Source organism: Chiloscyllium plagiosum, unplaced genomic scaffold (assembly GCF_004010195.1).
Source record: "Chiloscyllium plagiosum isolate BGI_BamShark_2017 unplaced genomic scaffold, ASM401019v2 scaf_52, whole genome shotgun sequence".
NCBI lineage: Eukaryota > Metazoa > Chordata > Chondrichthyes > Orectolobiformes > Hemiscylliidae > Chiloscyllium > Chiloscyllium plagiosum.
Window position 1 is genome coordinate 104,029 of NW_025215381.1, and position 72,089 is coordinate 176,117.

The 72,089-nt window shown below is 44.5% G+C and overlaps 1 protein-coding gene across 1 annotated transcript; it reads right to left on the bottom strand.

The window, feature by feature from the left end:
• Positions 1–24,842: 24,842 nt before the first annotated feature.
• On the bottom strand, positions 24,843–50,546 carry LOC122548350 (solute carrier family 43 member 3-like). The gene is made up of 12 exons (XM_043686887.1): positions 50,369–50,546; positions 45,287–45,419; positions 44,270–44,316; positions 42,792–42,868; positions 40,512–40,604; positions 39,076–39,215; positions 36,369–36,601; positions 34,614–34,772; positions 29,985–30,079; positions 28,931–29,130; positions 27,230–27,353; positions 24,843–24,980 (listed from the first exon to the last, which is right to left on the bottom strand). The coding sequence occupies exons 1-12, from the start codon at positions 50,544–50,546 to the stop codon at positions 24,843–24,845; spliced, it is 1,617 nt and encodes a 538-aa protein (XP_043542822.1).
• Positions 50,547–72,089: the final 21,543 nt, after the last annotated feature.

Consider the following 72,089-nt stretch of genomic DNA (forward strand, 5'->3'; position numbering starts at 1 on the left):
AGGATTTGCATGTATTTGGAAAGGCAAGGACTGATTAGGGATAGTCAACATGGCTTTGTGTGTGGGAAATCATGTCTCACAAACTTGATTGAGTTTTTTGAAGAAGTAATAAAGAGGATTGATGAGGTCAGTGCAGTAGACTTGATCTATATGGACTTCAGCAAGGTGTTCGACAAGGCTTCCCATGCGATACAGGTTAGCAAGGTTAGATCTCAAGGAATACAGGGAGAACTAGCCATTCGGATACAAAACTGACTCAAAGATAGATCACAGAGGGTGGTGGTGGAGGGTTGTTTTTCAGACTGGAAGCCTGTGACCAGTGGTGTGCCACAAGGATCGTGCTGGGTCCATTACTTTTCATCACTTATATAAATGATTTGAATGTGAGGTATAAGAGGTAGTTAGTAAGTTTGCAGATGACACCAAAATTAGAGGTGTAGTGGACAGCAAAGGAGGTAGCCTCAGATTAAAATGGGATATCGCTCAGATGGGCCAATGGGCTGAGGTGTGGCAGATGGAGTTTAATTCAAATAAATGCGAGGTGCTGCATTTTGGGAAAGCAAATCTTAGCTGGACTTATACACTTAATGGTAAGGTCCCAGGGAGTGTTGCAGAACAAAGAGACCTTGAAGTGCAGGTTCATAGCTCCTTGAAAGTAAAGTCGCATGTAGGTATGATAGTGAACAAGGTGTTTGGTAGCTTTCCTTTATTGGTCAGAGTATTGAGTACAGGAGTAGAGAGGTCATGTTGCAGCTGAACAGGACATTGGTTAGGCCACTTTTGGATTATTGCATACAATTCTGGTCTCCTTCCTATCGGAAGAATGTTGTGAAACTTGACAGCTTTCAGAAAAGATTTACCAGGATGTTGCCAGGGTTGGAGAATTTGAATTATGGGGAGAGGGTGAATAGGCTGGGGCTGTTTTCTCTGGAGCTTCGGAAGCTGAGGGGTGACCTTATAGAGGTTTCTAAAATTATGAGCAGCATGGATAGAATAAATAGACTCCCTGGGGTGGAGGAGTCCAGAACTAGAGGGTATAGATTTAGGGTGAGAGAGGAAAGATATAAATGAGACCTAAGAGGCAACATTTTCACGCAGAGGTTGGTGCCTGTGTTGAATGGGCTGCCAGAGAAAGTGGTAGAGGCTAGTACAATTACAACATTTAAAAGGCATCTGGATGGGTATATGAATAGGAAGGGTTTGGAGGGATGTGGGCCGGGTGCTGTCAGGTAACGAGATTGGGTTGGGATATCTGGTCAGCATGGACGAGTTGGACTGAAGGGTCTGTTTCCATGCTGTGTATCTCTATGCCTCTATGAGCATATGAATCAAGATATTGTGCTTCTCATCAAGAATAAAAAAGAATCATATGTTAATTATAAGCAAGTGGATTCAATGAATCTCTTGAACAGTAGAAGAAGTGTAGTGGCATTCTTAAGAGGTAGATCAAGAAGGCAAAGAGAAAATATAAGATAGCCTTGGCAAATAAGGCTATGGATAATCCTAAGAGATTCCTCAAGTTCACGAGGAGTAAGAATGCAATTACAGAGAGAGTAGGACCCCTTAACGATCAACTAGGTTGCCCTTGTGTTGAATCTGAGGAGATGGGAGAGGTATTAAAAAATATTCTGCGTCAGGTTTTGCGATGGATGAAGAGGTGGAGGCTCTGAGAACTCAGCAAAAAATAAATGTTGTTTGAAATCAGTTCACATTACAGAAAATGTCCTGGAGATCATAGAAAATATAAAGATGGATAAATCTCTGAGACTTGATCTGGTGTTGCCCAGAACTTCGTGGGAATTTTGGAAGGAAATTGTGGGGCCCTTTGCACAAATATTTGTAATACCTATAAATACAGTAAGGTGCCATATGACTGAAGGGTGGCTAATATTGTGTCTTTGTTTCAGAAATGATGCAGAGAGATGCCTGTGTATTGTATACCTGTGAGTCTGACTTTGGCAGTGGATTATTTGAACTGAGTTGGAAAGATAGAATTTGTATACATTTGGAGAGGCAGGAATGATTAGGGATAGTCAACATGGTTTTGTGTGAGGGAAATTGCATCTCACAAACTTGACTGAATTTTTTTGAGAAAGTAGGAGAGAAGATAGATGAGGGCATAGTGGTAGACATTGCTGACTTGGACTTTAGTGAAGCCTATGACAAAGTTCTGCATGGCAGACTAGTTACTAACATAGTCTACTAACTAGACCTCATGGGTGAGCTTGCCAATTGGATACAAAATTAGCTTAATGGCGATAGAGTGATAGTGGAGGGGTTTTATTTTGGACTTTGACCAGCAGTGTTCCACTGGGATTGGTAATGGTGACACTTTTGTTTGTCATCTCAGGCGACTGACTGTGTGGAGTTTGCACATTCTCCCCGTGTCTGCATGGGTTTCCTCCAGTGCTCCGATTTCCTCCCACAGTCCAAACAAAACGTGCAGGTTAGGTGAGTTGGCCATTCTAAATTGCCCGTAGTGTTAGGTGAAGGGCTAAATGTAGGGGAATGGGTCTGGGTGGGTTGCACTTCGGTGGGTCGGTGTGGATTTGTTGGGCCGAAGGGCCTGTTTCCACACTGTAAGTAAGTAATCTAATCTAAGTAAGTAATCTAATATTATGTAGATGAGAATATAGAAAACATGGTTAACAAGTTTACTGATGACATCAAGATTGCTGGTATTGTGGACAGTGAAGAAGGTTATCTAAGATTACATAGCAATCTTGATCAATTGGGCCAATGGTCTAAAGAGTGACAAATGGCATTTAATTTGGATAAATGTGAGGTATGGCATTTTGGCAAGACTTACACAATTAAATGTAGGACCTTGTGTAATGTTTTAGAACAGAGAGACCTAGGGCTTCAGGTATATAATTCTTTGAAGTTTGCATCACATATTGACAGGGTTGTTAAGAAGGCATTTAGCATGCTTGCCTTCATTGCTGAGTCTTTTTGATGTTCAGATTTGGGATGTCATGTTGAGGTTGTACAGGACGTTGATGAGGCCTTTTCTGGAGTACTGTGTCTCCTTCTGGGCACCCTGTTATACGAAGGATATTATTAAGATGGAGAGGGTTCAGAAAAGATTTATCAGGATGTTGCTGACAATGAAGAGTTTGAGTTATAAGGGAAGGCTGGATAAGCTTGGACCTTTCTCACTGGAGTGTAGGAGTTGACCTTACTGAGGCTGATTTAAATCATGGGGCATTTAGGTAAAGTGATTGGCAGATGTTTTTTTCCTTGGTTGGGTGTTTCAAGACTCGGGGCCATATTTTTAAAGTGAGAGAAGGAAGATTTAAAGAAAAGATATGAGGGGCAACATTTTTTCACAGAGAGTGGTTCTGTGTGGAACAAACTTCCAAAGAAAGTGATGGATGTCGGTACAGTTGCAATGTTTAAGAGACATTTAGATAAGAATATGAATAAAAAATGTTTAGAGGGTGTTGTGAGCAGCACAAAATGGCCGATTGCTATCCATGGCTAATGCTGCAGAACATGGCTGACAGTTAGAGCACTTGCGAAAGTATTTGCTTAATGTAGTCTTCACAAGTAGAACAATGGTCGTTCTGTATAATCAAGGTTACAGAATGTGTAGTTGCAGTTGCTTACATGGATAAGAATATTTCATACTAATTAATTGTTTCTCTTGAAATATTTAATCAATCTGTTACAATGTTAAGACTAGATTTTAGTTAACATTCTTCAGGTAATCAGAGACATGCGTTCTAAAGTAATTATAGATCTACATATATACATGACTCTATATACAAAAAAAACACCAAGAGCATTAGAAGAAAAGGTTCAAACCAGTTTCTGACAGTAAAAGCAGCTCCATATTATTACAGGGAGCAACGAATACAGCAATTAGCAGACATTGGAATGTGGATTGAATGACATTAAGATACAAATCCTTTTTAGCAAAAGGATTCTAATTTTAGGTGGAATCACATAACTTTGTTGGAACTGATCAAAAATCAATATGTTTTGAAAATCCTGTAGTGAGGAATTTAAAGGTTCCTAGAGTGATAGGCAAGTATCCAATTAATTGGCAGTTAACACAGAACCAATACAGGACCCATTGTGAAAAGGCTCAAGACAAAAGATAAGAAAGTCGGAGAAAGCATCATGAAGGACCTAGGGTGGACCACAAGGCTGTCCATCCCTTTATTGTTCAGTGACCTGATTAACTTCATTAAAAATACACTGAATTTTCTGTTTAAAAATGTGATGCTGGAAAAGCGCAGCAGGTCAGGCAGCATCAAAGGAGAAGGAGAATCGACATTTCGGGCATAAGCCCTTCTTCAGGAATTTGCTGTTACAAGCTTGAACTGTGTAAGGATGCTGTACCAGAGAACCAATTCCAAAGGGATAACTCAGCGCTGCTGACCTTTAGAAATCAAGGGAGGGGGTGATTGTGCTCTGAGTTTAAAGGGTATAAATTAAGACATTCTGAAACTTTTTGTGTGCCTTACTGTACTGAGAATGAAGCTGTACTGAAAATAAAGGTCACCTGAAACCTCCCCACGACTTGGACTGTCATAGGAGAATGTGAGATCCACAGAGGAATGTGTGCCAATTACAGGCAAGTGGGACTAATTTAGTTTGGGATTATGGTAAGCATGGACTGATTGGACTGAAAAGTTTGCTTCCATGCTTTATGACTCTATAAGAGGTAATGGAAGAGTTGTTGGGGCTGGAGCGGTTACAGACATAGGGAAGGGTGTAGGTTCTGGAAATGATTACATAGGGAGGTGTTGGAAGACATCAGAGTGAAAGGAAGGGTTGGAGACACTGGAGCATGGTACAGACATTGGGTGCATTCTAATTGCTGGAGGAAGTTACAGAGATAAGTTCAAGAGTAGCGGAAAGAAGGATGCAGAGATATGGAGAAGTGTATTGACAGGAGGTGGTTACAATGGTTGGGTGTGATCTAGAGTCTGGAGGGGTTTACAGAGATAAGGAAAAATTACAGAGATAAGGATGGGTTTCTTGGCTGTGGGAGGTTACAAGGTAGGGAGATGTGTCGGAGCTGGAGGAATTTACAGAAGTAGGGACGGGTATAGCAACTGGAGGATTTTACACAGGTAGGTGTGTTGGGGCTGGAGAGGTTTCAGAGATGGAGAAAGATGATTGATGCAAATTCTCAGGTCCCTCACTGAGCAGCTTCTTCCAACTCTTGGTGATTACTGGTGACTGGTTATGAGTGCCAAATACTGGGTATTGTCATCCGAAGGCACAAAGGATGGTTACAATCACATCACTGTACATCACCCATACACCACAATGTCTATGTCTCGAAGAGCTTTCTGCATTATGGAATATGAACATAGAGTCATGGAGATACACAGCACGGAAATAGACCCTTTGGACCATCTCGTCCATTTCCACCAGATATCCCAACCTAATCCAATCCCATTGCCAGCACTTGGCCCATATCCCTCTAAACCCTTCCTATCCAGATGCCTTTTAAATGTTGCAATTGTACCAGCCTCCACCACTTCCTTTGGCAGCTCTCTGAGTGAAAATGTTGCCCCTTAGGTCGCTTTTGTAACTTTCCCCTCTTACCCTAAACCTATGCCCTCTAGTTCTGGACTCCCTGACCCCAGGGAAAAGACTTCATTTATTTCTCCTATCCATGCCCCTCTATGAGGTCACCCCTCAGCCTTCGATGCTGCAGAGAAAACATCTCCAGCCTATTCAACCTCTCCCTATGGCTGAAACCTCCATCCTGGCAACATCCTTGTAAATCTTTTCTGAACCCTTTTAATTTTCACAACATCCCTCCACTAGGAAGGAGACCAGAAATGCACGCAATATTTCAAAAGTGGCCTAAGCAAGGTCCTGTACAACCACAACATGACCTCCCACCTCCTATAACTCAATGCTCTGACCAATAGAGGAAAGCATACTAAATGCATCCTTCACTATTCTATCTATCTATCTGCGACTCTACTTTCAAAGAGCTATGAACCTGCGCTCCAAGGTCTCTTTATTCAGCAACACTTCCCAGGATCTTACCATTAAGTGTACATGTTCTACTAAGATTTCCTGAGAAAAATGAAGGTTTCCGTAATTCCCTGTTTGATCACGGTGAGGTCCATTGTATTGGACAGGTCAAAGTGTGACCTCACAGAAACAGTGTGACCTCACCATGTACATTGCAGAGAGAGACCTGACATCACAATCGGTTTGTAAACTGGCTTCCTCTAAGGCACGAGGCTGCACGTGGAAACACAGGGAAGGCAAATTCACTGCACTGACTGTGTCTCAGGCTGATCTGTCTGGGAGTGAGTGTGATCAAAGAGAAGATCAAAACAGTTTCACTTCACAATGAGAGAACATGATGCTATGAAAAGACCATCAGCAAGGTGATTAGACAGAATATGGTGAAGTTTAAAAAGTTAGTCTAAAATTCTTCCTCTGCATTGATTGAGCATTTGGGTGGAATGGGGAATTGGGCGGCACGCTGGCACAGTGGTTAACACTGCTGCCTCACCGCCTCAGGCAACTGTCTATGTGGAGTTTGTACGTACTCCCTGTGTCTGTGTGGGTTTCCTCCCACAGTCCAAAAATGTGCTGGTTAGGTGAATTGGCCGTGCTAAATTGCCTGTAGTGTTAGGTGTAGGGGAATGGGCCTGGGTGGGTTGCTCTTTGGGGGCTTGGTGTGGACTTGTTGGGCTGTTTCCACTCTGTAAGTAATCTAATGTTCTGGAGATTGATTTTGAGGAAGTTGAGAACTTACTTAAACTGATAAGATATCTAAAACTGATTCTGAATGTGGAACAAAAACCTTAATCCCAAATGGCATTATTTTCCACTGACCTAGGCAATCCCTAGATCTCTACCATTGAAGAGCATAAAGGGTGGGAAACACTGGACAGTAGAGACATGACATGCCATCAATTTGAAGGGAGCCTCACAAAGCTCAGTGACAATGCGAGAGGGAGGAAGACGGGAGGAGAAATTAAGGTGGAGAGGGATTGATTGAGGTGGAGCTGGATGTGAGAGATTAGGATGGGAGAGGAATCTAATGGTGGGGATTATAGGGGAGGGCATTGTGGATAGTACAGAGATGATGCCCTACATCAAATCATAATTGTCCTCAATTCCACCAATATCACCAAGGGTGCCAATCTCAAGAGCTTGTGGAGAGGCTAACCATTCTCAGCATGGGGTTACGGTGCCCAATACTCGTCATCTTTAAAAAATGTTTTAAAATTTGTTATTTACTTGGATGGAGGTAACCGTCTGTACCGTCTCCTGCAACTCTTCCTGCAGAAGCAGGTTTACAGTCATGACTGGGTTCATTTGAAGGAGAATGATATATTTCCAGTTCAAGGAAAATGTCTCTTCCTTCGTTCAAGGTGGATTTATTTCCTGGGATGAATGAGAATGTGTTTCTGTGGAATGGATTCAGAAACTGTGTTTTTATTTTGACATGATGTTCATTCTGCTGGGGAACACCATCCCGCTGCCATTGGTCTTGGTTTCTGTCACATTCTGTGACATCCTGATCTTCCAATGGTGAACCTAAAGACTGGACTTACCCTCCAACCACTTCATTCACTTTAGTCAGTTAAATGCCTACACAGTGTATTCAATGTTTCCTGCCCTGCTTCTGTTGTAGTCAAATCCAAGATTCTTACTGAACATGGAATGTTTTCTCCTTCTCTCTGTTAAATAAAAAACATTGAAGCTCACGAGTCGTTCATTTTGCTCCGAACATAAGGTTATTTTTCTCTCTCATTATTCCAAAAGCAGGCTCAAATTCATTGATTTGTCTCAGGAGTCGATCATCTCGAGCTTTATTGATTCAGCGTTTATGCTTTGAGCCAAGATCATGACAGCAAGAATTGTTGGAAGTTCTGATTCCTATCCTCTTGCTTTCACTGTCCAGATTGAGACTCCAGTTCATATTTCATCTACGATCAGTCTCCGCAGTGCGATTTCTCCCTCTCGGAAACCCTCGAGCCTATCACCAATTCTTCTTTGTCTAGTCTTCTGGATAAGAGGGCAAATTCTCTCTACATATCTCTCTGTTTTTCTCTCTGTTTCTCCCGCTGCTTACTTCAGGATCTATGCCAAAAGGATTCAGACTTCACACTGGATAGTAACTTTCAGTCTCAATTTATCATAGCCTTGGAGGGGGAAAGGAGCAGTTATAGAGTCATACATTCATAGAGATGTACAGCATGGAAACAGACCTGTCAGTCCAACCATCCATGCTGAACAGATATCCCAACACAATCTAGTCCCACCTGCCAGCACCCAGCCCATATCCTTATAAACCCTTCCTATTCATATACCCATCCAAATGCCTTTTAAATGTTACAATTGTACCAGCCTCCACCACTTCCTCTGGTAGCTCATTCCATACACGAACCACCCTCTATGTGAAAAAAGTTGCCCCTTAGGTCCCTTTTATATCTTTCCCCTCTCACCCTAAACATACGCCCCTCTAGTTCTGGACTCCTCCACACAGGGAAAGGACCTTGTCTATTTATCCTATCTATGCATCTTATGATTTTGTAAAACTCTATAAGGTCCCTCCTCAGCCTCTGACGCTCCAGGGAAAACAGCCCCAGTCTATTCAGCCTCTCCCTATAGCTCAAATTCTCCAACCCTGGCAACATCCTTGTAAATCTTTTCTGAACCCTTTCAAGTTTCACAACATCTTTCCGATAGGAAGGAGACCAAGGGATCAAAGGGTTATGGGGGGCAAACCAGGAACAGGGGACTTTGATGGATAACCAGCACAGATCTTATTGAGTGGGGAAGCGGTCAGAGAGGTGAAAGAGCCTACTCCTGCTCATTTTAACGATATTTCTACACCCAAAGTGAGGGTTGTTAGCAGAATGAAAAGGAGTTCTGCTCCAAAGTAGGCACACAGGATAGATACAGTGCAGAAGCAGGCCATCAAGTCACATCCTTCCTGTTTCTTGAAAACACAGACAGTCTCAACCTCGTTTTGAGCATTTCAGCCCCAGCCCAGCCTCCATCACATCCAAGCTTCACATTCCAGACTAGAACCACCCTCTGAGCCAGAGAAAGGTGTCCTTGTCTCATTGAATTATGGCCTTTTTGTTCTCAATCGTTCTAGAATCCGGGAGAATTTCTGCACCTCCCTCTCCCCAGCCATGTGATTTTTGAATAACTCTCCTCAAAGGCTCCTGTCTGGCTTCCACTCCGACAAGCAATGAACCTCCCAAAACGCAGAAATCCTATGGCGCAAAGAAAGGCCATTCGGCCTATCCAGTCTGAGCCAACCCCTCTGAAAAAGATCCCACCCAGACCCAATTCCCATAATCCCACATGGGATTTTTTTTAAAAAACCATGGCTAAGCCACCCAACCTGCACCCGTCCAATCTATGCACTCCACTCAAGTTCCTCATGCCTGGGATCGCTCTTGTTAAAAAACACTAACAAACTGGTGGAAAATCTCAACATCTGCGCAGAGAAGGCAGAATTAACATTTCAGGTCCAGTGACCTTCCTTTGAGAACTGATGACAGCTGGGAAAATTTACCAACTGACATCTGGCATGGAGGAAAAGAAAGGAATAATTTCGAAAGAAAGTGATCGAAATGGAGGAATGTTACCAAGGGAAGATATTTAATTGGGGAAAAGGAAATTATGATGCTATCAGACAGGAGTTGGGAAATACAGACTGGGAGCAATTGTTCCACAGAAAGGGCACAGCAGACATGTGGAGATTATTTAAGGGGCAGTTGTTGCGAGTGATGCACGAATTTGTTCCTATGAGACAGATAAGCTGGGGTAAGGTTAAGGAACCTTGGATGATGAGAACAGGAGCTTCTCGTCAAAGAAACCACTTTATGTAAGGTGGAGGAAGCAAGGATCTAGCACAGCTTTAGAGGATTACAGGCTTGCTGGAAAGGAGCTCAGAAATGGACTGAGGAGAGCCAGGAGGGGGCACGGAAAAGGCTTGTCCAGAAGGATTAGGGAGAACTCAAAGGCATTTTATTCATATGTGAGGAATAAGAGAATAATGAGGGAGAAGGTAGGACTGATCAGGCATAGCAGAGGGAACTTGTGCGTGGAGTCTGAGCAGGTAGGGGAAGTCCTAAATTAATTTTTTCTTTCAGTTTTCACCAAGGAAAGGGACCTTGTTGTGAATGAAAACTTTGAGGAGCTGGGATAAAGTCTTGACCAGATCAAGATTAATGAAGTTGATGTGCTAGAAATTTTGGAAAACATTAAGATTGAATAGACCCCATGGCCAGACCAGATTTATCCTAGGCTGCTCTGGGAAGTGAGAAAGGAGGTTGCTAAGCCGCTGGCGAGGATATTTGTCTCCTCACTCTCCACGGGAGTTGTACTGTAGGATTGGAAGGAGGCGAATGTTGTTCCTCTTTTCAAGAAGGGTAATAGGGAAATCCCTGGCAATTACAGACAAGTCAGTCTTATGTCTGTGGTCAGCAAAGTTTTGGAAAGAATTCTGAGGGATAGGATTTATGACTATTTGGCAAAGCATATTGTGATTAAAGGCAGTCAGCATGGATTTGTGAGGGGCAGGTCATGCCTCACAAATCTTATTGAGTACTTTGAGGATGTGACGAGACAGGTCAAAGAAGGTCAAGCAGTGGATGTGGTGTATGTGGACTTCCGAAAGGCATTTGATAGGGTTCCCCATGGTAGACTCATTCATAAAGTCAGGAAGTATGGGATACACGGAGATTTGGCTATCTGAATTCAGAATTGGTTGGCTGGCAGAAGGCCCAGAGAGTGGTTGTAGATGTAAAGTATTCTGCCTGGAGATCAGTGTTGAGTGGGGTCCCACAGGGCTCTGTTCTTGGGCCCCTGCTCTTTGGAAAGTTTTATAAATGACTTCGATAAGGAGGTTGAGGAGTGGGTTAGTAAATTTACAGATGACACAAAGGTTGGAGGAGCTATCGATAGTATCGAGGGCTACTGCAGGCTGCAGCGTGACATAGACATGGCAGATGGAGTTCAACCTGGATAAATGTGAAGTCTTTTTGTTGGTATTGTTGTTGTTAAGTGTATTATTGCTAAAATATTAGTTTCTGTTGACAACATTGGGTTCCACCCAAAATATGTTTCTTCTCCACTTAGATGATGATGAGGAAGCATCATCGCCTGCCCCGTTTTCTCTTCGAAGGAAGAGAAAGTATTGCAGTCTTTCGCTGCTATCGAATTGGAGTAATTTGATCCATGCCTTTATGATGTGGTCATAGAATAACCAAAGTGGGGAATGAGGATCTAAAATTTAAATTTAGGCTGTTGTCAGAAGCAACAAGTATATATAAATTTTTATTAACCACAAAATGTCTTTTCAATTTAAAATAACACAACAATATGGCTGCAAGTAATGATTTGACTCTGTGAACTTGAACTGATGCTTTACTAAGTTGATTGTATTTAGAGATAGGAGAAAGTGAGGACTGCAGATGCTGGAGATCGGAGCTGAAAATGTGTTGCTGGATGCTGCAGCAGGTCAGGCAGCATCCAAGGAGCAGGAGAATCGACGCTTCGGGCATCAACCCTGCTTCAGGAAGGGCTATGCCCGAAACGTCGATTCTCCTGCTCCTTGGATGCTGCCTGACCTGCTGCACTTTTCCAGCAACACATTTTCAGCTCTGCATTTAGAGATAAGAAAAAGCAATGGCGTTTTCATAATATAAATCATAAGACAGTGATTTAGTATTCAAACTAACCTCGAACTGCTCCCAGGACATGACGATTTACGTAATTAAGATCCTCACAGTACCAGGGTCCCAGATTCAATTCTGGCCTCGGACAACTCTCTATGTATGGTTCTCCCCATGCCTGCATGGGTTTCCTCCCACAATCCAAAGATGTGCAGGTCAGAAGAATTGGCCATGTTAAATTGCCCATAGTGTTAGCTGTATTAGTCAGAGGGAAATGGGTCTGGGTGGGTTATTCTTCGGAGTGTTAGTGTGGACTTGTTGGGCCAAAGGGCCTGTTGCCAAACTGTAGGGAATCTATTCTAAAAGAAAATTACAGTTGATTTGACTTTTCTTGTTATTATGAGCCTTTTCTAAGGAAATATCATTGGATTATCCATGCCTTTATGATGTGGTCATATAATGACCAAATAGTGGAATCAGGATCTAAAATTTGAATTTAGGTTGTTGTCAGAAGCAACAAGCATATATGTAGATTTTTATTACCCACAAAATGTCTTTTCAACTTACAATTAACACAACAAAATGGCTTATTATGTCACCTTATTATATGTGATAATATATCTCTTAAAAAAACATATAAATAATGTGTAATTTTTGAATATAATTGTGCCATTTCTCCATGGAACACAGACGTTTTTAAGCTCTGTGTTGCTGGACAAATCTACGCCAGGCTGCCATAATTTATTAAACTGGTAAGCTTTCTATAAACAGACCATACTCCTAGTAATTCTTTTGACCGGTCCCGAGACCGAGAAGCCCTGCAAGGGGGTCTAGAGCAAATTCCCATGCAAGGACTGCACAAAACACTATATAGGACAAACAGGAAGACAGCTAATGATCTGAATCCACGAACATCAACTAGCCACGAAACGACACGACCAGCTATCCCGAGTAGCCACACACGTAGCCGACAAGCAACATGAATTTGACTGGGACAACACTACCATTATAGGGCAAGCGAAACAAAGAACAGCCAGGGAATTCCTCGAAGCATGGCACTCATCCACAAACTCCATCAACAAACACATCGACCTGGACCCAATATACCGGCCACTACAGCGGACATCTGAAACTGACAACCGGAAGCGGCAGGGACAGGCCACTATAAATGCCGGAGGAAACACCACAGAAGCGCTTCACAGGAGGCTCCCAAGCACTGAGGATGTCACCTAGACAGGGGATGAAACGTTTGCAACAAAACTTTCCAGCTCAGCGAACAGAACCACAGCATTAACTTCTGCTTTCTCTCCACAGATGCTGCCAGATCTGTTGAGTTTCTCCATCAATTTTGGATGGAGGGAACTATCTAACAGCATAGTGAACAAAGTTTAAATCCCAGAGAAAAGTCATCAAATGCTAGGCAGGGTATCAACTGACCTGAGCCTGGAGTGAAATCAAACAATTCAATGTAAAATTAAAGAATAAAGATGGTGATGTAAAGTGGAAAGATAATAAGTCAAAAGGGCAAGACTGTTGTCAAACACAGCAATCAAACTTAACTTTCACTAATTAGGGCTGTTGTTAGTTAGTAACAGGGTCCAGGACCTTGAACAACTGTTCTGAAGTAAACTTGGCACTTTGTACCAAAGATGCATGGCTGGATAGTGATAAAAGCATTATGGAACAGAATACAGTTGATCAAGACTTTTATATTAGCAATGGCTATACACAGAATCCCCATGCCTGCACTATGATAATGTGTATGGTTTGAGCTGCCAGAGGAAGTGGCAGAGACTGATACAATTATAACATTTAAAAGGCATCCAGATGGATATACGAACAGAACGAGTTCAGAGGGATAAGGGACAAATTCTGGCAAATGGGACTAGCTTGGTTGAGCATGGATAAGTCGGACCAAAGGGTCTGTTCTATGCTGTATGACTCTAAAAAGCCACCATTTCGACTGGGACAACACATCCATCCTGTGACGCGCTAAACAAAGGCATGCCAGAGAATTCCTAGAGGCCTGACACTCCAACTACAACGCCATAACAAACACATAGGTCTAGATGCCATCTATCAACCCCTCCGAAAACAAACAGGAAATGACATCACCACAAACCCCAGGAACCCCATCCAGGACAAACATATAAATAGAAAGCAGGAGACATCAGCTTCGCTTCACTTGGAGGTCGCCACTGATGATGTTACCTAGCCAGGTAATGAAACGTCTGGATATCAAACCTACAGCTCAGCGAGCAAACCTACACCCTAAGGCTGAGTCTGGTTGGACTCAGTCAATTAGATGCTAATACAACAGGCCATGGTGTTGCTCTGCACCACTCAGACTGTACCACTGTATGACTCTATGCCCATTCCTAATTGCCCAGAGGGTGGGTAAGAGTTAGCCAAAAATCTGAAAGAACTGCAGAGGCTGGGAAAAAAAACACAGCAGGTCTGTTGGTATCTGAGGAGAGAAATCAGAGTTAAGATTTCAGGTCCAGTTGGCAAAAGTGAGGACTGCAGATACTGGAAATCAGAGTCTAGGTTAGAGTGGTGCTGGAATTTTGTGCAACGTCCCCGTTCTTTTATTTTCTGTCAATAAAATTGTTTCAAAACCTTAGCATGCAACTAGCTTCTTATGTTCTGCGCTGGACAGCACACTCAACAAAGGATTTAAGGATTCATGGAGATTTATCTCAGTGTTTCTGTGGATGAAGGATTTTAAACAAAACGTTGGGTAAAATGTAGATAATTCCTTCTGCATCCAAGTATTAAGAGTTAGATACGATTATGTAGATGAAATGTTATCACCAAATTGAATGAATCTATAAATAATTCACTTAGATACAGTCGATGATCTCTTGAAGAATTGCGTTCTGATTTACATCCTGTAACGATAGTGAATATTACGTCATGGTAAAGCAATCTCTTTTCTTGTTGGTTTTTCTTGCACCTCGTGTTTAATGAGAAACTTTCTGCTTTGGCTGTGTAGAGTCACCTGCAAGAGATTTGGGTCGGAATCATCGTCCCATGAAGAGGAGACTGCGAGGTAGATCAAGCCTTTGCGTGGAGGAAATGAGGCAGACGTAGAAATGGACAAGCGACCTGAAAGCGAGCTGTGGGAGGCAGAAGAGAAAGAGGAAAAGATGGAGCCGACTGATCACTTTTATCACAAATCCTAAACCTCAAGAGGTGGGAATGCCTTTCTTCCTGTTCGGCCTCTCCAGCCCGTTCTGTCATTTGCTAGGATCCGAAATTCCTCACGTTCACTTTCCTAACCTTTCCCTGTAAACTTTGATTCCCCGACGGATCAAGAATCTATCTGTCTCAGCCTGAAAAATGTACAAGGCCTCTGTCCCACAGCTCTAGGTGGCAAGGAGTTCCAAAGACTCATGGCCCTCTAAGAGGAGAAATTCCTCCTCATCTCAGTCTTCAGTTGGTGCTCCTTTCTTCTGAGACTGTGTCCTCTGGTTCTAGACTCTCCCATGAGAGGAAACATTCTGTCAACATTTGCCCTGTCAAACTCCTTAAGAATCCTGTGTGTCTCAATGACATCACCTCTCTAAACTCCAGTGATTAGAGTTCCAACCTGGTTAATATTTATAATGACACCTTAGTTCATTGTCACATTGATGATCTGTAGGTCACTCGGTTCTACGATCGGTCAATTAATACATCTATAAACGACTCTTTGGCTAACAGCCAAACAATCGTTTATTGTATGTTATAGCTCTGGGATGGCAGACTCTGATTCGCCCAGAAGTATGAAAACCTTTTGGTAATTAAAAGAATCTAACAACCTTGCAGAGCTTGCATAAGGTTTATATACATTATTCATCATCTGACATGGAGCATGATTACATAGTAACAACTATCCATGGTATTCATGGATAGTTGCTCGAACCAATGATATTGATTAAGTCATAATGGTTTATGTCACCTTTACAAAGATTTGCAGCTTGCTAAATGTGGTTTAGTATTTCCTCTATGAGGACTCGCAGCTTGCAAAGCATGGTTGGTTATTTATATAGCTTTAGAGACTAATTGTAGGTAGTCACGTAGCGCGGAGAACCATTTTGTCTCTAAGTGCAATTTAGAATTAACCGTTATTTCTGTTTTTTTATTGGAATTACATCAGTCTGCAGTTTCTTGTTTCTTTCTGGTTCAGTGCAATCTAATTTAGCAATGCAGAAGCCATTTTGTGCAGCTCTTTTATGCACTTTGTCCTACCTCCCAGAGGTCCATATCCTCAATTTCCCAATCGTGGAGAAAGTGAGGACTGCAGATGCTGGACATCAGAGTCAAAAAGTGTGGTGTTGAAAAAGCCCAGCCGGTCAGGCAGCATCTGAGGAGCAGGAGAATCCTCATTTCGAGCATACATTCTTCATCAGGAATGTGTCAATCCTACCCATAAGGAACCTATTAGACTCAAAACTGTTCATTTTTTTACTTGGTTTCACGGTCAACATGGGAGCTAAATATAGACAAATTATTCTTTATTAAGAGCTGGAATAGCAGCTTTAATTTCTAGACTCTGCTCTCTACAGCTCCATATTACTCAACTATCAGAAATCAACCTTTCTTTTCTGCTTTATCTCATTCTGCTTCATATTTTGGGAAAAAAACTGTCTTTTGAGATGGTAAGGTCCAGACTTCACAATCTGAGTTTGGACGATCTCTGAACTTTTGGAGTAAATCAAGTCCTGAGCGTCAAAGACCAGTGTATCTTTAGAAGGTGTGTTTGACAGAAGAGATGATGATATTGTCACTGGGCTTGAAGCAGAGCTTTATAAAGCAGGGCCAGTCTCTCGATCCTAATCTGCTTGTCTATTGTAATGAGCAGCATTGCATTAGCTCAGCAATTTATCTTCATCCTCCCCAATCTCCCCCTATCTCACTCCCCTGTCACTCCTCACTGATCTGGATTAGGTGTGACAGGTTAAATGAATGGTCTTTCGTGTTGTAGGAAAGGGAAAGAGAACCTGTTGCTATCAATGGTGCTTGCAGTCCCTCCCTGCTTCCCCATTTTGTTTCCGGAGTAATTCCTGGCCTGTTTGGCTCACTAGTTCTCTGGGACCAAAATGAAGAAGGACAAAGTCTGCTTACTCAGGTGTTGCATCTTCTTCAGACTATTTGCCACTCCCCTGCTGTGGATTTCCATCCTGCAGCTCCAACACGACTTATTCATCAGGACCCTCAACCCCATGCTCACACTGACGTCCCACGGTGACACCATGGCGTCGAGTCATGGTGGCAAGCAATGTCTGAGGTCAGAAAGGAGGGAGAAATAGGAAGACGGAGGGAGGAGGAAGAAACAGAGTGATGGTGAGGCTGAGGTGGAGCCAGAGAGTTGGACTGGAGATGGAAATAATGGGAGAGAGGGCAGGGCAGAGAACAAGAGAAAAGAATCAGAGAATCACTCCTGTGTCAAAGGAGGTCGTTCAGCCCATCATATGACTACTAGCTCTATCATTTCATGCCAATCCACTGTCTTTGGTCCATATCCCTGCATGTCATTGCTCCCCGGATAGAGTCATAGAGATGTACAGCATGAAACAGACCTTTCGGTCCAACTTGACCACGCTGACCAGATATCCTATATTAATCTAGTCCCATTTGCCAGTTCTTGGCCATATCCTTCTAAATCCTTCCTATTCATTAACCCATCCAGATGCTTTTTCAATGTTTGTAATTGTACCAGCTTCCACCACTTCCTCTGGCAGCTCATTCCATATACGCACCACCCTCTGCGTGACAAAGTTGTCCCTTAGGTCATTTTTATATTTTTCCCCTCTCACCCTAAACCTATACCCTCTAGTTCTGGACTCCACTACCCCGGGGAAAAAGATCTTGGCTATTTAACCTATCCATGACTTCATAATTTTATAAACATCTATTTTATAAACCTCTATAAGGTCACCCCTGAGCTTCCAACATTCCAGCCTGTTCAGCCTCTCCCTATAGCTCAAAACCTCCAACCCTGGTAACATCCTTGGGAATCTTGTCTGAACCCTTTCAAGTTTAGCAGCTTCCTTCCTATAGCAGAGAGTCCAGAATTGAATGCAGTATTCCAAAAGCAACTTAACTAATGTCCTGTACAGCAATAAAATGACCCACCAACCGCTATACTCAATGCACTCAATAAATGCAAGCATACCAGACACCTTCTTCACTATCCTATCTACCTGTGACTCCACTTCAAGAAACAATGAACCTGCACCCCAAAGTCTCTTTGTTCGGCAACACTCCCCAGCATGTTACCATTAAGGGTATATATAAGTCCTGCCCTGATTTACTTTTCCAAAATGCACACCTCCCAAATAAGCATCCAATTCCTTCTGAGAAAAGGAGAACCATCACATATGCAAATGAATGGGGAACCTGGTAATTTAAGGATAGATGGGAATGAAACGATAAAAGGATGACAGTGAAAGAGAGAATGAGACAGGAGGCAGAGGGAGAGAAGAGTAAGGTATGAGTGTGGGAGAGAGAGAGAGATGAGAGGGGCCATCAGATGAATATCTGGATGCACGTTGGGATCTGAATTGTGGTACAAATTGGGGAATACCTCGTTATCTGAAGAATGATACCTGTCTCACACATGGGAATGAATTTAGAGGGTTCACATTCAGCTCTGCTCTCCCAAGGTGCATGGTGGCTCAGTGGTTAGCACTGCTGCCTCACGGTGCCAGGGACCTGGGTTCAATTCCAGGTGACTGTCTGCGTGGACTTTGCACATTCTCCCTGTGTCTGCGTAGGTTTCCTCTGGGTGCTCCAGTTTCCTCCCACAGTTCAAAGATAAGCAGGCCAGGTGAATTGGCCATGCTAAATTGCCCAAAGTGATAGGTGCACTAGTCAAAGGGAAATGGGTCTGGGTGGATTATTCTTCAGAGGGTTGATGTGGACTTGTTGGGCTGAAGGGCCTGTTTCCACACTGTAAGCATTCTAATAAAGATGTTTCTTTTTAAGAACACGGTTGATGTAGGATATAACGGGAAATATTACTCTCAACGGGGTTATGATCCCTCTGCTAGCTACAGCTATGGTTACCCACAACATAACAGCACTGAAACACCACCAGCAACCTCTTCCCTGAAATGATGAATGAGAGAGAGGTGAGAGGGAAAAGGGGTTGGGAAGTGGAAGTGTGAAAGGGGCAAGAGGGAAAAGGGAGTGAGAAATGAGAGGGTGGATAGAGAGAAGGGGAAACGCAGAACTCTGAAAGTGAGAGGGAGAGGGGGGGAAAGAATGAGAAAGGGAGAGAGAGAGAGATGAAGGGATAAATCAGGTGAGCAGGAGAATGAGTGAAGTGTCTCTGATGCTGCTATTTCAGAATAGGATCAAAAAAGAAGTCCCTTCTAGTTTCCAAAAGGTGAAGACAGATGTGTCACTGATCTCACACCCTCTTTATCATCTGACCCGCACTCGAAAAGAAATATCATGTCGGAGACACAGAATTAGAAGAGAGCAGCTATGCTCGGTGTAAATAACTCATTTATGACATTTGAATTTTATGTTTAATTTAGGAAGATTGTGATGGTTACTCAAACAAAACTGCAAAGATTGACACGAATTCCCTGGACAAGGAAGTTCAGTCTGGGTCAGGCAGGAGATGTGGGGTTGTTTCCTGAAGACAAATAACCTTCAGAAAAGACTTCACTGAAATCATCATAAGATTATATGCAGACAATCAAGAGAAACACATACAACTTGTCAGCAGGGCTGATAGCAAGAAATTTGCCAGGCTGTTCCCTGGGCTGTAGAGTCCCAGTTATGAAGAGAGATTGGACAGACTGGGCAGAAATATTTCCCTATGACTGAGGGATCCATGACCCAGGACTTTGATTTAATGTAAGGGGCAGGGGTGGTTTAAAGGGGATGTGGGGACACTTTCTCACCCAGAGGGTGGTAAGAATGTGCAACTCACTGCCTGTTAAAGGTGGGAGAGGCAGAAACACTCATCACAGTGAAGAGATATTTCGATGTGCACATGTGATGCAGAGGTAGATAAGGCTATGGGCCCTGTGCTGGGAAATCGGATTGGAATAGTTAGGTGGTTGTATTCACCTGCATATGGATTTGATGGGATGAAGAGCCTTCTTCTGTGTTGTAGACCTCAATGACTTTAGGAGAAGACAGGTTTAAGATGAAACAAGCACAAGGAAGCATCCTGATGAAAACCTTATGCACGAAAGGTTGACTCTCCTGCTCCTCTGATGCTGCCTGACCTGCTGTGCTTTTCCAGAACCATACTCTCGACTCTGATCTCCAGCATCTGCAGTCCTCACTTTCTCCCATAAGGAAGGGTTAAGACAGAAAATGGCACATTATCTCCCCAAATACATTATTTAAACTAATAAGAGATACAGATTCAATGTCAGCTCATTACAGTACAAAAAGAATCCATTCAGCCCATCGAGTCAACACTAACTGATGAATAGATCAGATATCCCACTCAGACCCACCCAACCTGCTCACATTTCCCATGCCTAGTGCACACTCTAAGGGTAGTTTTTCATGGCCAATTCACCTAACCTGCACATGTTTGGACTGTTGGAATTGAATCCAGATCCCTGACACTGTGAGGCAGCAGTGTTCCCACTGAAACTTGAAAGGGTTCAGAAAAGATTTACAAGGATGTTGCCAGGGTTGGAGGATCTGAGCTACAGGGAGAGGCTGTTTTCCCTGGAGCGTCGGATGCTGAGGGGTGACCTAATAGAGGTTTGCAAAATTATGAGGGGCATGGATGGGATAAATAAACAAAGTCTTTTCTCTGGGGTCAGGGAGTCCAGAACTAGCGGGCATACGTTTAGGATGAGAGGGGAAAGATATAAAAGAGACCTAAGGGCAACCTTTTCACGCAGAGGGTGATACGTGTATGGAATGAGCTGCCAGAGGAAGTGGTGGAGGCTGGTACAATTGCAACATTTAAGAGGCATTTGGATGGGTATATTAATAGGAAGGGTTTGGAGTGATATGGGCCGGGTGCTGGCAGGTGGGACTAGATTGGATTGGGATATCTGGTCAGCATGGACAGGTTGGACCGAAGGGTCTGTTTCCATGCTGTACATCTCTATGACTTCTATGACATCCCTTAAACCTGTACCTGCACAGGAGACAGGAGCTCCAACCAAGAGGAATAATACAGAGGCCCCAAGCTGGGGTCTAGAGACAAGGAGATGAGCTGATGAACAACACAGATATCTGAGCTACTCATCACTTAGTGTGTGTGTGTATGTGTATGTGTGCACGTGTGTGTCTGTCTGTCTGTGAATATCACGTGTGTGACAGTGTGTTTATGCATGTGTGTCTGTATGTCTGTGTATATCACTCTGTGTGTATCTGTGTGACAGCGTGTGTGCGCATGTTTGTCTGTATGTCTGTGTATATCACTCTGTGTATGTCTGTGTGACTGTTTGTGTGTGTGTGTGTTTGTGTGTGAATATGAGAATATGTGTCTGTTTGGCTGTGTTTATATCTCTCTATGTGTGTGTCTCTATGATAGTATGCATACATGTGTGTGACAGACTGTTTCTGTGTGTCAGTGTCCATGTGCGTGTGCGTCTGTGTTTGTTATCCCTGTCTGCCTCTGTATGTATGTGAGAGTATGTTTGGGTCTGTGTGGGTATCTGTCTCTATCTATGCCTGTGTGTGCATGTGAGAGTCTATGTGTGTCTGCTATCTCCTCCTCTTGCCATTCATTTCATCTGCTGCTGCTTCTCTTTCATTCTCTCTTCTGTCTTCTTCTTCCATCTCATCTCCCATTTCCCAGACTTTCACACTACTTTCTGTTTAATCCCCCCTCCCTTCTCACCCTCTCTGTGTTTCAAAAGAATCACTTTCTCATCTCTCCATTAGACATCTCTCCAGATCTCCACTCATCCCAATCGTGATCCCAACATTTATAAGTGTCCGATTCTGTACAGAGTGAGTGATTCCCTTTGTATGAATGGTGGACTTATCTTCAGCAGTGACCTGCAGGAATGAAATTCCTTTTCTGGTAGCAATATCGCAATCCTGACACTCTTCCCCCATAAACCTGCCACTATCTACAAGACACAAGTCAGGAGTGTGATTGAATACTCCCTACTTGCAGCTCCAACAACACTCAAGAAGCTTGACACCGATTGGCAAAACATCCACAAGATTCCACTCCCTCCACCCAGTAGCGTTCAGTAGCAGGACTGTGTACCATCTATAAGATGCACTGCAGAAATTCACCAACGATCCTCAGACAGTGCCTTCCAAACTCATGACAACTTCTGTCTGAAAGGACAAGGACAGCAGAAACATGGGAACACCAGCAAGTTCCCCTCCAAGACACTCACTATCCTGACTTGGAAATATATCATTGTTCCTTCACTGTCTCTGAGTCAGAATCCTGGAATTCCCTTCCTCAGGGCATTAAGGATCAGCCCACAGCACACGGACAGTAGTGGTTCAAGAAGGCAGCTTACCTCCATCTTCGCAAGGGGGCAACTAGAGACGGGCAAGAAGTGCTGGCCCAGCCAGCCACGCCCACATCCCATGAGTCAATAAAAATTAATTTGGATGAGATCCTGCCTCTTCTTCAACTTGAACCAGCAGAGGGATGGCATTGATAACAGAGCAAGTTTCTAACAGGTGGGAGAGATAAAGTAACAAACTCTAAACTTTCCTCCCAACACGGACACAACAATAAAGCTAATAAGAAGGTACTATCGAAATATGGAGAAAGAAATAGAAAATTCTGGAAATGCCCAGCAGAACTGATAGCAGCCGGAGGGAGTTATATTAGGTTCAGGTCCCTTGTTATCCCTTGTCATTGGGGTTTCATTATGTGGAATGAAGTATATTTTCCAAATTATCACCATGAATCTGGATTGAAAACATTGGATTTGCAACATTATTGCCCTGCTCTTGGGCAATTTGCTCTTCCTGATAATCAGGACAAACTCAATTCTCTTTCAGACAATGGTGAACATGTCAATTAATCAGTTTGCCGTCAGTGCAATAATTTATTGGTCACGTCTGGGGAAACATTTGGAGCAATCAAACATGGTGTTACTGTAATGTCACAGTCCTGTGTGACACTGGTTTTGATAGCAAGGAGTCTTCAGTCAAACCATTGCACAGTCCTGCTCGTCATATGTTATCACACAAAAAACAATGTTTATAAACATAACTGGGCACCCATGTAGCTGCAGCATGTTCATGGGCAATCGAGGTACTGCTTTGAGATCGTGAAAAGTCATGAATGAAACATACAACAATGCATTTTGTAAAAATGCCTTGAAGTTGGGCATTGTAGAGTCATGTTGGATGTTCCTCTCAGAGTCAAGTCATGCTCTGCAATTAAAATCTAAAATGACAATCCTGGTCCATGTCTCCAGAGGGAGCCATAGAGTCTGCACTGTTGGTGTCCTCACAACCAACACTGATGTTTTGTGGATCTCCTGCAATCCAAAGAAAACAAACGTGATGTTTCTGCACAGAATCTTCAATTTGATTTATTATTGGCACAAGCACCGTGATACAGTGAGAACTATTGTTTTATGTGCTATTCAGGCAGGTCATAACACAAGAAAGGACATCAGGGTAATGGAGCAGAGTGCAGAATACAATGTTACAGCCACAGAAAAGGTGCAGAGAGAGAAAGAGAGTGAGATAGACTGTAATATTTTGAGAGGTTTATTCAAAAGTCTGATGCCAACAGGAAAGGAGCTGTTCTTACATCTGTTTGTACGGGATTTCTAACTTTTGTATCTTCTGCCCATGGAAGAGGGTGAAAGATCACATAACTGGGGTGGGAGGGGTCTCTGATCATGTTAGTTGCTTTTCCAAGGCAGTGGGATGAATATATGGAGTTAATGGCAGGAAGGCTGGTTTGTGTGATGTACTGGGCTAAGTTCATGACTCTCTGTAGTTTTGTGCGGTCTTGGGAAGAGTAGTTGCCATATCACACTGTGATGCATCCAGATAGGATACTATCTGAGGTGCATCTATAAACATTGGTAAAGCATTGAGGACCATGTCGAATTTCCATTGATGTAGACAGAGCATGCTCTCCACTCCACTTGCTCATGTCAATGACCAGCTCCTTCATTTTCCTGATGTTGGTGGAGAGACTGTTCTCTTGCTGATGTTCGTGGAGATTGTTGTCTGCTGATGTTAATGGGGAGACTGTTCTCATGCTGATGTTAATAGGGAGACTGTTCTCATGCTGATGTTGATGGGGAGACTGTTGTATTGCTGATGTTCATGGTGAGACTGTTATGTTGCCTGACGCTGATGGAGAGACTGTACTCTTGATGATGTTGATAGAGAGACTGTTGTTTTGCTGACATTGATGGAGAGACTGTTGTTTTGCTGACGCTGATGGAGAGACTGTTGTTTTGCTGATGTTGATGGAGAGACTGTACTCTTGCTGACGTTGACGGAGAGACTGTTGTCTTGCTGACGTTGATGGAGAGACTGTTGTCTTGCTGACGTTGATGAAGAGACTGTACTCTTGCTGACGTTGATGGAGAGACTGTACTCTTGCTGATGTTGATGGAGAGACTGTTGTCTTGCTGATGTTGATGGAGAGACTGTTGTCTTGTGATGTTGTTGGGGAGATTGTTCTCTTGCTGATGTTGATGGAGAGACTGTTCTCATGCTGATGTTGATGGAGAGACTGTTGTCTTGCTGATGCTGTTGGAGAGATTGTTCTCTTGCTGACATTGATGGAGAGATTGTTCTCTTGCTGACATTGATGGAGAGACTGTTGTCTTGCTGACTTGATGGAGAGACTACTCTTGCTTACGTTTATGGAGTGACTGTTGTTTTGCTAACGTTGATGAAGAGACTGTTCTCTTACGTTTATGGAGAGACTGTTGTGTTGATGATGCTGAGGGAGAGACTGTTGTCTTGTTGATGTTGATGGGAAGACTGTTCTCTTGCTGATGTTGGTGGAGAGACTGTTGTCTTGCTGACTTGATGGAGAGACTGTACTCTTGCTTACGTTTATGGAGAGACTGTTGTTTTGATGATGTTGATGGAGAGACTGCTATCTTGTTGATGTTAGTGGAGTGACTGTTCTCTTGCTGACATTGATGCAGAGACTGTTGTCTCGTAGTGCTCATTCTCATGCTGATTATGGTGGCCATCTGCCCATCTGCACAATACCCTTGTCTGCCCAGCAAATCCCATGATCTGTGCACAGCACTTTATCTTAATCATTCCTGCCTGTCATCCTTCCCGAGCTGCGAGTTGTGCCCAGTGATGTGTGCACGTGCTTTCCCTCTGACTCTCCTGACGGCAGTGGAGGTAGACGTTTACGGGATGGATGTACGCTAGCATTAGCACGGCGATGAATCCAAGATTCAGCTGCCCCGTACGTTCACAATAACAAGAAAAATAAAATGAGAGAGCAAGTCTCCAGTCCGAAGTCATCTCACACAGTTCCCATCAACCAGGTATCCCAAACTGAACTCATTCCATTCACCCGCATTTGGCCTATTTCCCTCTAAACCTTCCCTGTTCATATACCTTTGCCTATTACAGCACAGCTGGGCGATCTGCCCAATCTGCCTCGGATTGTTTTTTGAAAGAACCTGGATTCCACTGTACAATCTTTCCCACTGGCCCCGAATTGTTGGGATTTGTAATGAAATTTTCAGTTGTCACAACTTTTCTTGCGTTTGTCACGTCCTTGTTTAAATCCTGCAATTATAACTCTCATCCCCTTCCAATTAATTCCAAATCTTCATCATTCATTCTTTGAACAGTTGTATCACCAAGTCACCTCTGGTTCACCATCTGAAATTGTTGTCCTGCTTATATTGATATGGAATCACTGTCACCAATATAGACAGCTTTTTCACTTTTTCCCTGTCAAAATATTCCAAGTTTTCATACACCCCATAAAGTCTTCTCTTTAGCTTCTCTGTGCCAAAGAGAACAATATGAATTTCCTTCAAACAACTCCGCTTCCTCATTTGTGACTGCATTCAAGTGCATTCTTACACACGTTCATTAAACACTCGACATTATTTCTCATCTGCCCAGTGATGTGTACAGTCCCACAGGCACATGCTACTATATGAGTGTGGGTTTAACCTGTACCTTATCAGCTGGCAGTCTTGATAAATCAGCAAAAGAATCCTATATTTCAAACACTGTGATCTATCGTGATATTGATACTGCAAATAAATTATGTCCCATGCATTACATTGTGATTTTACTTTAATTTTATGGGGTGTGTTGATGGTTTTACTTAGACTTTCCACAGATTCAGGACTCTTAAAGATCTGGGGATGACCTCACCTTTGAAACCAACCCAATAGTGGAGGCATCGCAAATTCCATTTGAGGAATGTCTTTCTGTGTTTCGACATGTCTGTGTCAGAGTTTTTTTCTCTCTCTCTCTTGCTCACATGGCTCTCTCTCTCTCCCTCGAAATCTCCCTAGCCACAGAGTCATACAATGTGGAAACAGACCCTTCAGCCCAACTCGTCCTTACCCACCAGGCATCCCAAACTGGACTAATCCCATTTGACTGTATTTGTCCCATTGCCCTCTAAAGCTTTCCTATTCATGTACCTGTCCAAATATCTTTTAAAAGATGCAATTGCATCTGCATTGAACACTTCCTCTAGCAGCTTGTTCTATGCATGCTTGTGAAAACCTTACCTCCCAGCTCCCTTTTAAATCTTTATCCTCTCACCATAAACCTATTCCCTCTAGCTCTGGACTCCCCCACTCCAGGACCTTGTCTATTCGCCCTACCCATGCCTCTCTGATTTTATTAACCTCTATAAGGTCACCCCTCAGCCTCTGACGCTCCAGGGAAAACAACCCAGCCTACCCTGAGGCTCTGGTCAAGAATAAGGAACAGTTGGGATTGAGTGAATCCCTGTAGGAGTACACGGACAGTAGGAGTACACTTGAGAGGGAAATAAGGAGAGCAAAATGAGACATGAGATAGCTGAAGAAGGGTAATACCTGAATTGTTGACTTCACCACCTCCTGATGCTACCATCATGGGCGGCACGATGGCACAGTGGTTAGCACTGCTGCCTCACAGCGCCAGAGACCCGGGTTCAATTCTCGTCTCAGGCGACTGACCATGTGGAGTTTGCACATTCTCCCCATGTCTGCGTGGGTTTTCTCCGGGTGCTCTGGTTTCCTCCCACGATCCAAAAATGTGCAGGTTAGGTGAATTGGCCATGCTAAATTGCCCCATAGTGTTAGGTGAAGGGGTAAATGTAGGGGAATGGGTCTGGGTGGTTGCGCTTCAGCGGGTCAGTGTGGACTTGTTAGGCCGAAGGGCCTGCTTCCACACGGTAAGGAATCTAATCTACCTGACCTGCTTCCAGCCTCCTCCTTGTCTACATGAGCTAGCTTTGGAAAAAAGGTCAAGGAGAATCAGAAGAGATTCTACAAGTACATTAAATAACTAGGGAGAGAATTGGGCGCCTTAAAGATCAACAAGTTTGTCTTTGTGCAGAACCACAGGAGATGGGTGAGATACTCTCCCATCATCCAAATTAATGACGTTTGCATCTTCATTGCCAGCTCAATCTCTGACTTCGAATCATTGAGAGGATTGGGTTATCATTACATACTGTTACTCACATAAAGTGGGTCGCCGTGCAAGGGCCCCTGGATCAAAGTGAAGCATGGGTACTGAAGCAGAGAAATAACAGCAGAGAGAGCTTGCACCAGTCCATAGACCTTCCCAAAATGGCAGGAAGGGAACCTGCACAAGAGGAGAGAGATGGAAGGGAATATCAAATCAAACTTCATTGTGTTCCACCCTGCACAGGTTGATGTTCGCATTTATGCATAAGATGAGGCACCTCATTCACATCTGATACTGAGCCATGCCCACCTCAGAAGAATTGCTGTGTCACGGTAATAGCATGGTGCCAGCGGTCACCTAACCCAGGCTGCTGCTGTCTTTTGAGAAATGATTCCAAATCCTGTCATGTCAAGGTGACAGAACTCAAATTTAAAGCTTGTTTTGAAACAAATTGTCTGTATTATCAGCTCCTCTCCGTGACAGCAGCGATGAAGCTGTTGTTGATTGCCATTCAAAACTGAAAGTCTCTGGAACATAGCTGCAGCTTGGGCAAGGGAGGCTGACATCTTTAGCACGGTCTGGCCTACACGTGGGCCTGTGACTCAAACTCACATTGTCTCTGAGCAACTCCAATGGCCTAGAGGGATGGACAAGGGACGCCTGCATTTCCTGACGGAGTAATACCAGCTCTGGCCTACACTCTCTGGACTTTAGAAGAATGACAGGAGATCTAATTAAGGCCTATAAAATGCTAAAGGGGATGGACAAGGCAGATGTAGAGGAGATGTTTCCTCATGGGGGCAACCTAAGGCCATAATTTTAGGATATGGAGTGGAAGATTTAAGGCAGACACGAGGAGAAATTACTTTTCTCAAAGGGTTGTGAACCTGTGGAATTCACTCCCCAAGATGCTGAGACATTGAGTAAGCTTAAGGAGGAGATGGACAGATTTTTAATGAATAACAGGTTGAAGAGCGGGCAGGAGTGTGGAGTTGAGGTCGTGATGAGATTGGCCATGATTGTATTGAATGGCGGAGGAGGCTCAAGGGGCTGAATGGCCTACGCTTCTACCTCTGATGCACTGAAAATATTGCCCGGTTGAGTGTCTGTTCAGCCTTCCTCGGAATGTAATGATGTCATTGTTCATAGCCACTTATTATGATAGGGGGTTCACATTCTGGCCTTTAGTTGGGTCAGGAGCTCTTCCCTGAATTCCTTCACAAAACTCACTGTCTGACATTTCCTGGCAGCTGGTTCTGATCTCTTCCACAGCTGAATCCTTTCCAGGTCATAGTGTCACGCCTGAGAGGGGTCCTCGCTCATAGTCACTGACATAAGACCCAGTGAGAGAATGCAGGGCACAGGAACCAATCCTAACAGTGCAACTGCATTCAGTGCAATTTTAAAAATTCTTAATTCACTCATGAGATGTGGGCATCGCTGGACAGGCAGCTCAGAGTCAACCACATTGCTGTGGAGATGGAATCACATGTAGGCCAGGCCAGGTAAGGATGGCAGATTTCCTTCCCTAAAGGACATTAGGGAACCAGATGGGTTTTTCCAACAATCGACAATGGTTTCACGATCATTGGTAGACTCTTTATTCCAGATTTTATTTCATTGAATTTAAATTCCACCAAAGGCTATGGGTGGGATTTGAACGTGGGTCCCCAGAGCACTACCTGGGTGTCAAAAATCAACAGTTAAAGGACAATGCCATTAGGCCACTGGTGAGGAATCAGGCACTGACTTACACGAGAGAGATAAATGCTGCGTCCCCTCCATACAAGAAGGTGCGGCTGATCACTTGGAGGATGAAGGTCAGGTACTGAACCTGGAGCACAGGGATGGTGGCACAGACAGCGAACAGGACGGCGTGTGTGACGGTAATGGTCAGAGACAGGACAGCGGCCATCATGGCATCCAGCTTCTTCGAGGTGGCACAGTCCGCTGGGGCGGGAGGGGGTGGGGGAGGGGGCAGGGGTCAGAGGAAGAGGGCAAGGGACAAGAGGATGAGGAGAGCAGAGGGGGCAGTAGGAGGGGGAGGGGAGAGGTGCAATGAAGAGGTGGGGGCAAAACAAAACAAACAAACGCATTGAATCAGAGCTCAGTAATCACCGAACGAGCCAGGATGACAATCCCTGCCTATGGGGAGGAGAAACATTCAGCACAGCAGCATCAAAGTGGGAGCAGAGTGTGTAAACCTGGATTACCCAGGAATGGGAGTGATCAGAGTGTTTAAACCTGGATTATCTGGGCGTGGGAATGATTGGAGTGTTTAAACCTGGATTACCCAGGCGTGGGAATGATCACTGTGTTTTATGTGGATGCAATAGCCTAGTGGCATTAGCAATAGACTACTTATCCAGAGACCCCAGTTATTGTCTAGAGACCTTGGCTCGAATCCAGCCACAGCAGACCGTGGATTTTGAATTAAATATATATCTGGAATCAGGGGTTTAGTATTGACTGTGAAACCATTATGAAGGACAAGCCATCTGCCTCACTAATGCCCTTTAGGGAAGGAAGCTGCCAACCTTATCTGGACTGGCCTACGTGTGACTCCAGACCCATAGCAATATGGATGACTCTTGGTAATTAGGGATGGGCAATAAATGCGGGCCCAGTCGGTGATGCCCTCATTCTGAGTAGAATGAAAACCTGGATGATCTGAGACTGGGTGTGATCGGGGTGCAGAGTACAATTCGATGAATTGCCTTCTGTATTCGGAACTGGGGGTGATGGAGGATGGGGACTGAAATGTACAGGGACACTTGAATTACCTGAGAAACCGGCTGCTAGTTTCCTTTTGTCTTTGCGTCGATCCATAATCAGGCCGTTCCATGGGGCACAAAAAACACTGCTCATCTGTGTGATGGCAAAGGCGTTCGTCAGTCTGCTTACTGAGGACCCGAAACAAAAAGAGGGAGGAGGAAATTGTCACTTTAACACTGAACTGCTAAGGCTTGTACATATTATTTTCCGAAAGCTGGTGCTACTGAGCTTTTACAGCGATTAGATTCCCTACAGTAGAAAAACAGGCCCTTCGGCCCAATAAGTCATCACTGGCCCTCCAAAGAGTAACCGGACTCATTCCCCTACCCTATATTTACCCTGACTAATGCACCTAACACTGTAGGCAATTTAGCATGACCATTCCAATCTAACTTGCACATCTTTGGATTGTGGGAGGAAACCCAAGCAGATACAGGGAGAACATGCAAACTCCACAGAGACAGTTGCCTGAGGCAAGAATCGAACCCAAGTCTCTGGTGCTATGAGGCAGCAGTACTAACCACTGCGCCACCATGTCACCCAAAGGAGCCTTCCAAATAAAACTGATTGAAGTGAACCAGTTATACATGTCACGCATTGGCTTTCTGGAAGGGGTGGTTTTATTTGCCCCGAAAAGTGAGGTTGAAAGATAAGAGTTAAACATAGGGGAAAACTGAAAACCATATTCTAGCACCCACTTAGAAATGACAGGTCAGATTGTTTCTTGTAAACTCACTTCCCAAAATACATTGGCACCCCAGATGCTTGTGACCACAATGTGGTTTCTCCATGTTCACCATTGCTGATATTAGAGTTTGATGTCAGAGCACAAACAATGGATTTCCAAGCTGAATTCCTAACACTTAATCCTATGTTGTTGCTTTTCAGCTGATGTTCCTGTATTGTCACTCCAGTAACAGCCTCTGCACTCCTGCTCAATGTGCAGAGAGTATGGTTCACATGGAGCTGAGACTTCTCCCTAGCATGGGCAAAGAGACTGAGAAGTCCTGAGACAGAGGGAGCTCGCCCCCCTCCCTTGACAGCACCCAAGAGCAAAATGTCACCCGCTCCAACTAATGTCAAAGCAGAAGTTAAACTCTTCACTCTAACCTGCATTCTTTCGCTGTCCATGAGATAGAGGAGCAGAATAAGGCCTTTCAGCCCATCATGTCTGCTCCACTATTCATGCATGGCTGATTTGTTTCTCCATCCCAATTTCCTGCCTTCTCTCAGTCCCTTACTAATCTAGAATCCATCCATCTCTGACTTGGGTGGCATGGTGGCACAGTGGTTAGCACTGCTGCCTCATAGCACCAGAGACCTAGGTTCAATTCCCACCTTGGGCAGCTATCTGTGTGGAGTGTGCACATTTTTCCTGTGTCTGTGTGGGTTTCCTCTGGTTTCCTCCCATAGTCCAAAGATGTGCAGGTTAGGTGAATTGGCCATGCTTATTTGCCTGTAGTGTTAGGTGTAGGGGAATGGGTGTAATCTAATCTTAATCACACTCAATGACTTGGCCTGCACCATTTCCTGTAGCAATGCAGGCCAAGGGAGGGGGGCGAGCTCCCTCTGAGTAAATTCCTTTTCATCTCAGTTTGAAAGGACCATCCCTTCACTGTGAGGCTGTGCCCTCGGGCCCTCAACTCTCCTACTCATGGGAACATCTTCTCCACGTTCTGTCTATCCAGGCCTCTCAACATTCTGTACATTTCCATCAGATTCCTCCCCCCCACCCCATCTTTATCCTTCTCAACTCCATTGAGTACAGTCCTCAATCTCTCCTCACATGATAGGGTTTTCAGCTCCGGGATAAATCTTGTGAACCTCCTCTGGACCCCCTCCAAGGCCAGCACATCCTTCTTTAGATACGGGGCCCCAAACTGCTCACAGTAATCCAAATGCAGTCTGACCAGTGCCTAATAGAGCCTCAACAGTACATCTCTGTTCTTTCAGCTTCAGATTCTAGAAGCCTCTCACCATTTGGAAATAGTCTATTCTTTGATTCTTCCTCCCAAAGTGCATAACCTTACCCTTTCCAACATTGCATTCCATCCTGTATTTCTTCTAGGCTGTCCGTGTCCTTCAACAGCCTCCTCAACACTACCTGTCCCTCCACCTATCTCTGTATCATTTGCTAACATAACAACACACCCTCAGTTCCTTATTCCAGATCGTCCATGTATAGCGTCAATAGCTGTGATCCTAACACTGACCTGTGCGGAACGTCCCCTGTCACCAGATGCCATCCTGAAATTAGAGGGAGGAAACTCTCCTGTCCTCGGAAGGATATTGTGAAACTCAAAAGGGTTCTGAAAAGAGTTACAAGGATGTTGCGAGAGATGCAGGCTTTGAGCTATAGAGAGAGGCTGAACAGGCTGGGGCTGTTTTCCCTGGAGCATCGGAGGCTGAGGGGGTGACCTTATAGAGGTGTATAAAAACATGAGGGGCATGGATAGGATAAACAGACAAGGTCTTTTCCCTCGGGTGGGGAGTGCAGAACTAGAGGGTATAGGTTTAGGATGTACCTAAGAGGTAACTTTTTCACACAGAGGGTGGTGCGTGTATAGAATGAGCTGCCAGAGGAAATGGTGAAGGGTGGTACAATTACAGCATTTAAAAGACATCTGGATGGGGATATGAATCGAAGGGTTTAGAAGGATATGGGCCAGATGCTGGCAAATGTGGAGTGCCACAAGGATCAGTGCTGGGTCCACAACTTTTCATCATTTATATAAATGATTTGGATGGCAGCATAAGAGGTTTAGTTAGTAAGGTTGCAGATGACACCAAAATTGGAGTGTAGTGGACAGCAAAGAAGGTTACTTTAGAGTACAACGGGATTTTGATCAGATGGGCCAGTGGGCTGAGAAGTGGCAGATGGGGTTTATTTTAGATAAATGCGAGGTGCTGCATTTTGGGAAAGCAAGTCTTAGCAGGACTTATACACTTAATGGTAAGGTCCTAGGGAGTGTTGCTGAACAAAGAGACTTTGGAGTGCAGGTTCATAGCTCCTTGAAAGTGGAGTTGCAGGTAGATACTCTAGTGAAGAAGGCATTTAGTATGCTTTCCTTTATTGGCCAGAGTATTGAGTACAGGAGTTGGGAGGTCATGTTCCAGCTGTACAGGACATTGGTTGTGCCACAATGTTGGAATATTGCATGCAATTCTGGTCTCCTTCCTATCGGAAAGATGTTGTGAAACTTGAAAGAGATCAGAAAAGATTTACAAGGATGTTGCCAGGGTTGGAGGATTTGAGCTATAGGGAGAGGCTGAACAGTCTGGGGATGTTTTCCCTGGAATGTTGGAGGCTGAGGGGTGACCTTATAGAGGTTTACAAAATCATGAAGGGCATGGATAGGATAAATAGACAAAATCTTTTCCCTCGGGTGGTGGAGTCCAGAACTAGAGGGCATTGGTTTAGGGTGAGAGGGGAAAGATATAAAAGAGACTTAAGGGGCAACCTTTTCACTCAGAGAGTGGTACGAGTATGGAATGAGTTGCCAGAGGATGTGGTGGAGGCTAGTACAATTGCAACATTTAAAAGGCATCTGGATGGGTATATGAATAGGAAGGGTTTGGAGGGATATTGGCTGGGTGCTGGCGGGTGGCACTAGATTGGGTTGGGATATCTGGTCAGCATGGACGAGTTGGACAGAGGGTCTGTTTCCATGCTGTACATCTCTATGACTCTGTAAATGGGACTAGATTTGGTTAGGTTATCTGGTCAGCACTGGACTGAAGGGTGTGTTTCCGTGCTGGCCAGCTCTATGACTCTATGACCCTATTGACCATTCTTGTTCTGCAGCTTTCACTCTCGTTACTATTGATGCCCATTGTTGCCTCTATCAGGAGCGATGGGGACAATGTTTCAATGTTCTGTGGTCATAATTCGGAGGGGCAGCATAATGCTCTGTCATAACGGGTTTAAATCACACCATGACTGCTGGTGAAATTTAAGTGCAGTTAATAAATCTGTGGTACTGTCCCTACCTGTGAGCCAGGAGTCCAGGGTTTGATTCCCGCCTGCTCTAGATGTGTGTTATAACACCCCTGAACAGGTTGATAGTTGGAAATAAAAACTTTGGGCTGAAATCACCACTAATTATGGTCAAAAACAGTAAGGACCTTTAGGAAGGGAGAGCTTTCCCCTAATCATCCCATTGAGAGATGTCCCTACACATCAGGGGCAGCTTGAACCTGGGTCGCCACAATCCAGGGGCAGGAATGCTACCACAGCACCACATGAGGACCGACAGCCACCTTACCCCAGCTCGGACTGAGAACACACAACCCCTGGCTTACAAGGGCAGTGCCTTATCCATTAGGCCACTGGCACGCACAGCTAATGAGAGATTTCCCAGCCCATTCTTCATGTGAATGCAGAACTCTGGCTCGCTCTGAAATGGAGAGTGAACTGTTCATTTCGATGACAATTAGAGCTGAGCAATAACTGTTGCCTTGATAGCGCCCATTACACACAATAAATCTGCACGTCCTCTTTCAGTTTTGCTTCTCCTGCTGTCTTTTGCATCTCTCTGTTTCCAAACCCCATAGCAGCGCCAATCTGTTTCCTCGCTCCCATTGCCTTTGTCTCTCTTCTTCTCTCCATCTACATTTCAACACCCCAGTGGCACCTTCCCCCATAACCCTCTGTCACCTTACCTTGCCCGGAATCACCGTTGGTGAGCAGGTTGAGCATGGGGTTGAGTGTACCGATGTAGAGGAAATGCCGCAGCTGTATGACTGAAAGCCAGAGCAGGTGAGTGAGGAAGACCTTTGAAAAGATGCAGCTCCTGAACGATGGGGTCTCCTCTTCCACTCCTTGGCAGGAGAGGAGGGGGTTGGGGGGGACAAACAAAGAATTAAAAGGTGGAAGAGGTAAAGAAGAGAGAAACTAGTCCGTACTTGCGCAGATCACTGAAAAACAAAAAATGAAATCAAAACTAGCGGCAGGCTGAAACTTTAGTCCTTTCATCGCATTAGCTGAGGCAACAGACGGTAGCTTTTTGTATTGGCCTTTTGAGATTTTTCACAAAACTATCCTAATTCTCTCACGGTTTCAGATTAGATTAGATTCCCTACAGTGTGGAAACAGGCCTTTCGGCCCAACAAGTCCACACCACCCTCTGAAGAGTAACTTGCCCCCCTGATGAATGCACCTGACACAATAGGCAATTTAGCATGGCCAATTCACCTGGCCTGCACATCTTTGGACTGTGGGAGGAAATGGACCAAACCCATGAAGAATACGCAAACTCCACACAGACAGTCACTCAAGGCTGGAATTGAATCTAGGACCCTGGTGCTGTGAGGCAGCAGTGCTGACATTTGAGCCACTGTGCCGCCCCAATTTCCAGCATGGAACCAGCAATTGAACCCTTCAGCCTAACTGATCCATGCTGACCAGGTTTCCCAAACTGAAACTGTCCCAATTGTCTGCCTTTGGCCCATATACCCCTGAACCTTTCCTATTCTTGTACCTCTCCAAATGTACTTTAAATGTTGCAATGGTACCCTTCTCGACCAAAGAGTCTTGGAGATGTACAGCATGGAAACAGACCCTTCAGTCCAACTCGTCCATGCTGACCAGATATCCTAAATTAATCTAGTCCCATTTGTCTCATATCCCTCTAAACCCTTCCTATTCATATACCCTTCCAGATGCCTTTTGAATGTTGTAATTGTACCAGCCTCCACCACTTCCTCTGGCAGCTCATTCCATACACGTACCACCCTCTGTGTGAAAAAGATGCCCCTCTGGTCCCTTTTAAATGTCTCCCCTCTCGCCCTAAACCCCTGCTCTCTAGTTCTGGACGCCCCCACCCTGGGGAAAGACTTTGACTATTCACCTCATCGATGCACCTCATTGTTATATAAACCTTTATCAGGTCACCCCTCAGCCTGCAATGCTCCAGGGAAAAAAAGCTTTTCCTTATAACCCAAACTTTGCAAACTCAGTAACATTCTTGTAAACCTTTCTGGCACCCTTTCTATTATAATAATATCCTTCCACTAGCATGGCGATTAGAATTGTATGCAGTACTCTAAATGTGGCCTTACTAAAGTCTTGTATAATTATAAAATGATGCCCCACTTCCTCCACTCAATGGTCTAATCGATGAAGGCAAGCATGCCAAATGCTTTCTTCACCACCCTGTCCACCTGCGATGCCACTTTCAAGGAACTCTGCACCCCTAGTTGTGTCTTTCACCAACACTCTCCAGGGCCCTAACATTAATTGTGTAAGTCCGTGTTTGTCTTCAAAATACAATCCCTTGCATTGATCTGCATTAAACTCTATCTGTCGCTCACTGGCCCACTGACTCAGTGGGAGGGAGAGGAGGAAGGAAAAGAGGAGATTGAGAAGGGAGGGGAGAGGGAAGGAATTGGAGGCAGAGAGAGCCCATGTTTTCAAACCTCCTTGTTCTTTGGTCTGAGTTTTCCAACCGTCAACCATTTCCTCCTTTTCCATTCTGTCTCCCCTGTCCGGTTGCATGATTTTAGATGTCTCTCTGCCAGGCTCTTCCACCTCCATCCACCTCCTGGGGGTCCACCGGATGGTTCCATCTCCACCTCTTACAGTTTTCCTCTGGCTCGGAGTCTCCTGTGCTCGGGATAAGGATTTCAATCCGAAATCTGTACAAGTGATCCTATCCAGACAAGGGAGGAATCTGCTTATCGAAGATACGGCCGCAATTGAACAATCCAAATGATTTTGTTCAAACGAATGAGGGGCATCTAATTACTGCAGGATGGTACTACCACAGAACACACCAGATGGCCTCCTTCTTTAGAGACCACAATTTCCCTTCCCATGTGGTTAAAGATGCCCTCCAACACATCTCATCCACATCCCGCACCTCCGCCCTCAGACCCCAACCCTCCAACCGTAACAAGGACAGAACGACCCTGGTGCTCACCTTCCACCCGACCAACCTTCGCATTAACCAAATCATCTGCTGACATTTCCGCCACCTCCAAACGGACCCCACTACCAGGGATATATTTCCCTCCCCACCCCTTTCAACCTTCCGCAAAGACCGTTCCCGCCGTGACGACCTGGTCAGGTCCATGCCCCCCTACAACCCACCCTCCTGTCCTGGCACCTTCCCCTGCCACCACAGGAATTGCAAAACCTGCCCCCACACCTCCTCCCTCACCTCCATCCAAGGCCCTAAAGGAGCCTTCCACATCCATCAAAGTTTCTTCCGCCTCGGAACACTTCAACCCCAGGGCATCGATGTGGACTTCAACAGTTTCCTCATTTCCCTTTCCCCCACCTCATCCCAGTTCCACACTTCCAGCTCAGCACTGTCCCCATGATTTGTCTTACCTGCCTATCTTCTTTTCCACCTATCCACTCCACCCTCCTCCCTGACCTATCACCTTCATCCCCTCCCCCACTCACCTATTGTACTCTATGCTATTTTCTCCCCACCTCCACCCTCCTCTCATTTATCTTTCCAGCCTTTAGGCACTCTGCCTGTATTCCTGATGAAGGGCTTTTGCCCGAAATGTCAATTTTATTGGTCCTCGGATGCTGCCTGAACTGCTGTGCTTTTCCAGCACCACTGATCCAGAATCTGGTTTCCAACATCTGCAGTCATTGGTTTTACCTAGTTGATTCTAACCCTACTCTGAATCCTCTTGCAAGGATGCCTGCCTTGAAGAAGTTTTCCTCCCCTCTCTACAAGAATCTCAGGGAGTCCCTCTTCCACTGCAACTCCCAGGTCATTTCCTCTGCCCTGAAGCTCTTCAACCATGTCCTGAAACAAACTCGCTACTACAGCCACATTTGCTTCCTCAGTGCCTGCCTCCGTAACCAACTCATCCCACACGGACTCCGGACCATCTTTAAACCAGCAGAGTTCGGACCCGAACAGGACAAACAGTAGAGACTACAGATTCAAAAACACCAGCAATGGTTCTCCTTCAAGATCCTCCAGACAGAAAGGGACAATTCTGACAGATAAGTCAAGATCTGTCTGTGTGGAACTCCAAATGGGGTGAACACAGCAATGTCAAGGGCACACATGCGGTCTTGGTGGAGGACTTTAATGTGCACCGCAAAGAGGGTCGCTACAAGCCCAATATTCAACTCGAAAGGACACAACTGCTTTACTCAGTCTGTGGTAGCAACAAGATGGGCAAAACCTATTTGAGCTGACCACCTACCTAACAGAGGCATCTCCCATCAGAGTACTGAAACAAGCAGATACAAGCAGCCTCTGCTCAGTCCTTATGTGGAAGAACCAAAATATGACCAATTTGAACAGACTGCGCCACTAAAAACTGGGCATCGTGGAGAAAATGTGGACCCGCAACAGCAGCAGCACTGTATTCAGTCAGAAGCTGTAACCTCTGGGCGGCACGGTGGCACAGTGGTTAGCACTGCTGCCTCACGGCGCCAGAGACCCGGGTTCAATTCCCGCCTCAGGTGACTGACTGTGTGGAACTTGCACATTCTCCCCGTGTCTGCGTGGGTTTCCTCCCACAGTCCAAAGATGTGCAGGTCAGGTGAATTGGCCATGCTAAATTGCCCCTAGTGTTAGGGAAGGGGTAAATGTATGGGTGGGTTGCGCTTCAGCGGGGCCGTGTGGACTTGTTGGGCCGAAGGGCCTGTTTCCACACTTTAAGTAATCTAATCTAATTTAAGTAATCTAATCTCATGCACTGACATGTTCCCCCATTCTTCCATTAGCATTGATTCAAGGGTCCAATCCTGATCTAATGAAAATTCAATCCATCACAAAAAGGAACAGGAGTAGGCCATTCAGCCCATTGATACTACTCCACCATTGAATAGGACCATAGCTGGACATGTGGGGCAATTTAGCATGGCCAGTCCACCTAACCTACACATCTTTGGCTATGAAAGGAAACCAGAGCACCTGGAGGAAACCCAAGTCGACACCGAGAGAACAAACTCCACACAGACAGTTGCCCGAGGGTGGAATTGAACCTGGGTTTCTGGTGCTATGAGGCAGCAGTACTGACCACTGAGTCACTATGTCACCCTCTGGACATTCCCCAATTGGATTCGAGGCTTTCCAGTGAATCTTGAGAAAGCAGCCGAATCCTTCAATGAGATTGCAGACTTGTACACACTCCCTGTGCTACTTACCCATAGCTGTAGTCCTTTGGGAGCTGGTTGGGAATTTGTGTCTGTGGGAGCAGGAAAAGGGTACTACAAATGTGGATGGAGCTGAAGCAGCTGATGAAGATGAACATGGATCTCAGGGATACACCAGACTCGTACAAACCCTAGAGAAGATGTGTCAGCATGTGAAGAAATGAAATACATATTACTAACAGCTCACATAAGATTCCATCTAATCTTCCCACTTCTGCCTCATTGCTAGAGTCACAGAATCCTGACAGTGCAAATAGAGGCCATTTGGCCCATTGAGTTTACACTAACCCTCCAAAAAACATCTCACCCGTACCCCTGTAATCCCGCATTTTCCACAGCTAATCCATCTAACCTGCACATCCCTGGACACTCTGGGACAATTTCCCATGGCCAATCCACCCTAACCTGCACATCCCTGGACACTATGGGACAATTTTCCATGGCCAATTGACCTAACCTGCACATCCATGGAAACTATGGGCAATTTCCTATGGCGAATCTATCTATCTAACCTTTGGGCTGTGGGAGGAAACCGGATCACCGGGAGGATGCACTTATTCCTGTTCAATACCTAATGCATCTCCAGCCTTCTCTCTTCCGTGTTCTGCCTTTCCACTGCTTTCTCAGTTGCCTCTTGGCTTTCCCGTTTGCAGTACCTTTCATTTCTTTGCCACCTCCTTGTCTCTCAGTTCTATTCTCTGTTCTTTTCACACCCATGTATTCTCCTCAGCCTCTTCCCCCAGCCTCTTTCTCACTGGCAATGGGAAGAACACCACAGAGGATCTGCAATACAGAAAAGGCCTTTCAGCCCATTGAAACTGCATTGGTCACAATCATCTAACTTGTCCTTTCACATTTTCCAACACCTGGCCTTATCCTTAACATTGCAAGTGCACATTGATACGCTTGCCCAATGTGATGAGAGTTTCTGACTCTCCCACTGATACAGGAAGAGGGGAGAGAGGTGATGGCCCAGTGGTGTTATCGCTGCACTGTTAACGTGGAAACCCACCTCGGAGCCTGAGCTCAAATCTTGCCCCAGTAGGCGGTGGGATTTGAATTCAGTTAAAAATCTGGAATTATGTGCCTAATGGTGACCATGCATCCATTCTTGGGAAAAAAGCTTATCAGGTTCGCTCATGCCCTTTAGAGAAGGAAATCTGCCATCTTTACCTGGTCTGGCCTACCTGAAACTCAGACCCTCAGCAATGTTCTTGACTCAAAGCTGCCCTCTCGGGATGGATAATAAATCCTGGCCTGGCCAGTGATATCCACATCCCATGAATGAATTAAACAAGAAAGGCAGTGGTTTTCTGGAAGATGGATAAGGCCAGTATGTTATCTCCTGCTACACTCTCCTAAGTCTGTTCTGGAACGTGATTCCAGCATGTTACACCATCTGTTTGTTCCCTTACTGCCCACCTCACCTTCACCAGCAGATACACGGCTGCTGACGATCCGAAAGCCCCATTGTAGAGTGTGATGACGGTGGCACGTTTGTTCCCGAATAGATTCCCAACCTGGAGTCAGAGAGAACAGAAACCATCAGTGGATTGGGGGTGGTGTGTAATCCTGCAAGCCATTCTGGGAGTTAGCAGTCTATACTGAACAGTGATGGGCATGGATCCAATCTCGGCCTTGCACTGAGAGAACCATATCGCACATGGTTTAGACAGAGAGAGCATGTTTCCTTATATGGGGCATCCAGAATGAGAGGGCCTCAATTTAAGATGAGGGATAGCTGATTTCCAACGGAGATGAGGAGGAATGACTTTGCTCATAGGGCCGTGAAACTGTGGAATCCACTCCCTCAGACAGCAATGGATACTGGGATATTGAATCAATTTGTAGAATCCTTACGGTATAGGAAGAGGTAATTTCCCCCAACAAGTCTGTACCAACCCTCGAGCCCTCTGGGCAATCCACCGGACCTGCACATTTTTGGACTGTGGGAGGAATCCAGATCAAACCCACGCACACATGGGGAGAACAGGTAAACTCCACACAGGCAGTCGCCCAAGGGTGGAATCGAATCCAGGTCCCTGGTACTGTGGGGCAGCAGTGCTGAGCTACCATACCAACCTGGAAGGTAAGGAGACAGACAGATTTTTAATGAGCAGCAGAAGGGTTATGGAAGGCAGGCAGGAAAGTGGAGTTGAGGCCGAGATGAGATCAGCCATGATTGTTTCGAATGGTGGAGCAGGCTCAAGGGGCTGAATGGCCTCATCCTGTTCCTCCTGGTATTTACAGTGTCCAGCCCTCGTGAGCTAGCAGGAATGGCCTCAACACCACAGGTCATTGGCATACCCAGTCACAGTAAATGGCTCCAATTCCCTTCACTTCCCTCAACTATCCAATTGTTAACAGCAGAGCTTAACAAAACAGAAACACAGAAATGATGGAAAGAGGTATATTTCTTCAACGCTGTTGGCATAAGACTATTAAATTATATGAGCAGAATTAGGTCAGTCAGCCCTAATGTTTTAAGTGATCTGAACTGATTCTCCCTCTTATTAGCAGTACGTCACGGAATCCTATTGACTGATGCTAATGACATGCATTCGGCTCCCCGAGATAATAATATTCACGAGAAAGGGCTTCGATTAAGGGGCTACTCTCCAAAAGCAGGAGACAATGGCCTTGTGGAGTTATTAACCCAGAAACACCCAGGTCATGATGTGGGGAGCCAGGTTCAAATCCCTGCCACAGCAGATGGTGGATTCAATATAAAACCTGAAATTAGGGTCTAATGATGACCAAATTGTCAGTAGGGGAGGGTAACCCATCTGTTACCTTCCATAAGGTAGGTAACTGCTGTCATGACCTGGTGTGGCTTAGAATTATCCAACTGTGGTTGACAAATAACTGCCTGACTGGCGATAAATGCTGACCTACTGTGAAGAGAGTGCTGAGAACATTCAGAAAAGCACATGATGTCATCGAAAGAGATTCATCCAATCAAAATGCTTGACTTCCAGTCAGCGCTGGAGCTGGTGAAGGTTCAGCGTTGCACTGTTGGAGCGGCAGTATTGAGGGAGTTTCATAGGGAAGAGGTGCTTCACCATCTGTGTGGAAGTAAGGGTTTTCCCCACAGTCTCAGGAACTGAAGGGCTATTTCTTGATCAGAATAGCAGCACTGCAGGAATGCTGCCCGGTCAGTAATGAGGGAAGATACTGGATTGGAGAGTTCAGAATTGCTGATGGCCTAGGCAACATTCATGATTGAAATGCAACCAATTTGTAGGCAGAAAGTTTCTTCACATTGTGAGATGAACAATCAATGGTCAATCTCTCTAATGGTGTAACTCAATACAGACCTTCAGGCACTGCAGCACTCCCTCAATATTAGACTCTCAAATACAGGCTCCCTATCAGAGTGACAAGACATAACCCCCTCGGTACTGTCCTGTGAGACACCGTCAGACTATTCGAATACTGATCCTATAATAGTGGATATTGTGTGGTTACTGAATCCCAATAGTGCAGCATTCCCTCAGTACGGACAGCGACAGTGCTGTACATCCTCAGCTGAAAGACAGGGTAATGAAGAAGGGTCACTGGATTTGAAATGTTAACTCTGTTTCTTTGTCCACAGATGCTGCCAGATCCTGCTGAGTTTCTCCAGCAATCTCTGAGCTTGTCTTGACGCTGAGTCTCCGACAGTACAGCATTCCCTGTAGAGATTCTGCCAGATGACTGGCCATTACCTGTATGTTGGTGGTGAAGAAGAGGATTCCACCACCTGCGATCATGCAGGCTGCAGGGAACAGCAGGATAGCAGAATCTGTGAGGGAACAGAGGGTGACAGTGATCATGAGATATAAAAGGGAATTGCATTACTGCAAGCATGTGGAACCTCAGCTCATCAGCCAAGATGGTCCATCACATGGAGCAGTGGAACAATGTGAGGGAAAGGGCAGGCAATTTTCACTGTCACTAACATTGAGAATAGCATCACAAACAAGAACAATGGACTCCCACCGAGATGCAGTGCTGTAGGGGAGGGCTCAGTGCCTTACTGAATGAATGATTTTAGTGTCACGTGTATTTTACTTCATAGCTCAGTGGGTTAAAGTGCCTGCCATGTAAACAGGAGACCCTGATTTCAAATCTCAATGCAGCTTTGTTTTGGCTGCGGCAGTGGTTCAGTGGTTAGCACTGCTGCCTTGCAGTGCTAGGGACCCGGGTTCGATTCCCGTCTTAAGAGACTATTTGTGTGGAGTTTGTATGTTCTCCCCGTGCCTGTGTGTACTTTGCTCCCAAAGTCCAAAAGTGTGCAGTTTAGGTGGATTGGCGGCACTGAAAAATTACCCCAGAGAGTCCAAGTTGGGTGGATTACTCCCTGTAAACTTGGGGCTACATGGATAAGGTGGGATGCCCTTCAGAGGGTGGAGAAAGACTTGATGGGCTGATTGGTCTCTATCGTCTCTGTAGGGATTGTATGTTTCTGTAATGAGTGTATTTTCAGCACTGGTTGAAAAATACATGCCTGGTGACAACTTCTGTCACGTAAAGGCATTAAGAGATATAGGCCAGAGATATGGAGTTAGGCCACAGACAGCCATTGAATGGCATAACAGGCTTGAGGAGCTGAATGGCCTCCTCCTGTCCCTGTGTTCTGATGATACCCACAATCCTGTCCTTGGATTGTGAAGCCCTTCATCATCAGCCGTGCTTCACATGTTCACTTGGTCATCAATTCTCCTCATTCAACTTTAAAATTATCTCTCCCTGTCCGACAGGCTGCACTGACATCAGGGAATCGAAGGATCCCTCATCAAGCTTATTAGCATTTGGAAATGTTTGAATAAAGCAGACAGAGGTTGAGTTCAACTTGAGGAACCTGTTGGTCATTAATGTGCAATACACAGCAATAAATTCAAAAGGGAAATGCAGCAAGGGGATGTTGTGGAGTCTGCTAACCGATGAGTTAGTTGAGATGAACAATATGTGCATTTAAAATGAACTAAGCTAAGCCTGAATGCCAATCGATGGCGGTCATTCATGTATGTGTAAACATTTAGGACAGTAAGGAACATTAGAATGTTGTAAAGGTTGGTAGGATATGGTGAGAATGAATGACATCTTTCTGTTCTGACCATCATCATTAACAGGCTTTATGTACTGGATTATAGCGTTACCCATCTGCCAAGACTCTGCACAGAAATAAAGGTGTTTGACTCACCTGGAGTGGAGAAGGCAATCATTAAATTGGCAGAGGTGTACAGAGATCTGGGGAGATGGAGAAAGACAGTGCGATAAATTCAAGACTCTCTCATCATCACATTGTACTCCTTGTACCCTTTCACCCAACCTGAACAAAATCCCAGATACCCAGCCACATGCAGACCAGTCTATCACTTACCCCCCCTCCCCAAGGGTAATTAAGGATGGGTGATAAATGCTGGCCTTAACTCCACCTACAATCCTTCGAGGGCCAAATAAAACCAAGATGGCCATGTGGATACATGATTTGACCTTTGTAGGAGGTTCCTCCTGAATTCCTTTAAATCACAAATATTTTGCTGGTGTTTGTGACAATAACATTCAAAACTGGCCAGTGGGCCACTGTAGGCCAGTTCATACCAGGTGCACAATCTCGGACACTGTTACACAAAGTGGATTGTTTCCTCAGAATGATGTGCTCACCAATGGGGCTTTATTCTTCCTTTACTACTGTTCACTCCATCCCATGGATTACCCTCCCCCTCCTCTCCTCACTCCAACTAATGATCACACTGGCCTCGCCCAGTTCCGACCCCAAATCTATCCAACCACTTTTCTCTCCTCCTACCCACCCTCCCCTGAAAGTGCCCCAAAAGCTGTGCTCCAAATTTTGCCTCTCCCCTCCAATCCATTTTCACCCTCTGTCCTCTCTTTCTCCATCTGCCTGCCCTTGACACTGCCTCTCCAGATACCTTCGTGCTCCCATTCCCACTCTCTGACCTAGAATCTACAAAGTGGAAAGAGGCCATTCAGCCCATCAAGTTTGCACTGACCCTCCAATGAGCATCCCACCGTATCACCCCACAACATCCCATTTACCCGTGGCTAATCCATCAAACCCTCTGAACACTGCAGGGCAATTTAGCATGAACACCCCATCTTTCATTGTCCTACCCAGCTCCCCTCGTTCACCCTGCAGCTAATATACGACCAGACAGTAATGGTAACCCGGGCAGAGAAAACATTGAGGACTCACATGGCTGTGAATCGTGTCACCATGGTGCCACAGTAGTCAAACAGGAACCCACAGGGCAGGGTGATGAAAGAGAGCGAGAACGATGCCAGCGTGAAGACCAGGGCGAAGTGCTGATCCTGTAGATCACAGTCCACTGGTTCAAAGGAAGGTGGAGAGACAATGAGAGGGAGTGAAAAGGAGGGAGAGCATGGTTGGGGAGGGACAGCATGGGAAGAGAGAATAAGTTGAAAGCAATGAGAGGCAAAATGTGTGAAGTGAAGCCAAAAATGAGGGAAACTATCAAGAAAAGCATAAGACCAGAGTGAGCAAGATAGAGAGGGTGAGCAACGCAAAGGATAAGGTATCAAGAGAGAAATAGTAAACAGGAGTGATTGAGTCAGAAAGAATCTGACAACAAAAAAAATTGAAGAAGCTGGATGGAGAGAGACAGAGCAGAAAACATGCCTGAGAACGTGCGAGATCGTCAGAAGGAGACAAAGATACAGAAAAAGGCAGTGAGACAAAATACTGAGACTGTGTTCAATGGAGGTTGATGAATAAAGATAAAGTCAACATAGTCTGCAAGGACCATGGGGCTGCTCTGTCATTATAGAGAGAGAGAGAGACAGACGGAGACCGTAGGGTTGGAAGGCTCTCAGGTGAGGAGACAGGTTGAGATGGAGAATCCTAAATGGTAACCTGAGCAAGTGCTGGAATTGAACCCACGCTGTTGGCATCATACATATTGCAAGCCAGCTGACTGAGCTGTCAGAGCCCCAGGCTGATGAATACCAAGAGAGAGAACAAAAGCCAATGAGCAAAAAACAATTAATAAGAAAGAACGTTCCACTGCTAGTGCAATTCATCCACCAATTCACCGGAGATCGTTTTGAAAGCTAATCATTTTTGTGATGAATTAGAATGTAGACTGCAGGGCCAGGACATGGAAGATAACCAGCTCCAGAATTTCTGTCAATGTATTGTATTCAGCTGAGATAAAAGATGAGGTTTCAGTCAGTTCCCACATTACTTTGGCAATGGGATCTTCCCTCAAGCTTGCTCCTTCAATAGTGCTCTCGCAGGGTTAAACCCTCACAGAGCAATGCCCCTCTGGTACTTAAGCCTTCAAAACCAGCTCACTGACAGTGCAGATCTTTCTCCAGTCCTGCGTTTGGGCTGTACTCCATCGGGACTGCTGTCCTTGGTACTGATTGTCTAGTCACAATTCATCCTCAGGAGATTTCCTCTGACAGTGGGGCACACCCACATCTGACAATCCAGCTCTCCTTCCATGTTGTCCCGATCCCAGGACAACCCTCCTCTAGTACTAGCACCAGGACCCTGTCTACGCATGTTCAGGTTCCGAGAGTAACTTCAATACTTTTGGTCAGGGGTAGGAATGAGAGCTATCAAAGTGAGACTGATGGCAAGTCATGGAGGTGGTGTCTTCATCTTCAACTTTCAAATTTTGCAACTCAGAGATCATGTGGCCTCACATTATGTTCATTGCTGTTTAATTATTGACAATCATTCAGAGGCTGGGAATCCTGCTGGAAGTAACTCACCTCCTAACTCCCCAAAGCCTGTCCACAAGATACCAGTCAGGAGTGTGGGGGAATACTCCCCACATGCCTGGATAGGTGCAGCTCCAACAACACTCGAGAAACCTGTCACCATCGAGGACAAAGCAGCCGCATGATTGGCACCAAATCCACTAACAACCACTCTCTCCACCACCAACGCTCAGCAGCAGCAGTGTGTGCCATCAACAAGATGCACTGCAGAAACTCACCAAAGATCCTCAGATAGCACCTTCCAAACCCACAACCATTTCCATCTAGAAGGATAAGGGCAGCAGGTACATGGGAACACCAGCCCTGCACGTTCCCCTCCGAGCCACTCATCATCCTTACTTGGAAATATCTCGTTAAAAATCACACAACACCAGGTTATAGTCCAACAGGTTTAATTGGAAGCACACTAGCTTTTGGAGCGACGCTCCTTCATCAGGTGATTGAGGAGGGCTCGATCGTAACACAGAATTTATAGCAAAAATTTGCAGTGTGATGTAACTGAAATTATACATTGAAGAATTGATTGTCTGTTAAGCCTTTCATCTGTTAGAATACAGTGATCGTTTCACTTCTTTCATGTATAGTCCAACAGGTTTAATTGGAAGCACACTAGCTTTCATGAAAGAAGTGAAACGATCACTGTATTCTAACAGATGAAAGGCTTAACAGACAATCAATTCTTCAATGTATAATTTCAGTTACATCACACTGCAAATTTTTGCTATAAATTCTGTGTTACGATCGAGCCCTCCACAATCACCTGATGAAGGGGCGTCGCTCCGAAAGCTAGTGTGCTTCCAATTAAACCTGTTGGACTATAACCTGGTGTTGTGTGATTTTTAACTTTGTACACCCCAATCCAACACCAGCATCTCCGAATCATGGAAATATATCGGCATTCCTTCACTATCGCTGGGTCAAAACCTTGGAACCCCTTCCCTCAGGGCATTGTTGGTCAGCCTACTGCATATGGACTGCAGTGGTTCGAGAAGGCAGCTTCTCGGGGGGGGGGGGCAACTCAGGATGGGCAATTAATGCTGACCCAGCCAGCAATGCCCAAAGCCCATGAGCGAACAAAAAAATTATTAGACAAAACCTGGAGTACTTTGAACAAGTCCATCCTCCAAATTGGAGGAATATACTGGCCCTGGAAGCAATCCTGAGAGATTTCACTCGGTGAATACGGGGGAAGGAGATGTTTGTGTCTGGAGTATAGAAGAATGATAGGAGACTTTATTAAACCATAGAAAATTCTTAGGAGGTTTATTTGGGTCAGTTCAATTTGAAGGAGAGTGGAGGAGCAGAGAGGACATCATCTCAGAGGAAGGGCTCACACATCGAGGAAAGAGATTGGGAAGAGGTTTGTTCATCTTCTTAGAAACCTTTACCAGAGAGGCCTGGGGAAGCTGGGTTGTTAAGTATATTCAAGATTTGTAATCAGCAAGGGGATGCAAGGTAATGGGGATTAGTTAGGAATTTGGAGTTAAGGATTGTTAGATCAGCCCCAATCTCATTGAATAGTGGGGCAGACACAATGAGCCAAATGGCCTACTCCTGTTCCCCTATCTTATGGTCTTATATGAACCATGAAGGTGTGACTGTGGCTAACTACCTCTGGTGTCGCTGCTCTGAGTATCCAAGTCTTACAATTCATGGAATCATGTTGTCTCATAGTGCGTTTGATCCTGTTTCATGCATCTATACAGTGTGGTGCCAAAATCCCTCGGTAATGTTGCATATTATACTTTATATTGACAGTGCGATTAGGAAACACATTCTGTGCTTGAAGCAGCACCACTTCATCACTCACTAAAATCGCAGTCAATGTTCTGGGAGTGATTTCAGTACCGATCAAGAGAAGGTATTTTGCATGGATTGGTGATTGTGTTCTTGAACGTTAATGTAGCTGCACTTATCCAGCCAATTTTATATATATATTTTACTTCATTCACAGTATGTGGACATCACTGGCCAGGTCAGTATTTATTACTCATCCCTAATTGTCCAGAGGGCAGTTGAGAGTTGACCACATTGCAGTATGTGGCATGTCGGTTACAACAGGTAAAACTAACAGATTTTCTTCCCGAACAGGCATCAGTGAACTAGGTGGATTTTTCCTGACAGTCATCAACATTAGTCCCTTTTCCCTGGAGTTTATTGAATTCATTTGCCATGGTGGCATTTGAACCTGGTTTCCCAGAATATTCCCTGCGTCTCTGGATTAATAGTCTAATGATAATACCATTAGACCCTTATAATATATCATCAAAAAAAACTAATCAACCACAGAATATATCATCTGACTGGGGTTTTGGTCCAACTTTGGAGAGTTAAGATGGGAGTTATTACAGCAGAATTTGTAGTTGCTGGACTTTTCTAGCTATATTCTTGGTCCATCAAATGTCTGCTCAACAGTAAACCCAATTATGTTTATGGAATGGGTGCAGCCACCAAAATACCATTGAAAGCTAAGGTCAGGTGGTGTGATTTGTCAGTGTCAAGTGGGATGAGATGTGCCTTTAAGAGGGATTAGTTCTATCCTGCTTCTCTTGAAGAGCGCTCATGGTGAGGTGTCTGTTCCATGGAAAGCAGAGAAAATAGTTTTGGGTTTTCTTTAAAGTAGATAGAAGAAGGCGGGTGGAGTCAGGCTTACACACAGACCCAAGAGTCTTGTTTTTCCTTTCATTTGGTGAAATTAGTGTTTTTGGAGTTGAAGCTGCCGGATACCGCTCTCTCTCTCTCTCTGCTGCTGTAAAAAAAAAGCACGAGTTCTCTTTCAGCTGCTAGATCCATTTTTGAAGAATCTATTCATTTTGTGGGATATGGCAGCATTGGCTGGAACAGCACTTATTGCCATTCCCATTTGCCCATTGAGAAGGTGAGGGCGAGCTGGCTTCTTGAACCACTGCAGCCCACCTGCTTGGGTTGACCCACAATACCATTAGGGAGGGAATTCCAGGATTTTGACCTGGCGACAGTGAAGGAACGGCAATGTATTTCCAAGTCAGGGTGCTAATTATCTTGGAGGGGAACCTAAAGGTGGTGGTGTCTCTCTCCTTGACTGGAGGAGTGAGATAAGTTAGGGAAACCTGTTTTGCTGTATTTCCTTTGCCAAGGGATGCTGCGAAATTGGAACAGTTCTTTGTTTGTATTTCAACTGTGGTATAAGAATAAAGTCTGTTTTGATAAAATAGTTTGACCAATTGAATTACAACAGGACCAGAGTGCCTAAAACCTGCCTTTAAATAAGCTAAAATAGGATCTCGGTGATATTCCTTGACACATTGTGAGAGGGGGCGGGTTTGGTCTGGTCCATAGCATCAAAGCTGATCATTTTCTGGGCCATGTCTAAGGCAAGGCCATGTCTTTGCAGGTATTAATTCCTGATCCCCCTTCTCCCCTTCATCACCCTGTGTCTCCCTCAAGAGCCCTCATCCCCCCGTCTCGCTGTCACTTCCCCACATCTGTCCTTTTCCCTTTAACTCTGTGTCTCTCCCGCACACGCTCAGTGACACACTCTTACCAGTACTGTTCCTCTCTCCACGGTGGCTGATGTTGCTGACTGAGTCACAGAGATCGGAGAAATAGCCCTCCTTCTTCAACACAAAGACCAGGGAGGCCCAGCCGAAGATGGCACCCCCGAAGCATAGACACTCGAAGAGGCCATTTGCAAAGGTCAAATACTGCTTGATTTTGATGCTCAACATTTGCCTCGAATTATGGGGAATTCTCTTGGACGTCCTTGGAGTGTTATCTGCATGGGTCTGAGGTAAAAAAAAAGAAATGCCCTCTATAGAGATACTTCCCCCATTTTAAGACATTGCGAACGCTTGCGGGATAACGTTCAGGTAGAGCTGCTGTTGATTTGTTCAGGACATCATTGTGTTGAGGTTAAAAAAAAATCTCATTAAGGGTTGATTGGACATGGCAATGAGCGATGGAACTAAGATGGGAAATGACATGAAAAACAGGCCGAGAGTAAATAAAACGCTTGCTTTGGCTGGAAGGTAACAATTTTGACCCGAGCTAGGATGGGAACAGATCGTTGTGTAGAAAACATTGAGATACTTTGGAAGTGTTATTCCAATTTCTTTTCACACAATGGAGTACCTGAGAAATAATTGAAAGTACTAAGAAATGTTGATACAACATGTAATATTAGATGCAGATAGGCTGGATGTCATGTGACCAGGGCCATGGAATCTGAGGTAAAGCTCCAAGGTGCTTCTGTATCCAGTCTGCCGTGAGCTGGAAGACAGTGAGACTCATTGGTCTGTATAGCCTAACAATACTAGCATTCTGGCCAATGTGAGCAGAGTAAGAAGCAAGTCACTCAATGTGGTAATGTCTGATGACTTATTCAAATTATTCTAGTTGGGGGGGAAGAGAAAACAATGGGCCTACAACAGAGCAGAAAGCTTCCCTGCTCTTTTTTTTTTAACCCAATCACCTTCATGAGATTTCTATATCCGCTCCAAAGGACGGGGAATCATTCTGCACATATCATCCTAGAAGGTGGAAGTCATGACAGCTCAGCACTGATTTTCTCCACATTGCAAGTCTCCCTCAGTGTGGACCAACCCTCCAAAGAGCATCCCAACCCAACCCAGCCCTCACCTTACTTCTGTATCCCTGCATATACCATGGCTAACTCACCTAGCGTGCAAATCCCTGGACATGACAAGGCAATTTACCATGGCCAATCTATCCACCTTTGGACCGTGGGAGGAAGCCAGAGCACCAGGTGGAAACTCACATGGACACGGGGAAAAATGGCAAACTCCACACAGACATTTGCCCGAGGCTGGAAGTGAATCTTGACCTCTGGTGCTGTGAGCAGTGGTGAATGAATGAGAGTAGGCGCAAGTTGGTAACTGCTGACTCACTGTTTGCTGAGCTTAATTTCACAGAAGGTGAAATTTGGGAGGCCAACAGATGAATGATGGGATTAGATTCTTGTGAAGTTGAAGTGGAGCATCTTGCTGAAGATGTGGGACAAGGAGTATATGAGTTTGTTTAAAGGAATAAATAAAGTAAGTTTAAAGATTTGAGGTAAACCATTTCGGTCTGTGATGAAGAGGAATGTCACAGTGTCATACAGCTTGAAAACTCAGTTCAACCAGTCCATGCCGACCATAATCTCAAGTTAAACTAATCCCACCTGCCTGCACTTATCCCATATCCCTCCAAACACTTCTTATTCATGTACTTTATCCAAATGTCTTTTAAATGTTGTAACTGTACCCACATCCACCATTTCCTCAGCAAGTTCATTCCACACATGAACTATTCTCTGTGTAAAATATTTATTACCCCTCATGCTTTTTTTTTCAAACCTTTCTTTTGTCACTGTAAAAATATGCTGCTGGCCTTGCAATCCACTACCATGGAAAGCAATCAAGACCAAAACATTGTGTGATTTCAAGAAGGAGCTGGATTCAGCTCTTGGTGCTAAAGGAATCAAAAGATATGAGAAAAAGTGGGGACAGGCTATTGAGTCAGATGATCAGCCAAAATCATAGTGAATGGTGGGATAGACTTGAAGGGCTGACCAACTTACTCCTGCTCCTATTTTCTACATTTCCAGGTTAAATGTAAATCATTGATTGGCACAGTAGTAATTTCGCTTTGCTTTGTCAGATGTTCAGCTCAAAGAGAAATGTTAACATTGGTCGACTTGTAGCCCGGATGGTCATTCTAATGCACTGAGTTCAAATTCCACAGCTGATGGTACCATTTAATGTTGATAAATGTACACCCAATCTCAGTAATGGGGACCATGCCAACTCTCATTGATTGCTGTACAAACCAATGTGGTTCCCTAATGGCCCTGAGTGAACAAAATCGAATGTGGGAATGAAATCTGGTCTGAATTGCATGTGACTTCAGATCCCTACAACGATTGTTCTTTATCGTCTGAGTGTTGCCTTGATTTAAGGTCAACTTTGAAGAGGCAATAAATGTTGGCCTTTCTAGCCACACCTGGATCCCATGAACCTATAAAGAATGAAAATAACACTTTTAACAAAGCAAGTTTTTGTGTATTCTAGTGTTAGCTCCTTGGAAGACTGGCTGTCCCATTTCAAAGATAGATCTTTGAGACTCTGTAACATGAACAAACTGAGCAAAAATAAACACACTGCTTGATAAGGTACTTAGACACTTAAATGGCCTGCCATCAAACGATAATGCAATTGTAATCTATGTCACAGTTGGCAGGCAATTATCATTCTGCTCTTGTGCAAACAGAAAGTGTTGCTGCAGAAAATATCCTAGGCACACTTGTTTATTTGTGATTTTGCTAATCTACTGATTCTAAATATAAGTTGAAAGTTTGGGGCGGCACAGTGGCAGAGTGGTCAGCAGTGCTACCTCACAGCACCAGGAACCCAGGATTGATTCTAGCCTCAGGTGACTGTCTGTGTGCACATTCTCCCTGTATCTGCGTGGGTTTCCTCCGGGTGCTCTGCTTTCCTCCCACAGTCCAAAGATGTGTAGGTCAGGGTGAATTGGCCATGTTAAATTGCCCATAGTGTTTAGGGATATGTAGGTTAGGTGCATGAGTCAGAGGTAAATGTAAGGGAATGGGTCTGGGTGGGATACTCTTCGGAGGGGCAGGGTGGACTTGTTGGGCCAAAGGGCCTGTTTTCACACATTAGGAGTTCTAATTAAATCCCCCTCTGTCTCTTTGAAAACATGCTTCCTGCTTGCTGAATCTCTGTACTTCACAGCAGCAACTTAAGGGCCTAAGCAAAGGCCTCACTCCATTCTAAATCCAATGCACTTTCATTGGGAATGATATGATATTTGAGAGAAAGTGAGGACTGCAGATGCTGGAGATCAGAGCTGAAAATGTGTTGCTGGAAAAAGGTCAGGCAGCATCCAAGGAACAGGAGAATCGACCTTTCGGGCATAAGCCCTTCTTCAGGAAATGATATGATCTTTGGTTACTATGACTATTCCATGTTGCGTACCAAACACACTGCCCTCCTTGGGCAACTTTAAATCGGTTGTAGTTCATTCCCAGACAAGAAGCTCTTACAGTCATGTTTCAGGAATGGCTAACAATACCAAGCCCTTCAAGTTACTTAATTTATTACAGTGAGCAATTCACTTAGTTTGCTCCTTGTATGTTTTTGTAAGGAACATCTGCTGGGGGAACACACTCTCATTTTTCCTCAGACTACCTGTTCGACTCACATTTTGTTGTCTGTTTAATTATTTAATCCCTTTTAGTATTTTTTTAAATTTACCTGATATATTTATGTTTTGTGTGTTGAACTCTGTTCTTCACTTCAAATTGTTTCTGCCAGACCTGCTGAGCTTTTTCAGCACTTTCTGTTTTTGTTTCTGATTGACAGTTCTTTCGGTTTCCATCTGAGCATTTGGTTGTCAACTTTAAGCCTTTGTGACCATTGGGTGACCATCCACCAATGTGGACTTTGGGACAGGAAGCAGTGAAAAGTGGCTGAGTAGAGGCTGATAGCTATGTTCGGTACCCATAGGGAGGGCCTCAGCCAGGACCTTGAGTTCATGTCACACTACAGGTGACCACCGTTGCAATATATACACACACAGACACTCCTACACACACACACAAACACAGGCACCCTATACACACACAGACTCGCACACAGACACTCACACACACTCCTACAGACACACACACTCCCACACTCACAGATACACCCTCTCACAGACTTAGACCCCTTTATACTCTCACACACACATATGCACTGTCTCTCACAGACACTCACAATCCCCCATCCCAGACACACACACACAAACCCACATGCACACAAACACATATATGTTTGTGGGGTGAATTTGTACTTGCAGAGTTACATTGTACTTTGCTCAAAAACTGCAAGAATCCATATAAGAGTCTGTTAACTCATTTTTTAGATTAGAATCAGTCTGGCACAGACAACAGAACACAGGGGGCTAACCTTCAACATCTTATCTGGGCTGACACCAATTGTTACAGTTAACCTGAGAATGTAACTTTTAAAAAACGGTTTGTGATTTCCATATGAAAGAAGTGAAACAACCATGGTCATTCTAACAGATGAGAGACTTAACAAACAATCAAGGTATTTTAAAATGTATAATTTCAGTTACATCACACTGTAAACTTTTGCTATAAATTCTGTGTCTTACAATTGTGTACTCCGCAACCACCTGATGAAGAAGCGATGCTCCGAAAGCTAGTGCTTCCAATTAAACCTGTTGGACTATAACCTGGTGTTGTGTGATTTTTAACTTTATACACCCCAGTTCAACACCGGCATCTCCAAATCTTGTGACCACCGATAGTGTGCTTTCTGATGTGAATTTAGTCCCCAGCTAGCTCCAGTTCAATGCATTTCAATGGTACAATCCTGTCGTCCCTTAGTTAAGGCACATGCACCCATGAAATGGGACCCATCCTTTCTGCCCCATTCTTTCGTCCAACTCCATCGATCTGTCGCAATGTCAACTTGCACATGATTGACATGATAATCCTGAGGTAATAATTCTTCAATGGTTTAGCTTCTAGTTCCTGGTAATCTCCCTACAGGAGTTTGGTCATTTCTTCCTTATGTTTTGGCTACCCACAGGGTTAGATTGGATTCTCTCTCGACCTCTCCGGTATCCTTTCAAGGCAGCTTCAGGTATTGTAGAAACATAGAAAATAGGAGTAGGAGTAGACCATTTGGCCCTCTGAGCCTGCTCCACCATTCAATGTGATCATGGGTGATCATTTAACTTAGTCCCGTGTTCCTGTTTTCTTCCGATAACCTTTTGACCCCTTAAGCCCTAAGAACTATATCTGATTCCTTCTTGAAAAATATAAATGTTCTGGCTTTGGCCACTTTCTCTGGCAGAGAATTCCACAAGCTCCCCAATCTCTGGGTGAAGACATTTCTCCTCATTTTGGTCCCAAATGACCAACCTTGTATCCTTAAAGAGTGAGCCCTAGCTCCAGGCTCCTTGGGTCATCAGGAATATCCTTCCTGTGTTTCCCCTGTCTAGTCCTCTTTCAATGAGACTTCCTCATTTTTTAAAAACTATAGTCTTAACTGACCCAGTTTCTTTTTGTAGGTCAGTGGTGCTATCCCAGCTATCAATCTGACACACCTTCATTCCACTTCCTCCATTGTTCCCTAGATAAGGAAACTAACATTACACACAGTCCTCCAGGTGTGGTCTCACCAAGGTCCCTGTACAATTTCAGCAAGACCTCCCTGCTCCTCTCGCTATGAAGGCCAGCGTACCATTTACCTTCTTCACTGCCAGCTGCACCTATGTACTTAACTTCAGTGACTGGTGTACAAGGACACCCAGGTCCTGTTCCACTTCCCCTCTTTTGCCAATCTATTGCCATTTAAATAATAACCTGCCTTCCAGTTTTTGCTACCAAAGTGGATAACCACACGTTTTCCGGATTATATCTGCATAATTTTAACCTTGAAACAAATGAATAAACGTACTGCGTGTGCCTCTTGATCTATATTACTTATAATGCTAATTCACCCATTCAGCACTGAATCCGTGATGCTTTACTTCCTCCGCCTGCTTTTGACAGCCCCTGTTACAAGTTGCTGTGATCTGCATTTTGTCTGACCCGTCAACAATCTTTATCTTCACCGTCACGGGTAGCTGGGAGATTGAAACAAATGGGGAACTCCGTTTCTGTGATTCATCACTTATTTCCTCCCCTGTTTTACCCTCACTCTGCACATTATTACCCTCATGCTGTACATTCTTACCCTCACTCTGCACATTATTACCCTCATGCCGTACATTCTTACCCTCACTCTGCACATTATTACCCTCATGCTGTACATTCTTACCCTCACTCTGCACATTATTACCCTCACTCTGTACATTCTTACCCTCACTCTGCACATTATCACCCACACTCTCCACATTATTACCCTCACTCTCCACATTATTACCCTCACTCTGCACATTCTTATCCTCACTCTCCACAGTATTACCCTTGCTCTGCACATTATTACCCACGCTCTGCACATTATTGCCCTCACTCTGCACATTCTTATTCTCACTCTGCACATTATTATCCTCACTCTTCACATTATTACCCTCACTCTCCACATTATTACCCTCACTCTCCACATTATTGCCTTCACTCTCCACATTACTACCCTCACTCTCCACATTATTAGCTTCATTCTGCACATTATTACCTTCACTCTGCACATTATTACCCTCACTTTCCACATTATTACCTTCACTCTGCACATTCTTATCCTCACTTCCACATTATTATCCTCACTCTACACATTATCACCCATACTCTCCACATTATTACGCTCACTCTGCACATTATTTCCCTTTCTGCACATTTTTATCCTTATGCTGCACATTATTACCCTCACTCTCCACATTATTGCCTTCACTCTCCACATTACTACCCTCACTCTCCACATTATTAGCTTCATTCTGCACATTATTACCTTCACTCTGCACATTATTACCCTCACTTTCCACATTATTACCTTCACTCTGCACATTCTTATCCTCACTTCCACATTATTATCCTCACTCTACACATTATCACCCATACTCTCCACATTATTACGCTCACTCTGCACATTATTTCCCTTTCTGCACATTTTTATCCTTATGCTGCACATTATTACCCTCACTCTCCACATTATTACCCTCACTCTCCACGTTATTAATCTCACTCTCCACAATATTACTCTCACTATGCACATGATTACCCTCACTCTGCACATTATTACCGTCTCAGCACATTATTACCCTCACTCTCCACATTCTTACCCATATGAAGCACTTTCTCAGGAATAAGACTGTGATGAGGACGAATGAATCCTCACAGAGTGTTGTGAGTCTTTGCAATTCCTTGCCACAGAGAGCTATACGGGCAGAGTCCTCCTGTAAATTTAAGGCTGAGACAGATGGATTCTCAGTCAGTCAGGGAATCAAGGGTTCCAGGGAAAGGGCAGGATAGTGAAAGTGAGGAATGTCTTTATCAACCAGGATCCTATTGAATGGCAGAGCAGGCTTGAGTGGCCAAATGGCCTAGTCCTGTTTCTATTTCTTGCGGGGTCTTCTGATACTTGTTGAACATTGTATCTCCTGGCATCTGCAACCCGCTCTCAAGGTCGCAGAGTGTGAGCTGGGGAGATTCAACATGGGGTAGTGACTGCAGATATGTGGACGTGTGAAACTGTCAGTGTAATGATCCTGAAAAGCTCTGATACCATCACCACATTCCAACTACTCACCTTTCAGCACTTATAAATATCTGTTGGGAACTGTTTTGCCTTCTTTTACCCATATACCAATCAGCACTGAACACTCAATATCTAAAGACAAAAGTAAAGTTTAAATACTCACGACATTAGATGAAGGAGGTAGTGCTGACTAAATGTAACACTTTCCACTGAGACACTGAATGATTGTTCTCAGCAAATTGCTAACCTTTGTACTCGCTTTATCCTAAACGCGATTCATGGAGCATGCTGTTTGAAATGCACTTTGCACTGCAATTACTGTTAGAATAATCAAATTTGCTCTCTTTTATGGAAATAGGAACAGAGAGCAGGAGAGTGTAGGCAGGATGAGAATGATTAGGGAGCACGGTTTTTTGCAAAGGAAAGCATGACTCGCAAATTGGATTGTTTTGAGGAAGGAACCAGGAAGAACAATGAGGGCAGCATGGTAGACATCGCTTACTTGAACTTAGTAGAGCCTTTGACAAGGTTCAGTATGGTAGACGAGTTAGTAAAATTAGATCACATGGGATTCGGGGCGGGCTTGACAATTGGATACAAAATTGGTTTAACAGTAGGAAACAAAGAGTGGTGGTTGAGGGTTGATTTTTGAACTGGAGGCCTGTGACTAGCGGTGTTCCACAAGAATCAGAGCTGGCTCCACTGTTTGTCATTTATATAAATGAGTTAGATGAAAGTATAGAAGGCATGGTCAGTAAGTTTGTGGATGACACCAAAATTGGTGGTTTGTTGGATAGTGAAGAAGATCATCAAAGGGATCTTGATTAATTGGATCAATGGACTGATAAGTGGCAGATGGAGTTTAATTTGGATAAACGCAAGGCATTGCATTTTGGTAACACAAACATGGAGAGGATTTATATAACTCAAAGTCGGACCTTGGGTAGTGCAGTAGAACAGAGAGACCCAGCGGTTCAAGTTCATAATTCTTTGAGGTTTTCATCGCATGTAGACAGGGTGATTAAGAAGGCATTTAGCACACTTGCCTTCATTGCTCTTTGAGTACAGGGGTTGGGATGTAATGCTGAGACTCCACAGGACATTGGTGAGGCCTCTTCGGGAGTACTGTGTCCAGTTCTGGTCAACCTATTATAGGAAAGATTTTAGGCAAAAGTGAGGACTCCAGATGATGGAAACCAGAGTTTAGATCAGAGTGGTGCTGGAAATGCACAGCAGGTCAGGCAGCATCCGAGGAGCAGGAAAATTGATGTTTCGGGCAAAAGCCCTTTGTCAGGGTGGAGAGATAAATAGGTGGCCGGGGGGCGGGGCACACTGGGGAGAAGGTAGCAAAGAGTATAATAGGTGAATGGGGGTGGGGATGGAGGTGATAGGTCAGAGAGGAGGGTGGGAGAAGGTAGCAAAGATTTTAGTAAGCTGGAGAGGGTTCTGAAAGGATTCAGCAGGATGTTACCAGCAATGGAATGTTTGACTTATAAGGAGACGTTGGATGGGCAGGGACATTTTTTCACTGGAGCATAGGAGGTTGAGAGGTGGCCTTTTAGGGATTTATAAAATAATGACGAGTATAGATAAGATGAATGGTAAATGCCTTTTCCCTAAATTGGGGATTTAAAGACTAGGGGGGATATTTTTAAAGTGAGTGGAGAAAGACTTTAGTAAAATACATGAGAGGCAATATTTTTACACAGAATGATTCATGTGTGAAATGAACTTCCTGAGGAAGTGGTAGATGTGGGTACTGTTACAATGTTTAAAAGACAGTTGGATAGGTACATGTGTAAGAAATATTTGGAGGGATATGGGCCATGCACAGTCAGTTGGAATTAATTTAGTTTGGGAAAATGGTCATCATGGCCTGAAGGGACTGTTTCCGTTTTGTGTGTGTTTGTGTGTGTGTGTGTGTGTGTGAGAAAGAGCATGTCAGACATGCAGAGGGAGAGAGGCAGTGAGAGGGAAAATATTCATTGTCAAATATGCGTGCTTTCTGTGCTGTTCAGATAATGTTTATCAGTTGTAAAACACTATTCACACGTCAGCAAGTACCACTTATCAAAAAAGGTAGACTATGAAAACAATAGAAACGTTTGCAAGTGAGGTTGGAACTCGTGATACCTGATATATAAAGATAACACTCCAATTCCTGAACGTTTGAGTAATCTGCTTCACAACTTTCTTGTTGAATACTTTTCAGACATGATAAAGGTATGAGAAGGTCAGGGGGAGAGAGTGCTGGTGGAGATTGCAGACATAGAAAGTGTTGGTGGGTAAAGAGTCGGATACACGATCTAAAGGGATCAAGAGAGAAAATGGGAACAGACTGTTTGGTTGGATGATCAGCCATGATCAAAATGAACAGTGGGGCAGGCTGGAAGCATCAAATGGCTACTCCTATCCAGTCTCTGTGGTGCAATTGGTCTGTGTGTTCAGCTGCTAACTGAAAGGTTTGAGACCACCCAGGGACGGAGTGATCATTGGTCTTACTCCAACAGCTTTCTCTGCTGCACCGTTCTGTGTTTTATGGGGCAGCACGGTGACTCAATGGTTATCACTGCTGCCTCACAGCACCATGGTCCCAGGTTTGATTCCAGTCTCGGGCAACTGTCTGTGTGGAGTTTGCACATTCTCCCCGTATCTGTGTGGATTTCCTCCCACAGTCCAAAGATGTGCAGGTTAGGGTGAATTGACCATGTTAAATTGCCCATAGTGTTAGGTGCATCGGTCACAGGAAAATGGGTCCGGTTGGGTTACTCTTCAGAGGGCTGGTGTGGACTGGTTGGGCTAAAGGGCCTGTTTCCACACTGTAGGGAATCTAATCTAATCTATCCCCAATGTCTCTATGTTTCTATCAAAGACATAGACAGACAACTGTTTAAGGTAAAGGGCAAAAGAGGTTGTGAGGAAAAACGCATGCACCCAGAGGGTGTTGGGAACATGGCACTCACAGCCTGTTGTGACCCTTGGAACATTGAAGATGTTGACGATGTATAGTGTGTAGAAATTACAAGGCTGTGGGCCAAGTGCTGGGGAACAGGATCACAATAGTTAGGTGGCTGTTTCTGAGCAGGCACGGACATGATGAGCTGCAGGGTCTTTTTGTGTACACCTTCTGTGACTCCGTGACTGTAGTTTGTGGCATTGTTTTGACTCTGTTAAGATTGGCAGGAATTCCTTTGCTCCTGCAGATGCAAGTATCACAAGGGAAACATTCAAACAGATGCAATCGAAGTCAACTGAGAGTTTGAGAGGAGCAAGCTCCCTCTCACATCTTGATTTCACAGTGTTCCTTTGAAGGGAATGTGGATGAGAAGAAGGAATCACTTTTACACACCCAGGAGCAACAATCCAGAGGGCACTAAAACACCGGCAGACTTACCCTTTAACTTTTTTACTACCTCTATGAGGGCAGCTCCTTTTAGGAGTTGTTGCTGTATCGAATTCTGCACAAATCTCAGGCCTAATTCCATGGAGTTGGAATCTCCAGCTGGGAAGACAGTGTTTTCTCTGTCAGATACTGTCAGATGTATTTGCTTTCCAAAGAATGAGCTCTCATCTTTCTGCAATGTGCAGGGACATTGTGAGACTTGTGTGGAGAAAGGGGAACAAAGGGGATAGAGTTCCAGTCGCCCATTTGCTGCTTGGTCCATCAATATCAGGGATAACCCTCCATCCCAACTTTCCTGCTTTCCTCAGGAATTGTCCAAATGTTCCATCATTCTCTGCCTTGAATCTAATCAATGATTAAACAGCCACAGCGCAGTCCCCAAAGATCAGTCATTAATATGGAGCATAGATAGCTTGTGACACGGGTCCTGAACCTTCGAGTCCCACGACCTACAACTGAGCAATCCAAAAATATCCTGGTTATTCCTAATCACTGCTCTCCGTCTGTTAAGCCACCCTTGGTCCATGTTAATACTCTATAGCAAACTCCAAGAAGGTCTTCAAGTCATCCAGCACAGAAACAGAACTTTCGGTCCAACCAGTCCATGCTGAACATAATTCCAACCTAACTAGTCCCATCTGCCTGCTTCTGACCCATATCCCTCCAAACCTTTCTGAATCATGTCCCAATCCAAATGTCCTTTAAACATTGTAATTGTGTCCACATCCACCCCTTCCTCAGGAACTACCTTCTGTGTAAAGAACTTAATTGTGTCTTTTTCAAATCACTCTCCTCTCACCTTAAAAATGTGCCCCCTCATCTTGACATCCCACACACATCCTATGGAAAAGACCTTTCCAATTCACCCTATCTCTACCCTTGATTATTTTATAACCTTCTATGAGGTCATGGTTTAACCCTCAACAACCCAGTGAAAAACGTCCCAGCCTATCTAGCCTTTCTTTATATCACAAACCATCCATACCCAACACATCCTTGTAAATCTCTGCAGAACCCTTTCCAACTTAATAATATCCTTCCGATAACCGGGTGACCGGAACTGGACACAGTATCCCAGAAGAAGTCTCTCCAAGTTCTGGTACAACCTGATGTTGGAGCTTTGGTGAGGCCACAGCTGGAGTACAGTGTACAGTTCTGGTTCCCACGCTATAGGAAGGATGGGATTGTACTGGAGGGGCTGCAAAGGAGATTCACCAGGATGATGCCTGAGATAGAGCAATTCAGAGATGAAGAGAGGTTGGATAACCTCAGGTTGTTTTCCTTGGAGCACAGACAGTTGAGTGGGGATCTGATAGAGGTGTATAACATCATGAGGGACATGAGCAGGATGTTTAGGAAGCAGCTCACAGTCGAAGGATCAGTAAAAAGGGGCATCATTTTAAGGTCAAGAGTGAGAGATTTAGAGGTAATTTGAGGGAAACATTTTCCCTCAAAACTGGAGTGTGTAAAATGGGAGGGTGGTGGAGGAGGAAAACTACACAACCTTGAAAAGGCTTGTGGATGAACACTTGAAGTGTCATAACATTCGAGGCTTTGGGCCTAGTGTTGATAATTGAGCTTAATCTGATATTTTTACAGTTGTAGAAGAATTATTGATCATGTTCGGAGTTTTGCAGGTCATGACAAGGTTATTAGAGCTGTATTCATCCAAGCAAGTGCAGTGTAGCTTGTTACATTATTATCTTTCAGGTAAAGTTTTTGAACTCGACATTGAGTCCGGAGGGCTGCAGGGTCCCCATTTAGAAAATAAGGTTGTAGTTCTTCCATGTGATGCTGAGCTTCACTGAAACACTGCAACAAACCTGAGACAGAGATGCTGGCCAGGGAACAGGTTGGGGTGTTAAAGTAATCATCTGTCTGAATCCGAATGATTTATTGTCACATATATCTCGGAAAATACAGTGAAAAGCATTTTGTTGCTATAATCCACTGTTATTTTGAGGTACAAAAAGAATTGAAAGCAATTATTTAAATAGAGTTCATCTTCTGTTCAAACTGGGTCTTGAACACAGCTCCAGGGATTCTGCAAGGTTGCCGCAAGGTGTTCTTCACCTCAAGGAGTCCCTGATTCAGGTACAGTAACGATGACGCTGATGCCTCAGGAGACCCTGGCCTCGCTGCTGACACTGCCAAGAGTCCAGGCTCCGGGCCTACCAGGGGTCAGGAGTCCCCACTCCAGGTACCGTCACCACCAAAAGGCAAAGCTCTGGGCCTACTGCAGTCAGGAGCCCTCATTATGGGCACCATCACCACCAAGAATCCAGACTCTGGGCCTACCGCCAGGAATCCCCACTCCAGACATCGCCACGCAGCCAAGGCTCTGCGCCTACCACAATTAGGAATCCCTGCTCTGGGTTCTGCCACCTCCAATAGTCTCTGCTTCAGGCCTACCACAGTCAGACATCCCCATTCCTGGCATCGCCATGTGCCCAGGCTCGGCCTACTGCTCTGGGCACTGCAGCTGCCGCCAGGTGTCCTGATCCACATCTTTGACGCTGCAGCAATCACTCTGCCAACACTGCTCTGGCCTCAAAGATGAAGAAAGAAAAGAAACAGAGAAAAGATGAGGAGAGAGAGAGAAGAATTCTGCTGCCCTGGACCAGAATGGTTCAGAAGCCTGAACATGACCGACCGTGATGGCGCCATCATTTTGAAATGTACGAGTCAGTACTAATGGACCTATGAGCAAGCTGCTGAGTTTGCTGTTTGTAAACTCAGTAAAGTGAAGAATGTTGACTCTGTTCACTCATAGGTTAGTTCTGAGGCAAAGTGTACTGTCACTGACTGTTGGGAATTCTGATAAGGTCAGGAATTCAAAGCAGAGTGGAAGGACGTTTGGCCATAAATCTGTGTACTTCATTAAATTCTGTGCTGGATATAGTAAGTATTTCAAAATACTGTCAATTCTTTCAGTGACACGGGCAGTTTACTGTCTGGAAAATTAAGTTGGAAAGATAAAGTACACAGTTTTTAAGAAGACGAAAGGATTTGTTTCTGATTGAATTTTGCTTAAAGCAGTTGTCTCTCTGAATCGAGTCATGCATAAATAAAGAATCTTTCATTTTCTGCAAAACTTTCAAGGAGTGATTTTCCGTTGGTGAATCTCTTTAAAGAGCTCTGTTGGAATTAAAAAGCAGAACATTCCGGGGAAAAAAACATGGAGAGAAATAGTGTCATATTTCAAGCCAGCGTCACTTTGCTTTTAATAAAACCTCTGTCTCTGTTCCTGTTTCAATTTCTCTCTATGTACATTTTTATTCACTTCTCCATCCCTCCCTCTCTGTTTGCTGCTTTTCTGTCTCCCTCCCTCTATAACTCACTCTCTCAATCTCTCCTCCTGCCTTTGTCTCATCTGTTCTCAGTCAACGCTTTCCTTAACCTTCCAATGGTCTGTGATGCAGTCCATCTCTGGGTCACACTCCTGCTCCTACCCTGTCTCACCTTCTCTTTGTGAATCATCTCTCCATTTCTCCATTCACCTGCACTCTTCTCCCTTTTCTGATGAAATGGAACTGGCATTTGCAATGCTGACATGCCGTACATGTCTGAAGTCATTCGATTAATCTCGTGTCTTAAACCCTTCCTCATTGCATTGAGGTAAATTAGCTCTTGAAAATATTGCTGTCGAACATGTCAGTTTGATTGCTGAAAACATTTCACAGCTCGCCATTGCTTTTTTCTCTCTCTCCCTCTGTCTCTTTTCTCTTTCAGTCTCTATTTATCCCAATTTCCCTCTGGAATCTCTCTCCGTCTTAGTTTCCTTCCCTTGCAGTACCTCCACTCCTGCTATAAGAAAAGCGAATATTTGGGACCTGAGGGAGAGTCATCAGACCTGAAACGTTAACTCTGGTTTCTCTTCACAGTTGCTGCCAGGCCTGCTGAGCTTTTCCAGCAACTTCTGTTTTGTTTCTGGTTTATAGCATCCGCAGTTCTTTCGGTTTTTACATCTCTATAACTCTATGACTCTAAATACTTCGGATGTTGGAAATGTGAAAGAGACACTGAGACTGCTGTAAAAACTCAGCAGCTTCTGTGGAGAGAGAAAGAGAGTGAACACTTTGAGTCTAGTATGACTCGCTTTCATTCATTCCTGCTCTCCATTTCTGAAGCCCATTTCCTTGTTTCTCTTTCACCCACTGCCTCTCTTCCTATACTTTCCACTTTGACTCTCACTTTCTTATCTCTTACTGTTCCCCTTCACTACTTAATGGTGGTACATATTATTTTGACTCCATAATAACCTCTTATTTCTTGATTGTCTCTCTTTCTCTTGCTCCCCACTCTCTCACCATCTTTTTACTCTCCTCTTCCTCTTTTACTACCCTTCTCCCCCGTCTTCCATTTTGCCTCTGCTTCACCTATCCCCCCCAATCCCCCATATATTTTGTCACATAGGCTTCAGCCTTGGTCATTCACAGCTCCTAATCTCCCTATAATCACTGTCATTATCACCTCTTTATTGCTACCTTTGCTTCTGGAGCCATGACTCAGCTTCTCTCAGCCTAGTATAAATACCTCCCTATTTCTCCTTTTTTTGGTTTGACAAAGGGTCAGTTAGACTCGAAACGTCAGCTCTTTTCTCTCCTTACAGATGCTGCCAGGCCTGCTGAGATTTTCCAGCATTTTCTCATTTGGTTATTTTGATTCCAGGTTGTTTGAATAGGAGGTGATTGTAATTGCAATATAGGTAGTTCTCCTATAACGCGTGTTTATTAAACACGATTTAGTGCGATTTGTGAACTGTGGGCTTTTTTCTAATAAAGCGAGCTCCCATTCGCTGCTACACGATTCCCATCCCCAGCATTTACCTGAACAGCAAAACCGAGCCTCAGGATCCTCTGTCTGCAAAATGCAAATTCAGTGTTCAGCTAAAACAGGCATGCAATGAGCTCTGCAAATCTTGAAACTTAGCTTGCAACTGGAAATTGTAATGTATGTTTAGAAGGAACTTTATTTCAAACAGGGAAGATCTTGAGGAGGACTGGAATTCCATGTTGAGATCACATAGTCCATCAGCTCGCACGCTTTCTGGTGAAGAGCTTTGTGAAAGCTACAGTGCGATTTTAGTGTTAAAGTGTGACATTTGTTTTATTAATATATATGATTTATAGATTAACTTAGACTGAGCTAACTGATTTTGTTTCGATTCTTACTGATATTTCTGGTGGTTTGCCCTAACCCTGTTTTTCCCATAGGCCCCGTTATTTCTATTGCGTGATTTTCTATAACACGGTGTCACACAGGAACACAACCACCACATTATAGGAGAGCTACCTGTAAGTGGGGATGAGGATCGTTTGACTGAACATGTGAATGGTTTGCTAGGCAGATCCCGCTCCTGATTCCTTGGCCGTGAACATCCAAATTGGTCGTGAACATGGATTTTTACAAAACTTGTGATGGGATGTGGGCGTTGCTGGATGAAGCAGTATTTGTTGCCCATCCCTAATTGCCCTGAAAGCAGTCAAGAGTCCACCATGTTCCTGTGAGCCTGGAGTCACATATAGGCCAGACTAGGTAAGGACAGGTATTCTTCTTTAAGGATAATAGTGAACTGGACCAACTTTCCTGACAATAGGAAATGGATTCATGATCATCATCAGACGCTGAATTCTAGAGTTTTATTTTTTACAAATTAATTTGCCATGGCAGGTTTCAAACCCAGATCCCCAGGACACGACCAGGGCATTAACCCTGACTGATTAGGCGTGTGACTGCATCTCCTGACTGTTGAGAGTGACACTCAGATCCGCTTCTCATGTATCTACAAGCAATCAATTGCATTTGCCTTCTCCACACCATAGACCTTGGCTGTTGGTGCTGGGATCAGTCCTGGTGCTGAAAATGGAAACGACATATCCCAAACGCTGATTCTCAGGAGACCCATCCGAACAGGAATGCTGCACAATTGATGGACTGACGCCTTCATTCCCAGTACCCTGAGAATGTACCAGATATAATCCCAACACAATCATATTTAGAATGCAACACTAATTATTGAAGATTAACACCAGGATCAGCTCAACCACATGGAAAATGTAACCAGAGCATATTGATGCATTTGCATCGTGATCCAGACTAAAGCTCTCACTTCTAACATACATAAACCCCAATAATTCCATGGTACATACACCATTATCATCAAATAGACAAATCACATTACCTTTATAAATCATGATGATTTAAACACCAACATTATCTGGGATTTTAGCTCTGTATCAACATTTTGGGCAGGACATATTACAAATATCAGAGAGGGTAAAACTTGATAACGGAGAATATCACAGCGAGACTGAGAGGAGATATTCTTGAGGGTTCATTCACTGATTGTATGAGGGTAGAATTGAGAAATAAAAAAGGGGGAGATTGTTTTGATAGCATTGTACTGCAGGCCCCCTAATAGTCAGCGGGAGATTGAGGAGCAATTATATAAGGAGATCACAGATAGCCGCAAGAATAAAAGGTTGCAATAGGAGGAGATTTTAACTTTCCTAACATCAACAGGGACTGCAATAATGTTCAGAGCCTGGATGGAGAGAAACTTGTTAAGTGTGTTCTGGAAGAAGTTCTCGTGCAATATTTGGATGGCTCTACATCAACGTAAGTGATGGAAATGTTAGCAGTGAGACCAGTGACCATAATTCTATTAGTTTTAAAATAGCTATGGCAAAAGGTTAGATCTGGTGCACGAATTAAAGTTCTAAATTGGGGCAGGGCCAATTTTAATGATCTTAGTCAGGAACTTGGATAGGTTGATTGGGAGAGGCTGTCTCTCGAGTATGTCGGGTAAGTGGGAGGCTTTGAAAAGTGAGTTAATGAGTGTTCAGGGGCAGCATGCTCCTGTTCGAGTGAAGCGTAAGAATAGCAGCAATAGGAAACCCTGGATGACTAGAGTTATCGAGGCCCTGGTCTTGAAAAACATGGAGGCATATGACATGTGTAGACAGCTGGGATTGAGTGAGTACCTTGAGGAGTATACAGGGTGTCTGAGAACACTTCAGAGAGAAATCAGGAGGGCATAAAGAGGACACCAGGCAAAGGGGAATCCAAAGAGATTTTACAAATACATGAAAAGCAAAAGAGTAACTGGGGAGAGAATAGGGTCTCTTAAAGATCAACAAGGCTGTCTATGTGCAGAGCCACAAGAGCTGAGTGAGATCCTAAATGAATATTTATCATCAGTATTTACCACTGAAGAAGTTATGAATGCTCGGGAATTTGGGGAAATAAATAGTGAAGTCTTGAGGAGAGTGCATTCCAGAAGAGGAGGTGCTGGAAGTCTTAAAATGCATTAAGGTAGTTAAATCCCGAGACCTGATGAAGTGTGTCCCAGGACATTGTAGAAGGCTAGGGAGGAAATTACTGGGCCCCTAACGGAGATATTTGCAACATCGAGACCCATAGGTGAAGTGCCCGAAGATTGGAGGGTGGCTAATGTTGTGCCATTATTTCTGAAAGGCTGCAGGGAAATGCCTGGGAACTACAGACCGGTGAGCCTCAAGTTTGTGATGGGTAAGTTGTTCAAGGGGATTTTGAGAGACAGCATTTGCATGAATTTGGAGAGACAAGGACTCAGTTGGGATAGTCAGCTTGGTTTTGTGCATGGGAAATCATGTCTCATGAATTTACGTTTTATGAAAGGGTGACCAAGAAAGTAGATGAGGGCATTGTGGTAGATGTTCTCTACATGGACTTTAGCAAGATCTTTGATCAGGTTGGTTGCTGAGTAAAGTTAAATCTCACAGGATCCATGGAGAACCAGCCAATTGGATACAAAATTGGCTTGATGGTAGAAAACAGAGGATAGAGGTTGTTTTTCACACTGGAGCCCTGTGCCACAGGGATTGGTGCTGGGTCCACTGTTACTTGTCATTTACATAAAATGACTCGGATGAGAATTTAGGAGGGTCTGGTAAGTAAGTTTGTGGATGACACCAACATTGTTGACAGTGAAGAAGGTTATCTGGGAATGCCGCGAGATTTTCATCAACTGGACTGCAGAGTGACAGATTGAGTTTAATTCAGATAAATGTGAAGTGTTGCATTTTGGTAAGGCAGAGCACGGCAGGACTTAATCAGTCAATGATAGGGCCTCGGGAGTGTTATAGAACAAAGAGTCTGAGCGGTACAGGATCATAGCTCCTTGAAAGTGGGCTCACAGGTAGTGTTAGAGAACAAAGAGACCAAGGAGTACAGGATCATAGCTCCTTGAAAGTGGGGTCACAGGTAGACCAAGCGGTGAAGAAAACATTTGGTATGCTTGCTTTCATCAGTCAGAGCAGTGAGTAGAGGAATTGGGATGTCTTGTTGCAGCTGTACAAGACGTTGGTGAGGCCACATTTGGAGTATTGCATGCAATTCTGAATGCCCTATAATAGAAAGGATAATATTAAACTAGAAAGAGTGCAGAAAAGATTTACTAGGATGCTATCTGGACTGAAGGTTTGAGTTAGAAGGAGATGCTGGATTGGCTGGGACTTTTTTCCCTGGAGCGTAGGGGGCTCAGGGCTCACCTTATCTAGATTTATAAAATCATGACAGACATAGAAAAGGGAAATACTGCATTTTCCCCAGGTAGGGGAGCCTGAAACTAGAGGGCACAGGTTTAAGGTGAGATGGGAGAGATACAAAAGGGTCCAGAGGGGCAATTTTTTCAAACAGAGGGTGGTGAGTGTCTGAATTTGAATTTGAATTTATTGTCACATGTACCGAGGCACAGTGAAAAGCTTTGTCTTGCGAGCAATACAGACAGGTCACAGAGTTAAGTAGCATAGAAAAGTAAATAATAGGTAAATAGCGGCAAAAACAAAAACACAGGGACAGGTGAATGTTAAGAGTTTGTGAGTCCATTCAGTATTCTAACAACAGTCGGGTAGAAACTGTTTTGAAACCAGCTGGTGCGAGTGTTCAGGCTTCTGTACCTTCTCCCCAATGGTAGAGGTTGTAGAAAAATATTGCCAGGGAGCAATGGATCTTTGAGAATGCTGGCGGCCTTTCCTTGACAGCGGGCATGGTGGATGGATTCTATAGATGGGAGGTTGGCCTTTGTGATTGTCTGGGCTGAGTTCACCACTCTCTGTAACCGTCTCCGATCTTGAATGGTACAGTTGCCATACCAGGTAGTGATACATCCAGACAGAATGCTCTCGATGGCACACCTATAAAAGTTGGCAAAGGGTATTCGCCGTCATGCCAAATTTCCTCAGCTGCCTGAGGAAGAAGAGACGTTGTTGGGCCTTTGTAACCAGTGCATCCACATGAAGAGTCCAAGAAGGCTTGTTGCTGATGACCACTCCCAGGTGCTTAACACTCTCTACTCATTCCATGTCTGTGCTGTTAATATGTAGGGGGGGCATGAGGAACAACCTGCCGAAAGTCAATAATAAGTTCCTTAGTTTTGCCAGCATTGAGAGCTAGGTTGTTCTCAGTGTACCATTTTTTCAGGTCTTCCACCTCTCGTCTGTGGTCTGTTTCATCACCATCTGAGATTCGACCGACTATGGTGGTGTCATCAGCGAACTTGTAAATGGTGTTACGGTAGGGAGCTGAGTATGCACCCCGGGGGGGGGGGGGGGGCTCCAGTGTTGAGTGTTAGTGACAATGAAATATTGTCCCCAAACTTCACTGATTGTGGCCTATGGGTCAGGAAACTGATGATCCAGTTGCAGAGAGTGGGGCTTACTCTGAGATCACTAAGTTTAGTAATCAGACTTGAGGGGATAATAGTGTTGAAGGCTGAACTGTATTCAATGAGTAGGATTCTTACGTAGGTGTTCTTGGTGTCAAGATGTTCTAGGGAGGAGTGAAGGGCAAGTGATATGGCATCTGACGTGGATCTGTTGGTCAGATAGGCAAATTGGTGTGGGTCAAGAGTAGTCGGAGGGGGCTGGAGTTGATTAATGCCATGACCAGCCTTTCAAAGCACTTCATGACCCATCAAAGTTAGGGCCACTGGGCGGTAGTCATCGATACATGCTGCATGAGCCTTCTTAGGCACAAGGATGATGTTGGTCCTCTTGGAACAGGCGGGGACATGACCTGCTGCAGGGACAGGTTGAAGGTATCCAAGAAGAACTCTGCCAGTTGATCTGCGCCTGCTCTGAGTGCACGGCCTGGTTCTCAGTTTGGTCCCATCGCTTTCCTTGGATTCACACGAAGGAAAACTGCTCTAATCTCTGATGCAGTGACTGTTGGGATGGTTTGTCAGGACTTGTCAGAATAGGTGTTGCCTCTCCGCCGGAATTCTGCTCAAAACGAGTATAGAAGGCATTGAGACGATCTGGGAGGTATGGGCCATTGCCTGCTATCTTTCACTGTCTCTTTTTCGAACCTGTGAAGTCATTCAGTCCTTGCCATAGTCGCGGGGTGTCTGTCTGGGTCTCTAGTTCGGATCAGTATTGGTCCTTGGCTGTCTTAATGACTCTGCGAAGGTCAGACTTGGATTCCTTAAACTTGAGTGGGTCTCCTGACCTGAAGGCCTCACATCTGATTTTTAGCAGGTTCTGTATGTCCTGATTCATCCAGGTTTCCTGTTGGGGAACACCTGGATTGACTTCCTCAGTATGCAGTCTGCCACACACTTGCTGATAAAGTCTGTGACGGTGGTGGTGTACTCG

What these genes read in the sequence shown, in the direction of transcription:
- LOC122548350 (XM_043686887.1), bottom strand. Translation starts at nt 50,546, where the DNA reads ATGTTGAGCATCAAAATCAAGCAGTATTTGACCTTTGCAAATGGCCTC. An exon ending in GTGACACGATTCACAGCCAT is followed by an intron (nt 44,317 to 45,286) that starts GTGAGTCCTCAA and finishes CCATCTCCCCAG; the next exon opens with ATCTCTGTACACCTCTGCCA. An exon ending in GATTGCCTTCTCCACTCCAG is followed by an intron (nt 42,869 to 44,269) that starts GTGAGTCAAACA and finishes GTTCCCTCACAG; the next exon opens with ATTCTGCTATCCTGCTGTTC.